We start from the raw sequence: 72,089 nt of genomic DNA, 5'->3' as shown, positions 1-72,089 counted from the left end.
TAATAATAATAATAATAATAATAATAATAATAATAATAATAATAATAATAATAATAATGATAATAATAAGAAACTTTATTACAGACTCAATGGTCCAGATAAGAGCAAGACAATACATACAAAAGATATAAAAGACACATAGAAGTACCATACACAACATATTCACAATGCAATAAGATCACTTAAAAAAAAAAAAAAAACAAAAAACATATCTTTTGTTATTTTATGAAATTGACATGTAAAGCTTCAAATTAGTGAATTACTACCCTATGAATTATGTTATGTCCTTAACTTAAAGTTAGGTAGTTAACAAGTGATGTAGGTTAAATTTAGGAGAAGAAACATGGTAAAGATCTACCTTCAAATAGCTAAAAGTTCACTTGATTTCACAGGGTCATAAACACTGGTCTCATGGGGAAATTCATGTGTTTGTCCCAGCCCACCTCATTATGTGGACTTGTAGATTTTATACCACTTCCTTCTTCACTCCCATCAGTGCATTGGTCATGTCATTGTGGCGTTTGAAACTGACACTGTGAAAAGGTGTCGTCCAGCCACATTATAAACTGACATCACTGGCTGTGTATCATATGGCTGTGAAACGTGCCTTTTTGCGTTGGTGTCTGAAATCACTGACCAAGCAGCAGTATTTGATGAGACTGGGAATGAGAACAAGCTGCTCTTTACAGCACCCCATGATGGAGACACATTTAAATAAAGAGATAAGGCTTTGCTGACCAGTACAATAACAACCAGTATTTGTGGTTGACTGTTGCCATGGAGAGGGATTTTTGTTTCGGAGTCTTGTTAGGAGAGAAGTGTTAGACAACTTATTGTGGAAAAGAGAGAATATGACCTATAAATAACGCGTAACAGGGAAAGAAGAAAGTAAAAGTGGGACAAAACCGGAGCAATAGAGGTGATGGAGTTTACATGAGGAGATAGGGGTCTTGGTGAATAACAAACGAGGAACTTTTAAGTCAGGCTCAGTCTCATGTAGCAGAAATAAAACACTGGGTGTCTGAAACATTACAACATCTCCCCGATATTGAGCTGCAACCTTTTCTTTGTATAATCCAAATCTTAGCAGCTCATCTCTTTATCTCAATATCATCCTTTGTTACTGATGTATTTCAATGGAGGAAACCAATAAGGGATAATGGCTTCTTTATTTCCTGTAGCACTCTCCATGATTAGTGCCCTTGTTATTATGTCCACTCTTACGTGTGTGTGTGTGTGTGTGTGTGTGTGTGTGTGTGTGTGTGTGTGTGTGTGTGTGTGGTAATGAGCTGTATTTTTTTGGCCAAGGCAGGAAATTTCATTAGTACTTATTTCAGAGCTGACAGAAACCTTACATTTACCCATCTTTCATGTTTTGTGTTTTTTCTTTTATTCATTCTGTAGACACACTTTGCAGTGTTCTGTCAAACTGCACCATGTGTGAGGAGCTGTTACTGCAGTTGTTCAAAATGTACGAGATGTATCTTTTTGTGTGACCGGCATTGAAGAAAATACATGAAAACACTACTGATGTGCTGACCCAATTTTACTCCACTGTGTGGTAGAAATCTTTTAATGAGTATTGCATTTGCCTGCCCATCCTGTGAACATGAAGGTGATGTTTGGGCATATTTGTGTAAACAGCAAGAGAATGTAATGCATCCATGTGGTTTTCTACTAAAGTGCAAAGTAAAGCAAAGAAGTAAATGGCACCAAAACACACAAAAAAGGAGTCAGCAGCTGACCATGGTGCATCCAATTAGCTTTAGAGCTAGAAAAGAGACTGAGAACAGAGAGAGAAAGAGGTCTATTTGGACCTCAGCCGTGTTGAGCTCTGCCTGCTTGTTCCCTGGAGAGGAGTGTTGTGATGTAGATGGAGCCTGTGGGCAAAAATTCAATATTAGTCCTGCGCGGTTCATCTTTAATCACAGACACCCTCACTGCAGCCCTGCTACAGTTCGTTTTAACAAGTGATGCCTGCAAATGTGGCTCTCATTAGGTCTGAATGAAGCCAGATGAAAACACATACACACTAGTTCTTAATTGGAGTCCACTGGCTGTCAGGCAGCTACTTTCATTGCTTTTTTTGGGCAGATATTTCCAGTGGTGGAATGTAACTTAGTCATTTACTTAAGTAGCTACTGTACTTAAATGGAAATTCAAGGAAATGGGCTTCTAGGGTACTCCACCAAAAAAATAAAGCATCAAACATAAAATTCCCTGCGCTCTAGTGAATTTTTATTTCTATTCTATTTCTATTTCCATTTGTGCCTTTTTGTATCAATTCATAGTTTAAATGCCTTACATTTTGTCAAAATAAAGGTTCTCTACTTTCACATTTTTATTCAGGAGACGAGTCATATGAACTGAGGGGTTAGGGGGTCCTCTGCCAAAAAGATCAAGTATCAAACACTTAACCTTTTGTGCTCATGGTGGTTCCATGTGCTCTGGTTTTTGCCTTTCCTGCATCACTTTATGGTGTGAATGTCTTAAATTTTGTCATGATAAAAGTCCTGTATTACTTTCATGTTTTTTTTATTGGGAGGGACAAATGCACATATTCTAAATACTGAAGAGGATTTGTCCCCTGCTTTCCCTCAAAATCTACACCTATGGCTTAGAATATGATTCACTGCTGTAGATTAAACTACCCAACAGTATATATGCTAGTTCAAATTAGCACAACTACAGCAGTATAATGCATTAATACATTAATAATAATGTAATATTAATGCAAAAACATCACATATAATAGTGAAACACTGACAAGGCCATTTTTCTGTGCAATGAGTACTTTTACTCTTAATACTTAATGCAATTTTCTGGTAGTACATAATTTTATGTAAGTATGGGTTTAAATACAAGGCTTTGCTTGCTGTGGAGTACTTTCACGATGAGGTATGAGTTATTTTGTGAAAGTATAAAGGATTTTTAGACTTTTTTTCCACCTCTGGATATTTCTCAAACAACGTGTCCCATATTTCACTGTTCCCAGATTCATTTCACCCCAGCATGTAGCCCCACACTGCCCCCTGTTGGTGCATTGGTCAGAAACGTGAGACTTGAGTGGATCACAGAAAGTCTTTCTTCCTCATGAAGGGCAGAAATGATGAGCTCTTATAGCAGTTGTGTAACATAATGTCAAGAGATTTTCCATATGGGAGCGTGATGCATTCAAGCTCTGCATCTGCTGAGGTGCAGCTATTAGCTCACCCTCCTGCTGTTGGAAGTATACAAAAGGTTGACACGTGTCAACCCCCCGACACTGCGCACGAGCCCTCTTCCATCATCCCACTCAGCGGGTAATGAGAGTAGGGCACGTGTTTCTTCACACCTCACGCACAAATGGCAACACAGACGGAGAGACTGGAAGGAGTTCAAGAGTTTGAAGAGTTTATCAAGAAGAATTTTAATTTTTTTCCAACTGTTTATTCGAAACAAAGACAATGCATAGAACGCAAATTATGGAGGAGATGTTTACAATGAAGTTATTATACTTATCATACTTTTGGTCTTTGTATGTCCATATTCAACACTACTGATATCGCTTCCCAAAATGAACCTATTAATTTAGCATAATAAAATATAAACTTGTGTTAAAAACAAATATAAAACAGAAAGGATAAGGAGAATACATTTAAAATTAAACAGAGCTTTTAACTACATTTTGAATTCAAACACAAATTTAATTTACTAGAGAGGCCTTTAGCATAATGCGTAAACCCTGGATGAAAGAGAGCTGTGGTTAAGCATAGTTGTTAAACACCTATCAAATATAGCTTATCTTGGAAATATGTTTCAAATAGTTAAATCACGGTAGATTTAATTATAATATAGTCGATATTAAGAAAGAAAGTGACCATATGGTTGGAGTGCTTGCTTAAGTGTGACTTCGCACCTCACCATCGTGGCGCATGGAGACACTTGGGGACGCGTCAAAGCGCAATTTGGCACCGGTTGCCAGGGCCCTGATAAATAGACCGCTCCTGCCTTCGGTCTCACATCCTCTGAGGACTTTACGCAGGACTGATCGCTACAAGGAATCATGGAGACTCTGACTACCAAAAAAGGATTAACTTCCGATTTTTCTGGAGACATTGAATCTCAGCAGCCCGGTGGTTTGTGGAGACCGTGGACTGGAACAGAGAACAAAAGTGCCGCACACAAGGTGAGTTTTAACGACTTTGCGTTTTGATTTTTTTATTTATTGATTTTTTTTTAATGTGTTTGTTGGATTAAAAACTGAACAAGATTGCTTTGTTTTAAACTACAGGCTCGCCATGTTCACGGAGACCCTTTCAGCTGCACAACACCCCAAAATCCCTCAGGTCATTCACCCAGTCAAGTAAGTTTGTTGATGAAAACATCTTTAACTCTCGTGCATGTTATTTCTTTTATAAGTATGTCCCATTCATCTTCTGCTCTCCTTTTGAAGGTTATACTGGCCGAAATCCAGATGTTTCGATTATCTGTACCAGGACGCAGAAATGCTGCTGCGCAACTATCCTATCCAAGCGACCATCTGCCCTTACGAAGACTCCAGCAGCGATGAAGACAGCGATGATGAAGAGGAGGACACAGAGAAGGAGCTGAACTAAATGTGTCTCTCCCATCCTTTTCAATTGTTGCATAATGTGATAATATATTTGTTTTAACTTATTTCTGTAAATATATGTAAATATACCCGTTTCATTTCCAATCAGGAATGTAAATGCTTAAGTTATTCCCATAACACTTCTACCTCTTTTCTACTTTATTTTTTAAAACAATTACAATAAAATATATGAAATGAATGTCGTTGTTTGGAGTGTAATTACTTTTGAGCCAGTTTAAGTGAAATCAGTTACAGAAATAAAACAGTGAATTGAGTGTTTGAGGAATGGACTTAGAAAATTACAATTTGAAAGTCTGTGCACAGACATCAAAAACCAGGATTCTGGTTTGATGTCTTGGTACACAAAGTGTATCCGGGACTCTGTATTTAATCTGCTTTTTCACTGAGGCAGTTTGTATAAAATACACTCTTCTCATTTTTATTTCTTGGAGCTGTCAGGCACGTCTGGGCTTAGTTACTTCATCTATTAGAAGTTGTAGGAATAAGGTTTTTCAGTTTATCTGACACATCTTCCAGTTTGTGGCTGAACAGCTCTTTTGGTCTTTTCCCATGGATAAGTGCAAAGTGGTTAACGCACCATTTCCTGCGCAGTGACGCCTGAAGTGCGGAAACTGCGTGACATGTGGTAGGTGTCAACCGGGGGTCAGGAGAGTGTAAAGATCTGCAGTGAGATCATGAAAAGAAAAGCATCTGTAGACCTCCACTAAAACTACCACTTCAGGCAAAACTCACCATCAGAGTCAGAAAAATCATTATTTCATGTGATCTTCAGTTGAAATATATTCTTTGTAGACATTGTGGCACTACATAGATTTGGGGTGTATGACATGAAATCCTGACTGAAAGTACAATGTTCCAATTCAGCTTTAACCCTTTGAAACCCAGAGTGACATTAATTTCTGTGCTAGTATATAAACCTTTTAACTGATCAAATTGATTTGCTTTAAGTTGAAAATATGGGGCCAAAAAGGCAATGAGCAACTTGACAAAAAATGTCTTGGAAATTGCACATTTTTTTTTTTAGATTTAGAATATAAGGTTTTTTTTAAGCTATGGGAATTTCTAGAGAACTACATTTGCAATTATCATCATAGTAGGCTATATTAATATAATATATATATATATATATATATATATATATATATATATATATATATATATATATATAATATATTTACAATTTTTAAGTAGCTCAGGTATTTCCTTGCTTGTTTGTTGTGTACCCATTTCTAGAATAATTTTGTATCTCGCAGTTCCTTTTGGTCTTTTTGTGTTTCTTTGTGGTCTTTTGAGTCTCTTCGTGGTTATTTGAGTGAGATTTGTCAGACGAAGGTCTCTGAGACTTTGGGTCCCTGGACCTGTGCCAGGAGGGTCTGTTGAAAAATTTCATCCATGTAGAAAGCCACAATCAGGGCTGGATCAACAAAGTACAGGTTTCTGAGTCAAAAATAATGTGTTGGGTCTCAAGTGACCCCTTTTTTCCTCCTGCTTGCTGTCCATTGTGTTTGCACTGTCACCCACAACAGTGGTGGGCTGTCAGGGTCATCAGGGCCTTGCACTGCTGGCCCTGACAGCCCACCATCGTGAAATTTTGAAACGGCTTATTGATTTTGGGATTTTTTGGGACAGCAAGAAATACATTTCAGGGGGAATGAGGAAGGGAAAGAGTCGCTGAATCGAGGAAATTACTCGGAATTACTAACTTTGCTATCAGACTACGATGTTGACTTGCAACACCACCTTGCCACCGCCACAGTTTTACTGGGACCTCAGGAAAAACTTAAAATGACCTAATAAATGCTGTTGCTGAGGTGCTTAACGATGCTATCAAGAAAGAGACTAGCTACACCAGGTTTGTGGCAGTTATGAGACCGCCGACTTCAGCAGTGCTGCCCAGCTGTCACAAGTCCTCAGGTACGCCACTGAAACAGGTGTAAAAGAGAGATCTTTAAAGCTCGAGGAGCATTGAAGGTGAACGAGGAAAATTTGATGGCATCTTTGACAAGACGATGGGACTGCCAATCGCAGTCAGAGGAGGACCAGACCCTCGCACACACCGCAGAGAGCTGCACACAGCTGTGATCGACTACCCCCACGGCACGCTACTGCCCACAAATACACATTAAGCGCTCATTACAATCATGACAACATCATATCTCATCTAGAGATCCAGTAGGCCATCAGCAACTTGTGTGTCCAATAGGTTTTGGTAATTATTTATACATATAGATAAATGTATATATAGTCTCAGAACTAACTCTATTGGGCAGTTTCAGGCACAAAATATCTTTGTGAATGAGTGTTTACAATCAAATGCCTACATTTCATTTAAAGGATTTTTTTATTTTGGATGTTTTGTCCTGTCCTGACAGAACGTAGTGAACTTTGGTGAACTTTGCACAGTTTCAACTTTTCGGACACATGCTGCTCTTTCCCAGGAGATGGTGCGAAGTTGGGTGTGAGGAATACACACCTGAGGGGGGTGAACACTGTTCAGGCCCATGTCTGAACTCTGCGGTCACATGTGCCACAAGCATGCACATTCTTTTTCCTTCCAAATACACTAGCCTGCGATTTAAAGTTAGAGTCAGGTTTTATTATAAAGAGATATTAATCTTGTCCAGCCTTTTATTTTGGAGATCATAATCGCTATAATTTTCTAAGCAACTGTCTGAAATGAACTGATAATTTGGTGCTGCTCAAAATTAAGTATTCATGATTCTGCAATGATAATTTCTGATAATAAAGAGGCAAAAAATATCTTTGAAGTGCACCATATTAGTATAACAATATCACCTAAAATTTTTTTTTTTAGAACTGATTCAAAGCTCACCGACAAGACGCAGAATGAAGCGATAAAGGAAGTCAAGTCTTCATCAAGTATTTCAGCTCATACTGGGTTGTAGTTTTGTTTATATTATAACACATTTGCAGTTTATTAAATTACTCCAAATCATAATTTTGTAATCCTACATTGGGAATTACCAGCCTGCCCGGTGGGAAATCAGCCTTTGTCAAAACAACATTTTGCAGTTTAGATGTTAAGTTATTGGCAAACTGATGTGAAGCGGTTTTATTTATTTACTTTTTTCACATATGGAGTAGCTGCAGATTGAGAGTGATTTATGCTAGCATGTAGTACTTGCTGTTGTACAGCTGAATTATAAACCACAACAAAATATCTTTAAACCCGCATAAAATAAACGTGACTTATCGCGTGTTGCAGGTGAGCAGGGTGACTTTTTTTCTGTTTGCAGGAAGCACAGTGTTTGAATATGATGTCATAATACATGGCTCCTATGACTTAAACACCTGCATGCATCCATAAAACTGCATACCAAGATGTGCTGAGCAAAATATATTATCATGGAAGTTATTCTCTTGACATACTCATTTTGCAGTTCTGACTTAATGACTTGAACTCCTCCACTGACCCCGGTGCCAACCTTTCAGGTCTTTCCGTGGGAACCCTCAGGACCATCTTTAGGTGTTTGCAGGGTGCAAAGTTTACACGCCTAATTAATGTGGAGCATGGTGGCCTCTGACAGGCGCTGCACTGAGCTACTGACCTCCACTGGACAGACTGTATTCTATTTACGAGAAAGAACTTAAAAATACACGTACAGCGTGGTTTTTGTTCACATTTAATTTTTACTTTCACAAAAACTTCAACAAGTAAAGCCAATACATTTTACAAAACTTTTGAAGTGTAAAGCAACAATAAAGGTTGTACTGAGTGTTTTCCAGAGGAAAAGATCACAGCGGTGGCTACTGAGCATCCAAATAAAAAGTGATATTGATACACAGACCTGACAATAGCAGTTATGATACTCGTGCTCTGATAACCTCTTCAACCCTGACCTGCATGGTCGAGACTTTCCCAGGCCTGGGTGTCAGAGCTGGTGTCACTTACCCGAGTGTGACATTTGGTCACCTCCAGACTTAAATCTAAAACCAGCCAGGGACTGATGCTCTGTCTGATGAACTTATAACCTTTACTTTCAGCTGCAATTCTAATATATATTGGGGAGGACAAAAAAACAAAAACAAACAAACTAAATGCTATACTGGCAACCATGCACTGCTGACCGAAGTAGAAATTAGCAAAGGTAATCATTATCACAAGTGAACTTAACAAATTGCCATTATAATAAATAAATAAAGAATAAATATTGTATTCTGATCATCACATGCCATTGGACAATAAGCAAGTTCCAAAAATTGCTTGGAAACACATAAGAAATTTGTAATATCGTGACACTTATAATTGAAGCACATGGAAAATGCGCTCACTTTATACAGCTCTCCCTGTCCTGCAACTTTTCTTTTTAAATGTTTACAAATATATATCTGATAGCCTCCTATTTAAAAAAAAAAAAAATATATATATATATATGTATATGTGTGTGTGTGTGTGTGTGTGTGTGTCTTTAATTAGTTTTAATCACATAATATGTTAATATATCATACTTTACTTTACCACTTATAAACCACAATAAGCAAAGTTTAAAAAAATGATAAAGGCCAATGGATTTTCGCATAGTTCTGGGCTATAAACTCACTCATGTAAGCTATCGTCATATCTGTATAATTTTAAAAATAAGTGTTAAAGCACTCTCAGACCAAAATGGTTCAATATTTTTACCCTGATTGAGAATCATTTAAGCCTTGTAATAATGAGCATAACAGCTTAACCTTTTCATGTTATATTATTTAAGTTATGACGGAATTTTGTTTCAAAAGCTTTAAGATGGTCAGTGTAGCTGTCAAGTTGCTTAATAATTAATAGCTGATTATACGCCCTGCCTTTACAAACTTTAGGTCGACAAGCCACATTATCTACAGGGTTTATTTACATATAGGTAAATTAAATTACGTTACTAGTACAATGGCTAATAACTGAAATGAAATAGCTGGAGGAAATTATATAAACTCAACACCAGCTGTAGTGAGTTTCAGGCATAGAATATGTTTGTGAATGAGTGTGAAGAAAAGTGTTTACAATCTGCGTGTAATGAATTTTAAATGCCTTTTTTTGTTGTTTATTCCATTACATGCCATCCTGTCCCAGCACAACTTTGTGAACTTTGGTGAACTTTGCACAGTTTCAGCTTCTCAGACACATGCTGCTCTTTCCCAGGCGCTGGTGCGAAGCTGGGTGTGAGGAATACACACCTGAGGGGGTGAACGCTGTTCAGTCCCATGTTTGACCTCTGCGGTCACATGTGTCCCAACTGCCACGCACCTTCTCTTTGCCTACAAACTAATAGCCTATAATTTTAAGTTAAAATCTGGTTTTAATATAGAATATATAGAGAGATGGATATCAGTCTTCCCCTGGTTCAGCTGTTTACTGACAAAGAGCTTTCTTTGTAGATCATAATTATATCCTTTAAAAGTTGTAATTTCCAAACGATTTTTGTGAATGAACTCATTAGTTGATACTGCTCAAAATTAAGTTTTCATGATAGTGCAGTAATTTTGTCACGGATGATGTTATTTTATTCATGTAAATGTTTTTAAAATCTTGTCACTTAAACTCATTTGGAAAGTGTAACTGCTGCCTGCCCCCGTGAACTTTGACTGGGCTCGTGGTGTGATCACAGACGCCAAAAGGAGGTGACAAAGTGTGACTCAGCCGAGCTGAGACTGAACCTATCGCTCCACGTTCTCACAGTCACACCTCCGCATGTCACTGGGGACAGAGGGCTTGTTGTCAGAGTAGGTTTGATAGTTGGTTGTCTTTTTATGGCTGGTTCTGTTTTCAAATGGACTTCAGTTGTAGTTCAGTTGCAGTTCAGTTAAAGGCCAAAGGGGGGCACTGTGCCTCTCATAATGTACACGTTTGAGCAGGTAGACAGGAAGTGCTGCTTTGTGTGTGGAGGGCAGAACGTGTGAATGCATCTGCTTTACATGAAAAAAACATCATCATGACAAAATATGAAAAAAAAACCCAAGGTGATATTCCATGCAATGATGAATGATGTGTAACTGTACGTACTGCTTTACGCTGTGTTTAACTTTAATGATGTTTACTATGAATATCATAGAAGTACTTGTTTTATGTCCAGAAATAACTTAAAGCGACTCACATTATCGGTGCCTGTCAGAGTAGCACTAACAAAGATTGTTAAATACAGCGTTGTAGTGTTCCTTGGATCAGTAGCTGTGAAAAATCATTCAACCTGTTTGGTGATATTTGTCATCTGTGCACCAGTATCACCAACTTTTCACCACCTCCAGCATTCATCTATGTATGTGTAAACACCAGATGATGCTTGTTTAGAGTAGAAAGTGAGAAGTATTTCATTACTGGAGAGATGGCCCTTTCATAAAACTAGATTGTCTATGAAGTAGAAAGATGCCAATACTTTTGAAACTGGTGCTACATGACAAGACAAAACAGAGAAAAAAAGGCTGTGGTATTTGTTTCTGCTAAAGAAGTAGAAAACCTAAAACAACCAGAATGCACTGTGCTGCACCAGACCAATAAATGCTTCCGCTGGTGGTAATGCGAGCTTGGCCATTTATTCAGTAGAAACCAAATGGCAGCTGGCTAACAAACAATCATGGATTACAGGTAAACAGTTAGCTGAAGTACGTTTTTAAAAACATTTAAGGTGAGAGGCAACACAGTAACAAACTCTTTGTTTGTATTTTTTCAGCACTGCTTGTTTTTACTGATTGATCTCAGCGTTGCTGTATGTGTGACATTTACTTCACCGTAACGTACATTTCTTCCTTTTCTTTTTTATGAAATTATGTTTGAATAGAGTTTTAATATGATTTATGTCAAAAATGCTGGGCAAGTGGATCGAGAAAAAGAAATTGGGGTCCTTCAAAAGTCATAGAAAAGTATAGTAAAGTATGGTATATATCCTGTATGTAAGAAATACAGGAGTTCAGTAAACAGTAACACCTGTTCACATCCTCTTGTATTACAGCTAAACAGTGCACTAAATGGTGTTTCTGTAGACATTTTGGGTGAAAAAACAGGCAATACAGTGACACAATCTTGGTTTATACTTGATCAGTGCTGCCTACCTTTACAGTTTGATCTGAGTTTGAGACACAGAAACCACTTTCTGCATTATTTGTGTTTGCGATGGTCATTCAAAAGTGTGGAAGTTGGCAACAATCTATATGTTTAAGCAACAGTCATACAGCCAATTTAAATCTGCTGAGAGTTTGGGCAGGGAGATCTGAGCATTGGTAAAAAAGAGGGAAGTTGACCATAGTTCATTTATGGATACTATCTCCATTATTATGATACAAAGCTGGTTTAAAATTGGAATCCCTTTAAATTTCCCTCTTCTTTTTCTTTTTCTTCTTCTGCTTCTTCTTCTTCTTATTATTATTGAAAATCTGCTGAATCCCGTGCGGGTCCATATTCACTTCCAGTGTTTGTCTTTGCTGATGGTTATTCAGAGTTGAACAGCACAATGAGTTCACCTGACCAGCAGATGGGGCAAGAGAGCCAAAAACTAAATTTCAGCTGGCTTTGTGCAACTGATGTAACTTTGCAGTACTTCCACCTGGGGGCTGTGTTGGACTTGTACAGCTACCAGTGATTTTCATCAATTCAAACTCCACATATACAAAAGATGACAGAATTTTGGAAGATCCTGCATGTGACTTTGTAAGAAAAATATATACACACACAACAATATTTAATATTAGATCACCTAAATCTGTCTGTATTTTGCATTTCAAAATGCACATAACTTTAGATAGTTATGCTACAAAATGTGTTTCAAAATTTTCCACTGAAGTGCAGTCACAAGATTTTATTGAGAAATTAATTTCAAATTAAGTAAATTAAATTGTGTTTAAATACAAATAGATCTCTCATAAGGGTTTAGTTGAGTTTAGTTTATTAGGATCCCCATCAGCTAATGCCTGAGCATCAGCCAATTGTTCTGGGGTCCGGCGCATAAAAGCTACCAGATAAAATTTGTGAACTGCAGGTTTGAGTCACCTTTCAAAATTGTCTTAAATGTGCTTTTTTTAAGGCTAATAAGAGATTTTAATTCACCATGGACTTTAATTATGTGTGTGTTGTACTTAAGGATTTAAAAGGAAAAAAATGAAACCAAGTTAGTAAAACAAAAAGAAAAAATAATGAAAAAAATATATATAAAATGAAAAAAAGATTTTAAAAAATCTCCTCTAATGGATTCATTTTATTAAAAACAACTTTTTGATTTATCCAAAATCTTAAACTAAAAATCTATATATATATTATCTGTTTTTTAAAATTATTTTCTGGTTTGCTTGTTCTTTACAATTTTTTTTTTTTTAGATTTAACTAATTTTAAATTTTAAAAAAATATATAGAATTTTGTATTTTTTCAGCACTGCTTGTTTTTACTGATTGATCTCAGCATTGCTGTATGTGTGACATTTACTTCACCGTAACGTACATTTCTTCCTTTTCTTTTTTATGAAATTATGTTTGAATAGAGTTTTAATATGATTTATGTTAAAAATGCTGGGCAAGTGGATCAAGAAAAAGAAATTGGGGTCCTTCAAAAGTCATAGAAAAGTATAGTAAAGTATAGTATATATCCTGTATGTAAGAAATACAGGAGTTCAGTAAACAGTAACACCTATTCACATCCTCTTGTATTACAGCTAAACAGTGCACTAAATGGTGTTTCTGTAGACATTTTGGGTGAAAAAACAGGCAATACAGTGACACAATCTTGGTTTATACTTGATCAGTGCTGCCTACCTTTACAGTTTGATCTGAGTTTGAGACACAGAAACCACTTTCTGCATTATTTGTGTTTGCGATGGTCATTCAAAAGTGTGGAAGTTGGCAACAATCTATATGTTTAAGCAACAGTCATACAGCCAATTTAAATCTGCTGAGAGTTTGGGCAGGGAGATCTGAGCATTGGTAAAAAAGAGGGAAGTTGACCATAGTTCATTTATGGATACTATCTCCATTATTATGATACAAAGCTGGTTTAAAATTGGAATCCCTTTAAGTTTCCCTCTTCTTTTTCTTTTTCTTCTTCTGCTTCTTCTTCTTATTATTATTATTGAAAATCTGCTGAATCCCGTGCGGGTCCATATTCACTTCCAGTGTTTGTCTTTGCTGATGGTTATTCAGAGTTGAACAGCACAATGAGTTCACCTGACCAGCAGATGGGGCAAGAGAGCCAAAAACTAAATTTCAGCTGGCTTTGTGCAACTGATGTAACTTTGCAGTACTTCCACCTGGGGGCTGTGTTGGACTTGTACAGCTACCAGTGATTTTCATCAATTCAAACTCCACATATACAAAAGATGACAGAATTTTGGAAGATCCTGCATGTGACTTTGTAAGAAAAATATATACACACACAACAATATTTAATATTAGATCACCTAAATCTGTCTGTATTTTGCATTTCAAAATGCACATAACTTTAGATAGTTATGCTACAAAATGTGTTTCAAAATTTTCCACTGAAGTGCAGTCACAAGATTTTATTGAGAAATTAATTTCAAATTAAGTAAATTAAATTGTGTTTAAATACAAATAGATCTCTCATAAGGGTTTAGTTGAGTTTAGTTTATTAGGATCCCCATCAGCTAATGCCCGAGCATCAGCCAATTGTTCTGGGGTCCTGCGCATAAAAGCTACCAGATAAAATTTGTGAACTGCAGGTTTGAGTCACCTTTCAAAATTGTCTTAAATGTGCTTTTTTTAAGGCTAATAAGAGATTTTAATTCGCCATGGACTTTAATTATGTGTGTGTTGTACTTAAGGATTTAAAAGGAAAAAAATGAAACCAAGTTAGTAAAACAAAAAGAAAAAATAATGAAAAAAATATATATAAAATGAAAAAAAGATTTTAAAAAATCTCCTCTAATGGATTCATTTTATTAAAAACAACTTTTTGATTTATCCAAAATCTTAAACTAAAAATTTATATATATATTATCTGTTTAATAATATTTTTTTCTGGTTTGCTTGTTCTTTACAATTTTTTTTTTTTTAGATTTAACTAATTTTAAATTTTAAAAAAATATATAGAATGTAATTATTTTACAAATTGTTTCTCATTTCAGTGTGATTTATAAGTCTTGTAAAAGCACACAGGTTACAAATCCTTCCCTGTACATAATGTAGCACCTGCCATTCATGCTCGCTGAGAATCTAATGCACATAAACATCGGTGTGATTAAGCAGCAACCAGACTGAGCAGCAGACTAGCAGTAATGAGACAGCGGACAAGAAGCATAAATCTGCCAATGGAGCGAACGCCTTCATACGTATTTCTCTGCTGAGCGAGAGAAACCACAGAGTTGCTCTCAGCACATAAACATTCTGCCTCACGTTGCTGTCTAAGAGATATAGCTGTTGTGCTTTTCTACACCTTGTTATCTCGCCCTCCACTTAAATAGTTAGTTTGGTCTCCTCTCTCTGAGATGTGTGCAGTGGAGATAATTACAATTTCAGCAACGTTTGCCAGGTGATTACCTCATAATCCCCTATTTCATTTGATAAGTCACGCATTGATTTAACTCAGAGTTGGACCTAATGGAGTATCTTTTCCACCGCCACAGTGATTTGTATGCTGGGGCGAAAGGACAATGGTGGATTGGAGGCAGAAAAACAGCCGCTCGCCATTCCTGTTCACTCATGGTGAAAGATGAGCAACGACAAGGCAGGTTTAATCACAGCAACCTGAATGCAAACAGTAAATCATTGCAATGGCTGATACAGTAACGTGTGGTGGTGGTTAGAATAGTTCCTCTCACGTAAAAGCTCCCTGTTTCTTTTTTATATTCTCTCCTCTCGCAGGCGGGGAGGGGGATGGAGTGATGAAAGATAAGAAGAGTGAAGGGAAGAGAGACCTGCTTGGTATTCACCTGTCTCTCTGGATCAATAAAGGTAATTTGGGCTGATTCCTCCCTGTAGGCCTCTTAGCAGACAGACGGGGAGAGGGGTCAGCCACTGCTGAGCTGCGGGGAGCTGGAATAACTTAGAAACACACTCTGCAAATTACTGCCCCTGTTTGAGAATCTCTCATTCAGCTATTCCTCTGCCCTGATGAGAGCTACAATGTGATGCAGAGTCCTCTCAAAAATGTGCACTGGAGATAAGAGAGGGTATGCTGGCCTGCAGCTTTTAGACATTTATATTATAAAATATAGCCATGTCCGAAATAGATTAAATAGATATGGTTGCAGCCTTTTAAATTCTGGCCATTCTGCAATTTTGCTGGACTTTTCCCCCAAAAAACAACACAAAATAAAAATTATCTAATCTAATCTGATCTAACCCAGTGGTGCATAGAGTAATGAAGATGCTTACTCAATTAAAAGTACAATTTCTCACATAAGAAAATGACTTCATTAAAAATTAAAATGACCATGGCAGAAAGCTACTTGAGTAGAAGACATACATTACCTAGCTAAATTAAGTACTTTTCATTTTAATATTTCTGTACATGCCAGTCCAAAAAGTTTGGGAAAAAAACATATAAACAAAAAAAAAACACCAACTTGTTGACAACACTTCTAAAAAAATGAATCAGCCAGTAAACTGTTCCAGAAATTAAATAAGTATTAGCAGTATTTCACTGCTGGAAACATGGTCTTTTCATGAAACTGGGCTGTCTGTGCAGTAGAAAGACGTAAATACTTTTGAAATTGGTGCTGCATGACCAGAGAAAACAGAAAAAAAAGGGCTGTGGCATTTGCTTTTGTTCAAGACATTAAAAAAAAATTTAAAATTTCCAGAATGCACTGCGCCGCACAGACCCAATAAACACTGCTGCTGGTGGATTAAGTAATGGGAACTTGACTGTTTTAACACAAGGAATGTTATAGCGGCCAGCTTTTGACCATCTCGAATTACAGTTAAACAGTACACTCAAATATGTTTCTGAAAACATTTGGTTGAAAACTAGGGATTACAGTAACAGAATTTCTGTTTATATTAAATCAGAGCCTCCTAGTTTTACCGTTTGATCCGAGTTTGAGAGAGAGAGAAAGAGAGGGATGGGTCTCCCTCTCAGTCTGCTTCTATATTGAGGGTGTGTCTGAATTGCATACTTTTTCTTCTAACTTTTAGTGGGCACTGTGACTACACTTATTAAGTATGTACTGTTGCATGCAGTATGCATACAATTGCGATATACTTTTTCTTCATAACATTGTGCCCTGAGCTTTAACCCTCCTGCTCTTATATCTGCTACCATGGAGATAAAACAAAACAGAACAGTAGTGTTTGCCAAAATATGAATTTCTCTATTGTTGTTATTTTCATTTTTTGTTATTGGTCATTTCTATGATTATTTTGTTCCCTTAAACAAATTATATTCCCATTCTTACCATTCAGTTAGTCATCAGTCACTTTAATGTGCTGTCATCTGCCATTGTGGCTTCTTTCAGCTGTCAGTCAGCTGTCATCTGTTCGCGGCTCAGTCAATGTGATGTATCTTCAGCTGCACAGAGGATTGTTGATTAGAATAAGCAGAAAATCATGATGGCTTGTAAACTGCAAAATGCGACCGGATGTAGTAGAGCATCCTAGCATTTTTGGATACTGCATTTGAGATACTATGTATTAGGACATACTGAATCTTTTTCTAGCATACCAAATAGTATGGTAGCATGAGTACTGGCAGAGGCCGGTCCAGACTTTTTTTACTGGGGTGGCCCAAGTGAGGCACTGACTTGCAGGGGTGACATGATGTATGAGTGCTGCTATGGGCATGTGCATCGGCAAAACTTTAATTTACCATTTTTGTCTACAATTCACATACCTACTTTAATTCTTAACATTGTAGTGTCTTACACTCCTGTTAATAGTTTAGTTAAAAAAAATAAACAGACCTAACAATCACAACACAACACAATGACACCACACAAATGAAAAAATAACGCTTCCATGCTTTATTAAAGAAACTGTTCTTCTAAAGTACAATAGCAAGTATAAAGTGCCAACAAAATTTAAGTGCCAAAAAATGTAAAATACATAACCCATGTAAACAAACTTTTAAACAGTTGTATCAGTTTATTTGTGTGTAAAATGAGTAAGCCCAGACACCACTCTGGCCCATTATCGCCTCTGAGGTTTAAGACTGAATTGCACCTATAAACACCAATTCAGTTTACTCATTTAGCGATCCAAACTAACTAATTAATTAAATTAATTGGCAAGTAGCCAGTCATAATGGGGTGGCACCTGGGGTGGACAATCAGATGTCAGGGATGGCCCGTTCCAGTGAAAAACATAAATTTGAGATGGGAGATGAGCAGGGAGATCTGTGCGCTGGTAAGAGGGAGGAAAGTTTAGGGTCAAGGGTCATTTGCACATACTACCGACATTGTTATGACACAAAGCTGGTTGAAAATCTGTAAGATATCCCTTTAAGAATAGATCATATCAAGATATTACATTTTTATCTACATTATGTGCAACTTACTTTAATGTGCTTGCAAGGGTTAGAGGAGGAGTTTCTAAAAGTAGAGACCTAAGTGTTTTTCTTCTTAGAATTTAACATGTAGCCGGATGTGGTCAGGGATTGATGCCGGAAGGGTTGTTGCTTGTTGTTCTGGGTTTTGCTCTGTTGTCATCACATTGTAGTAAAAAGACAGGTGTGGCTACTTTTTCTTCCAGGCAGCTGGCAGCTTGGCATCTGCAGTTGAGGTAATCCTCACGAGCTCTCCAACATGACGCTCAATCCCCGCATTTAGAGCAGACTTGTAACAAGGCTATAAATGGGTAATGTATATTAAAAAGTAGCTTACTTATACTTGAGTTAAAGTATAGTGGAATTACAGTTTAAAAAAGCTACATGAAAAGCATGCATTTCTTAAAAACTACTGCTTTCAATCATATGTGTCCCTTGTAACGCATTACCACTCAACCCTGCTTTCACCTTAATCCTAACCTTAACCTCAACCTGAAAACCAAAAGTTTTGTCATGAATATCAGTTTTCACGTTTGTGAAAAAGTTGTGATGCGCTGCCAAACTGTTCAAGGTGGGGTTATGATACTCATGAAGAAGACAGTGTTGGAGTTGGGAGCTGGGCGTTCAGATTCACAGGTCAGGCTTCATAAATTACCATGGAAACAGGAGTGTCAGGTTGAATGAGAAATAACTCTTGCAATACACACACATAAATACATCACAACTTTGATGCAAGACTGTGGCATGAAATCTTGGATTGTGGTTTTCATCTTGACCCTTTAAGAGTTTGATTGAGCCACAATTCGTCCCATTTTGCTGCTAAAAACCTTTGAATGGATGCAAATTTTCCCGCATTTTCCCCTCTATTTTGTTTGATTTTTTTCTTACATTCCTGAGCACAACCTCAGCCTTTCAGTCTCTCGGGGCTGCTGTGGGTCTCCCCAGTCGGTTAAAGGCATGGAAGATGCCGTCCGTCATGTGGGGTCACAAGCCTGGGAGGAATGTTCCATGTCAGGGATGTCAGAGGTAGAAGGGAAGTCCTGAGGGACACAAAATCCACAAAGCTTCAACCCCACCTCTGGCCAATCACTGCTGCGTGTCCTGCTTATGCTGCGTGTTTCATCAAAGTACACAGGTGTGCACAGCACCTGCACGAATTTTCTCTCCCACTTATATTCACATGCAAGCACAGTGTTGTGACCTCACATGTCACACACACATATGCTTGTACATGCTCTTTTTTCCACACTGACCTTTATAAAAAGGTGTAATGTTGGTTGCAAAAGGTTTTTTATTGAATGTTGATTGCAGGAGAACAGAGGTGACGCAGGTTGTAAGGGCATTTTGTGGCAAGGCAGGTCTCTTTGAGTTTTCATGCTCTTAATGGAGGAGAAGAAGGGTGGGTGAGGGTGCTCATTGCATTCCTGTGTTTTGTGCAGAGGTGGGACCAAGTCATTTTTTTGCAAGTCACAAGTACATTTCAAGTCTTTGCAGTGAAGTCCCAAATCAAGTCACAAGTCAAGATCGTAAAGTCTTAATCTTTGACTTTCCAATCTTAAAAAAGTTGTAATGTGCTCTTTGCGTAATGCAAAGCCATTTTGACATCAGAGAAGTAATTAATTTACAAAACTCATAAGTTCTTTAAAAAAATGTATTTCTTTGTTAAAATAGGTATGTTGAAAGTTGTGCAGATTGTAATTTTTTTAATGACCACTGTGTAGTAAGCAAACAAAAAAATAACTTAAAATTTAAATTTCTATGTCTCTGCTCGAGGCACTTTGTTTTCAAGTTGTCTGTCTGCGTGTTTGTACATCTCATTCTCGTAACCACGATATCTCAAGAACACCTTGAGGGAATTTCTTCAAATGTGGCACAAATGTCCACTTGGAGTTAACAATGACCTGATTAAATTTTGGTGGTCAAAAATCAAGGTCACTGTGGCCTTGGATCCATCTCATTCTCGTGAACTCTATATATCAAGAGGGCCTTGAGGGAGTTTTCTCAAATGTGGCACAAACGTCCACTTGGACAAATGAACTGATCAGAATTTGGTGGTTAAAGGTCAAAAGTTAAAGTCCTCACAAAAACATGTTTTTGGTGACAATTTCAGTGTTGTTAGGGATATCTCATAAACATTGTAAAGCATGCAGTAATTTATAAATAAGCTTAAACTTGCAATGTAGCTATGTAAAACATATAGGATTTGCTCTGCATATAGGAAGCTCTTCTAGTACATACAGTATGAAGCCTGACAGTGAAAATCTGCTTTCACATACATGTCTTTGACATAACTCTGCCAAAAGAATCCCGCTAATACATCAAGTGCCTTGCATAAGTTTTATTAATAGTCTACTTTTGCTTTCCACATCCAACTATCAAACTTCAATTATCTTTCAACATCATTAATTGTTTCTTGAGGAAGCACATATTGATAGTCCAACATGTGCAGAACAGTTTGGGGCCCACTAAGCTGACAAGTCATTTCCATTTTAGTACCCTGACCTAATCACCATATCTTATTATCATTCACATGAAAACACTAATTACAAAGGCAGGGTGAACCTGATTTATGCTAATGGAAACGTGAATATGCGACGGATGCATTAATCTAGAGTATAGGACCCTGCGCTGGTGTTAACTGTGATTAGCATGTGATTACCATAGCACGGGTTATATCTACTGGAAGCCCTGCTTCTGATGGGCTCGTGAAAATCTCTCTACTCACTGGCAGGGAATGAGACTGTGACTCTTCACGGCATGAGGAAATAATGTTAATAATACAAAATGAACAATTTTGATTGTTTTCCTCTAAACAAAAATATCTAATTAGCAGGGAGTCAATTTTAACATGAGTTTAGCAGCTAAAACATCAGGGCATTAGTGCTTTTTGTCATGGGTGGTTCGAGGGATTATGGTTGAAAAAACGAGAGTGAGAATGCCAAAGATATATGTTAAAGGGCTAATTTACCCAAATAACAAAAACAGGAAAAAAAGTGTGAAGGAGGTTACTGGACACAATTTAACTGTAGCGTCTCTTTTCAAAGACATTGTTACAATCACTGCGTAATCTATAAAGGACTCTATCAACAGTTTTCATAGGGACTGTTTCTTAAGTCTAAAGTGGCCCTACATGTCAAAATATGATGCACTAGGTACCCCTCCAGTGTCGGTTTTGGATGCTCACAGACGGCATGTCAATATACATTTGTTACACAAACTGTGTCTTTTCAAAGTAAACTTCTGTTTTCACAGGAAGTGTACAGTTTCTGCTTGTTGAATGCATATGGTATCTTTTCAGAATAAACTTGGAAATTGGGTTAAAAAAATGTTGAAGGTTTACTAAGCAACAGAAGCATGCGGATAGGTTTAAAAAAAAAAACAATTTTGGCTTGGGTTAAAATAGACCAGAGTTATGCAATTAAAGTTCCTTGATCTCTTACCTCAAGATAGTATCTGAATGAAAATGGATTCTGTGGGTACCCATGGGTCTCCCCTTTACAGCCATGCCCACTTTATACTTTGCCATTTGATTCTCAATCAAGACAATCTGGTGAGAATTACTTTACCTTGTCAATGTGGACTTCATAACTGTTTTGTAATGCAAAAACATGGCACTGAAACCATGTGATTAAAATATGATTTATCACCATCAACTATCGAAATTATGCAATGAATTGTAATTGAAAGAATTAATCGTTTGACAGCCCCTGGTTATTACGTTAAAAGTAAGTCCAAATGTTCCTCATCCAGAAACCAGACGTGCGCATGTGTTGAACGCAACACTTTCTTTTGCAGAATGCAGGTTGTCTCTCAGTGGCAGTCCCTTATACGCCATCTGTTCCTCCAACCACCTCCACGCAGCTTCCAGCGAACAGGAGGATGCGTTTGTTTTAGGAGACACGAGAGCACAAAGAGAGGGGGCCCATCCTTCTATCCCTGCTTTGATCCCTCCATTGAGAGGACCCAGGCGTGGACCTCTCTCAGCATCCCCCCGGCTTGTGCCTGCCTGGATGGCTGGTCTGGGCTGAGACTGGGGGGCGAGTGAGCCCGGCACTCCAGCAGAATGAGCCTATTGACGAGGCAACAGATTGGCTTTGAGTGTACCTGATGGTTATCCCTCTCTTTTCCCCGCTGGTCCCCCTTCTCCCTGTCTTTCAGCCAACCAAAGACAATCCCTGCATCTCTGTGTTTCCAATCAAATTGCCAGTGTGTAGTGGATTTAAGAGAGTGGCAGAAGCCATTGTTGGGTAATCTGTAGCAAAAAGGAGAGGTGATGTTAAGTGCGGTCCTTTTCTTAGTCAGGATTAGTCTTCTCTGTTAGCCCTCTTTGGGTAATGGCTTCAGTAGCAGCTTGGCAGAGGCCGAACAACTCGGGTATGAAACCAGCCAGCAGGTTGAATCAAAGTGTGTGTGAGAAGTTTGTACGAGGGTGGATTCGTCATTAGCTGAGCAGAGGGTCATCTGGCTTTAATAGGTGTACTCAGGTGTTGGTTCTGATGTCTGCAGCAATGGTGTTGTTTGCTGTTGGGAATCAGATCCTGGCTCTCCCCTTCCCCCTCTGCCCTCCCTCTGCCCTACTTCGGTCCCTCTGCACCCCAGCTAATACCAGGCTCATTACACCGCTATCGATCGGCCCTTGCTTCACACCAAAGGGCAAAGAAGTCCTCTCCTTCCCTCTCTCTCTTTCATCATTCTTTTCCCCTCTTATACCCCTTTATAATCTGCTCTCTTTTCTCCGTGCCCTTTCTTTTCCTCCGACATCCCACATACTGCTGTTTTCTCTCTGGCAATTATGTTGCTGTCCAAAGAAGTGAACATTTCGAGAAACGGAGAGTGCATGGGTCAGCACAAGGAAACATTTGCATGGAAAAACTAGAAATACCTAGACCTAGATTTTTTCTATTTTTTTATTTTTATTTTACAGTTTTAGTAGAGATGCACAATGATATTGGCACAGCATTTATATAGGAAAATATTGGCTTTAAAATGAAATATCTGAATTGGTCAATATGCTGATTTCTGCTGATATTACAAACCAAGATGTGTTTTTTTTTAATTGACAAAACATCAGCCCGACGTATAATTCTTATTTTTCCACAATGACTGAATATTGCATACACTGAAAAGTATCGTATTTTATGTCTCCATCGGCTGGTGGGCCATCACAATAAGAGTATGCATAATATGATGTTAATTCCTCTGCAGAAGATTTAATTCAATTCATCCCCCTGTCCTTGGACTCTCACAGCAACTAAAGAGAAACTCTCCAAAAAAGAAACCTTTAAAGATGGCGGGGTGGGGGTAACTTTCAGATAAGCGACTGCGGAGGTATCCCTCTTTCAGGACGTACAGGTGTGCAATAGATGTCATTAAGAACAATCAAAGAAGAGACTTGATGATCACTAAAATTAGATGGGAAAAAAGTGGGTAAAGTAGATTTTAGTATTTGCTATCGGCTGAATAAGTTGTTACGTATCGGCAAATCGGATATCGGAAAAAAATCCAATGTCAAGCATCTCTAAATTTTAGTAATCTTGTTTTTTGGTGATTTTTACAGCTGAGGTCAGCTTGTGCAGCAATGTAGGGAAGATGGTTTTAGACAGATCGAAGAACACTCAATGGCTCTCACTATGTCCCCCTGAATCCTTCACTCAACCCCCTCCCCCGCCGTCCAGCCTCCTTCCTTCCCAGAGCCGTCATGCTTCTTACTCTCACTTTTTTTTTTTAACCTTTATCTGGCAAGAGATTTGGTGTCTTGTAAAATAACACCCAATTTATTATCCAAATCTCTGTAGAAGTATGCAGCCCTGTGTGGGCTGAAGTGTAAACACTGTGAGGTGGCTTTGAATGAAAGGCGGGTCTTAAATTACAGCACTTTTGGTGTTGTGTGCAGGGGTCAACAACAGACAACAGATTTGCTTGAATGCACTCAGATGTATACATTGCCTTTGCACACATGGGCAAAAGGTGGAATTAAGGGAAATCTAGTCTGTCATTAGCAACGTTTGGGTCATTCTGTATGGTGATCAGGAAGCAAGATGTTGTCTAACTATTTCCATAAAGGTATACAATTTTTTTTTAAAGGAAATCCTGCATAGTACACCTTTAAGCTGCTGGATTTTTACTTGTAGAGAAATGAGTAGGCTCCTGCAATAAGTACAAAACACTTTTGTTACAGTGATATAATTGTACTAAATCTAAATTCTGTCAATTTTGAATTCTATTTAAAAATACTGACTAAATGAAACATTTTTTTACTATTATCTTGATAATGATAATGTGAAGATACTGAGGAAATGAATGAGAGTCTTTTTCTAAACAATATCAGCACGCCTGAGATTTAAAAAAAAAAAAAAAAGTTAAAATTACACATTGTGAATAAGCAGGGAAGTAGAGGCAAATATGTAATTGCATGTAGATCATTGTTACAGATATTTGATATTGTTACAGACAACCTTAAGCATGAGAAAAAAAAGATCATAGTGATGGAAAAAAACCAAATCATTTGTAGCAGATATAAAACTATCATAAAAAATAATTTGAGAAAATATACTGAATTAAAACATCCTAAAAATAAATAAATAAATGGAATTAATAACAAATAAATAATATAAATAATCTTTGTTAATAATATTCCACTAATGATTATTTTTAACCTTCTAATTCACCGTGGAACTGTATGTGGAATTTTATTGTCAGAGTTTCAATTCATTTAAAAAAAACAAAAACTAAATTCCAGATTGAATTCTATTTTTTTCAGTTACTTTCTTATTTCTGGTCTGACTTGAATAAAATAGTTTATTTTAGATTTTTAAGGCATACCAAAATGTGTCTGCAACACACAACAAAGGCCCTCTCTTTCTGTTGACAGAATTTATTTGCATTTCCTCAGCTACAGTAACTCAGCAAGGGGTTGTTTGTCCTCTGACCTCACAGCTCACAAGCTGCATCGCCTGTTTAACCATAATTGCTTGCATACCATATTACACCATACTTCTTGACTCTGCATTTGTATCCTCTGGCACCCTACGTCCCTCTGTGACTTCATCCTGTCGTACAGTACAGTTTTATAACAGAGGACTGTTCAGTGCAGCGTTACAGAGGTGCTGCTGGGTTACCCAGGTTGGCTACCTCTGACCCCCCGCTACCTCTATGTCTTTGTTTCACGGCTGACAGAAGGAGTGCCAGAACTCCTCCAGCTCGGGTGATTTATGACCAGCAGCTGCTCTTGCAGCCCATGACCCACACAGCTGGGTGTCAGATGTGGTCTCCCTGTAAGCAGAAACTTATCTGGCAACCCAACATCAGTCGAAGGCTGGACAGAGAGGGGGTAGGAGGAGGAGGAGAGAGGACCAAGTGGGAGAAAGATGGAGTGGCAAGACTGATTGTAGGAAAGAAAAAGAAAGACTGAGAGGAAGCAGATGACAGGGAAATAGAGCTAAAGAAAAAACTGCGAAGGATTAGATAAAACATGTGAAAGAGAAGTCCTGACACAGAAAAAAAGCGTGACATGTGGTTCGAGACAATTGATTTGAATGCACCAGCTTAGCTCTGCATTGATTTCTGCTGGTGTAGAGAAAGCAAAATGTTTGTATTATTTCATAAGCCAATTAGCTGCAAGGAGACTCCTCTCCCTGTGTGGCTATTGACCCACAGTCTGTGGCTACAGCTTTATTGTCTGGGGGGCGCTCTATAAAAGATCAATAACAGGCGAGTGATTGGATTATGGGGTAATCAATGCATTGTACTAATATATCACCAGAGTGATTACAGAGCACTGGCTAATAGGAGGCCTTAGAGAGCTGTAATGACATCACACTCCTGTTGGCGGGCGGGTGAAAAACTGTGCGTCTCAAATGAAGTGTGGATGAAAGTATTCATGTGTATGTATGTGTGCAGGTGCATTTCACATGTGTACATGTCACTGTGTGTGTGTGTGTGTGTGTGTGTGTGTGTGTGTGTGTGTGTGTGTGTGTGTGTGTGCATAAGTGCAGGGGGTAGCGATGGGGGTAGATGATGGGTTGATTTTCTTGATTCTTCAAACAGCTGAAGAACAGTACTACCAGATGGTGCGTGATAGCTTGCTTAGAAGAGGCCATCATCGGATTCCTGCTGTAACGTAGTGACAGGGCTCCACTCTGACATTGGGTTCACTGCAGCAACATATGTGGGAGCTGTGAGGAGGACGGCGGTGATAAAATAAGCTGCTCACAACCTCTGCCGTCTTATTTCTCAATCACGATTTTGTGTATCTTGTCACATTGTCTAAATAAATTAGCACCAGGTGATAAAATGCTCCTTTTAGGGGATTGTTTTGTGAATACAGTAACTATTTGTGGAGTGAAATTGCCACCAGATGTTTCACACCAACAACAGTTCAGATGATTTTGGTCATGATGTTCAGGATTCATATAAGTTCCAAGAGAGCTAACATCGGCTGTGATTTTTTCCTTATGCGCCATTAATCAACTTATTCATAGTTTCACTCAGTGCTGAGATAGCAAGAGATCATGACAACACAACACAAATAAACAAATTAGCTAACATATAAAAAACATATTCATAGTAACCTCACCACTTATTATGATTATTATTATTGTTGTTGTTGTTATAGTAATAGTAATAGTAGTAGCAGTCGAAGCAGCAGTAGAAGCTGTAGTAGCCTTTCATCATAATTCTATTTCTATTTAAAGTATTTATTACTTACGAGAGCAAGAGCTAATAAGAAATTAACACAAATAAACAACAATTATTTATAGTTTCACTCAGTGCCGGACATAACACAATGTCTGCCCCAGGCAACCACCATGCCCCCCTCTAATAATAATAATAATAATAATAATAATGATAATGATGATGATGATGATTACTATTAACAACTAACAACAAACAAAAATAATAGATAACAAACAATAAGAGAATATGGTATAAATTTGCCAAATTTGTCTTCTCGCCTCCGGATGGCGCCCTAGCGGGCTTCCTACGTGGCGTAGATCTGCCACTTGTTGCTGTGAAAATCTTGTATCTCCAAAACATCTGCTTTGCATAAACTAAGAAAAAAGGCTGTGTTCTTAGTTATTTCTTTTTTTTGTAAATTCAGAGAGTTTTTTTTAAGTTGTTTTTTATTTAGTGTAAGAAACACACATTTTCTCAACCCATTAAGCAACACTTAATCCTTTCAATAAACCAATTTAGGAAACAATGACGGTTTCATTATTTTCTTAAAAACGGGGCAAAAATTTAAGCATCATAAAGGACCGACAGCAGGAAAGCAGCCAGCTTGTGAAGTTGTCCATTGTCTGCTGGACTGAGAGGAGAAACGTGACTGGCAGGCTAATCTTGTTAGACACTTAGCAACAGAATGCCAGAAAGTAATGATGTAATGATAATGATGAACCTTTTCACAAGTAATTATCTGTGTTTATCAACACATGTCAGGCCATTTGCTATAATTGAGTGAGTGATAGCCACCAATCTCGTCACCGCCTTTCATTATTTCTTTAATTTGCTGAGTGTTTAAAAGCTCAAGTCTCCATGATATCCATAGTGTGATGTACACGCTGTCATTTTGTCACTGATGCTGTGTAAGGAATAGTGCTTTTGTCCCTGTTCTTTATTGGCTGTTTTCCCCTTTAAAGACAAGAAAAAAGTGAAATGAATGAGATGTGGTTTAACACCTTAAATCCCTTTTAAGGTGTCTTTGTTTGGTTTCCTCTTAGCTGCCTTGTCCCAAGTCTCCTGCTCAAATACGATGCAGAGACATCATCTGGTCCTGAAGACTTACTCAGGGGAGCTTTAGTAAAGTTCCTGTTTGCTCAAGAGTTTAGAAGGCTTTTATGTGACTGATTGTAAAAGAGCCATTACAGGATAGACTATGTAGACACATTTAAGAGTGCTCACCTTACACCATTTGCATGCTTATTTAATAATAACTGAACATTTTTAATAATTATACTAAATATCATAGGTAGGGCTGGGCAATATGAAGAAAACATCACATCATTTTTTTCCCAAATACCTCAATGTCGATATTGTGACAATATTGTTTACAATCTACGCTTTCTCAAAATATTTACAAAATGAGATTTTTGATAAATAATCAAGTCAGTGAAGGAAAATAATAGCAAAGTCTGGTAAATTCTGGAAATAACAATGTACTCCAATGTAATCCAGCCTTTAAGACCAGGAAAAGACAACATTTGCAATAATTTAAAACGATATTTAGTCTTATATAATGATATCTATATTGCGATGATATTGTTCAATGTTGGTGCTTTCACAAAATATTTACACAATGATATTTATGATTTAAAAAAATCAGTAATGTGGATATAATGACTTAATGGGTAATGGCAAAAACAAGATAATTCTGGTTAGTTCAGAAAATTGCAACAATTTGCTGTAATACAGCTGTAAAAACCAAAGAAATTTAAACTCAAAGAAAAATAAATAAATAAAAAATTAGCACAATTTAATCTCTAAGGTCAAACATTGTCCAAAAAATACTGTGCATGTTATAAGAGCAACTTTCAGAAAATTGCAGCAATTTACTCTAATGCAGCCTTTAAAACTAGAAAAGACAACACAATAATTATTGTCATACCTCAATATTGATATGATATTGATATATCGCCCAACCATAATCATAATATAGTCATAGTCAGTCATTAATATTGTAATATCAAATATATTTTCATTTTAAATATTTGTAACCACCATATGGAGGCCAATCTTTGGAGCACTGTAACACTGACAGAAGAAATTACACTGTGTGACATCAGACATGTTAAAGTTTTCTGTATCTATATGTTAAACCCTCGTCTTCTTTCACATGACATGCACAGCCAGGAGCTTTGACGCCTGTTTCTCACTGCTGTCAGTTTCCTGGCTGTTTAAGTGTCCGTTTAAAAGCTGCTCCATCCCAGAGGGCTTGTCTTTTACCCGTCAGCCCTGTCGAAAGCACTAATCACCGCACAAAGCTGAGGGAGCGCGCTATGCGCTTGTTAGCCCTCGTCCCAATCTTCTGCCACATCCCCCCTTTGACATCCACACGGGCACTTAATTCCCCCCTATTATGTTCTAATGTTTCTATAGCCTCCTAATGAGACAAGAAAGGGGAGTATCAGGTTGTGTCCATTGATGCGACGGGCCCGGCGTGTGTTGAATGCGTGTGAATGCATGTGCCGATGCTCTGAGCCATCTGCCCATCACAGGAACATGGCGTGTAATAACAGAATCATGACCGTGGAGATCAGGGCCCCGGCAGGGAGCCTTGTATTCATGGAGCTTTAAAGGCAGCCATCCAACACTGATCAGACACGCCCAGCTTGTACCCCCCTCACCGCTTCTTTATGTGCACCCCAAACCCACACGTACCCCCTGATTCCATCCTCCCAGCGGCATGGGCCTCAGAGTCCATGTTGCCAGGGGTGACATCGCCGCTAGGGTCAGAGGTGCTCGTTGGAGGTGAGGTTTAGACAGTGGGCCCATCTGATAGGACCATCTGGACGAGTGACCTGACATAATTAGTTATTAATTCTTCTCGAGGGAGGGGGGGGAAACGAGAGGTGGTGGTTACACACAGCTAATGCTCTTACTCACACTGCTGCTGTGAGCACCAGGACCACAGATGTGTGAGGGAGAAATGACAGAGCATGAAAAACCAACATCCAACTATTCTGAAATTGGCTTCAACATGTAAAAAACATAAAATGTGCTTTCAGTCAACCCCTTTATAGGCGGGATTTTGCATATCTGTTTGTTGTTTGTAGAAATGTTGCTCTTTTTTTTAGCACAAAAATGGCTATTCTTGATGTAATATCATCGATATTCTAGTAAACAGCCAGTTTAGAGAGAAAAAGCACATTTCCTGTCAACAGTTACAGTGATAAAATAATTATAAAAACATTTCTCCATCTGCAGAATCGGAAAACATGGAACTGAAAACAATGCAGCCTTACATTAGTTTGATAATGTTTTTAGTAAGAGTTACTTTGCCCTCCTGCTTTTGTTTAATTATGCAGTGTAGAACAGTGGTTTCCAATCTGAATCTAAACTGATGACCCCTTAATAAGTAACATATTGTAGGTATTTCATGTTATATTCAATGCATAACAACAACGACACAGATTAACTGATAAACTGTACAATTAACCTAAATAGTGAACACAAAAACTGCAGGAAGTGTGAGCACAATAAGTGATTTGGATGAATTTTGGGCAGATAATTTAATATCGCCTTAGAGATTAATTCACTTTTTATACGTTTCTCTGTCTATATTGTGTATTTTCTTTTAAATTGTTTTAATAATCATCCAGACTTAGTAGGCTTGTTTTTTTTTGGCAAACTCTGTGTTTTTGTCTCCTTGATGTTTAAATCTAAAGAATATACCTGATGAAGGTCTGCTTGATCAAAACATCATTTTTTCATTTAGTATGGCAGCAGTAAGCGAGACAGTGTGCAGGGAATTATTCTCTTTGTTTGTTTTAGCCATTGTTCTTTTAGCTCTTTTGTTGTTTAACTGCATACTTTTCTTATGCAAGACAAGAGTGTTTATATCTAAACATGTATAAAACTCCCGTTCACATCTTCTTAAAAATATAACAGTTCCATTTTGTTTCCTCCACTGAAATGAATTAAATGCTGATTTACCGCCCTACTGTTACATCAAGTTTTATTACAATCCAGACAGTGTCACTACACCTCATGAAGCTTTGAGGACCTGTTATCAGGGTTGAACCCCCCAGGTTAGTTACCAGAGCTGTAGAGGCCAAAATGTATATTCATAAGAGGTGGAAACCGCCAGAGAGCCTACAATATGATATTATCATGATTCTTACATCGTGATACAATATTATTGTGATTTAAAACTTTTATGCTGAGTACTGCAAAAAAATGTATTGCAATATATTGCAGTTTCTTACCTTTTTCAATTTTAAATTATGTCCTGCAAAGAAAAAAAAAGGCAAGGTCTGTGTAATCTACTATGATAGTGTATTAAAGATAAACTTTCTGACTGTAATCATTTTTATTGTGACAGCAGAATGTATCTTGTGGACTGTATCTTGAAGCAACTGATTTTGTTATTCTAGTAGGCTACCAAACGTTTAATTTTTATTTGCGTGATCAAGAATTTATAGTGTAAAAATATAGATACTTGATGTCTATGTTTTGATACAATATTGCTACACAAAATATCACGATACTATGTTCCATCGATTTTTCCCCCGCTCCTAATATGCATTTGTATACACATTCTTAACATAGGATCAGAGAAATTTGAATTGAAAGAGCATTGTGATAGAAGAAGGTAACAAGAGCATCATATTCAACTACATGGGAAGCCAAAAGCTTAAAGTTGAGGCCCTTTGTGAGGCGGTTGTCAAGAGGCATTTTTGAAAAATAGAAAATAAGTAAAGGAGAAAAAAATAGAAAAGTGGATAAAAAGCATATTACAACAGGACACAAAATAACTCAAGAAATACAATTAACAGTAGTCAAATGATGATATATAATAAACTCACATATTAAAATCATGTCGATTATTGTTGTTATACAGTAATAATTCTCACGTGCATGTTTACAGTAACTTGGATTTGGTCAGTTCTCAATGTTGTGCTTCATAAATCCATCTAGTGTTGAGCTCTTTGTGATGAGTGTGTAATGTGACTATCAAGGACTATAGTGGTACAGTTTCAGCGCCGGCCCCTCCTGCTGCTCTGCTCCACTACTGCTGCGGCTGCTGCTGCAGGGGAATCTCCTCATTGGCATGCAGGCGGTGACTTGGAGCTGTGGAGCACCGGCACCCTCTCTCTAGGGACCCGCTCCACGCTCTTTCCTTTCTCCTTCTTTCTCCTTGTCTGTCTCCTGCGCTCTCCCTCTTGCCCCCCTCACGCAGCTGTCACAATATCTGCTCGGCACGAGTGCTACGGGGATCGCAGGAGATGGAGAAGAGCCTGGCTGATGTGCCACTTTAGAAGCAGAAGATTTCAAAACAGAACGGCTGAAAGGCCTCTCATGAGAGGTGTTGAATCAATCTTAAGATTTGTGCACCATTTGTAGTATGGTTGTCAATGCACAGGGGGATTATTCTTGTAACTCTACAGGAAATCATTTAATAGAGGTAAAGGTCCAGTGGATTTATCATGCTTACATATCTCCCTAATGAAATTGTTTAAAGTGGCATATTAATTCAAATGCAAAATGACAGTATCAGAATCCACTTGGATCTGATCTTGGCAGACCGCTGAGGTGTTTACAGTGAGACGGGCTGAGATGCAAACAAACAAACACAACTCCTTGGCATGAGTTGGAGAGCATTTTGCAGAGATGTTGGAGCGAACAATGGCAGGCGAGAGCACAGAGAGAGAAAGGAGACATGGATCCTGTGTGGCTCTGTGGATTTGGCAGGAGTGAAAGCAGTGAGAAGAGCGCTGTTACCAGCCAGACTCAAGCTGTGGGCAAATCAAGCATGAAATCAGGAACAAAGGGATTCACAGGATTGGAGGGCATTAGATTCACACTGTCTGAGCCTTAGTGGTGTGTGTATGTTTGTGTGTATGTGTGTGTGTGTGTGTCAGGGGCTCAGGATATTGTACTTGTAGTCGTTTTTAATAGCCTTATTGCTGAGGGATTAGTGAGTTTTAAATTAAGGTGGTTTTGTTACGGTTTTGTGAAAATGATCATAGTTTTGGTTTTATTTAACAAACAAAATTCCTATTGAAGGAAGTAACATCCCGTCAAAATTATTACAATTATAAGTTCAAGTTTGTGGGATTTAGTTTATAATGCCAAAGGGTTTGTGTGGTTTTAATGTTTCCAGAAATTGTGGACATCCTGTCAACCCTAATTGCTGCAGATTCATTCGGTCCATTTAAAGTCATTATAATTCAGAGAGATAACCATTTATCTTTTGCTTCAGACATGGGAAGTTGGCCCCCAGTTGTTTTGTTGCATTTTTGAGAAATAAAAAGTAATTAAAGTAATTGAAATACAAAAAATGGAAACTTCATAAAATATTGGTGACATTAAACTAGGGATACTTTTTGCTTTGCTTGGGGGCCACATTCACAAAAGGACATTAGACAGGGTGCTAGTTAATACACAGACATTATCAATACATATCAGATAAATAAAACATTAAAAATAATGGTTAAATAAAGGCAAATTTGTCCGTAAAGTTTCAATTAATTGCTGGTTTTCAACATATTGACATTCCCTGTCCTTACTCATATTTGCCAAAAGGCAAATCGAGATGAGCAGATCAGGTGTACGCAGGGGGCTTAGTCCTGACTTGACAGCTGTCGGGCGGGGGCTTCTGGGAGTCACTTTTTCTCTTTAATAAATAAGCTATATTTTGATGCTTTTTTAAACCCATTTTGGAACCTTTTTCCATTTTAAGCGCAAAAATATAATGAAATATATTGAGAATTAGAAAACGGTTGACAGGCCAAGTGAGACCCTTTTGGGGGCCAGTTTTAAGTTTGGTTTCACTGCTGTAAACAATCACTGAATAGTATGAAAAAAGGTAATGAATTATCTTAATGTTTTAAGGGACAAAATGCAGTTTGAATGTGAAATTATCAACCTGACATCATTATGTACCATTTACAATAGTGTTTTTAATGTTACTTAATGATAAGTCTAATGATAGCAATGGATTTGTTCTGCTAAAAAGTATTGCCTGTGTAGCCATAGCCTGATAGAACTGATTCCTTATTGTTTTCAAAGTGGGTGACATGTCTCTTCATTACGTAGAACCTGGGCACTGTTTATTTTAAGCCAATAACACTTGAGCTCCTTTCCCACTGCACAAAAAGCCACTTAAACCTGCTTAAATCTGGGTTTTGGAAAAGGTTACAATTGTCATTCACTACTGGGATGAATAAATCTGCAGTGGTTACAGGTATTTACAATACAATACAATACGATATGATACGATACAACTTCATTGACAGTTCACACGGAAATTCACATAATATCGTCAGATTCAGATCTTAATTAGCATCACAAGTAGAGATATAAAAAATAAGTAACTACTGTCACATTTTCACTGGCCTCCATGCTGCTTTTTATGGTTTACTAACTTGTTTTCTGTCATGTTTGTGACGTTGAATGTGACATATCAGTAAAAAAAAACCCAAAAAATGGAAAGGCATACTCATCTACAGCTGTCAACGGTAAGATAGTCGATTGCCCATCTTTAGTGGGTTTAAAAAACATCTCTATACTAGCTCTAATTTTGGTGGAAAAGGGTATTATGCAGTCCTGTTACTGTAGGCTCTCCACCAAATTTACAACTAAAAATACTCCCTAATATTTTCACTATTTACACCTGCTTGAGTAACATTTGCTAAAATCTACCACTACTACCCAGCTGTTTTAGAACATTATTGAGCCTTTTTTAAAACATAAATATATACAGGCTGCAGAATTCAGAAAGTATTGAGCAACAGTTCAATTGTAAGTTTGGGCCTTTTTATCGGATTTCTAAGACAAATGTAGAACATCCTTTGATTTTGAACTTTCCAGTAATTGTTTATTAAAACTGGTGAGATTTGAAAAGGAAATAATTTAATACTAAGAGTTAAGACATGGTCTGTAATTAGCAGCATATTTTCAAAGCACCATTCCCAACTCAGGTGCTGTGACACAAAGAGAAACATTATTCCCTTCCCACTTGGCAGAAAGACCTAAGTCTCCTGGCTCAGCCAATCAGATCGACCGGATGACCTCAATATCCTGGTCTACCCAATCAGAACATCTAAATGTGTTCTGGTACAACGAGGTCTGCTGCAGAGGTGTCGGTAAATGACCTGGTTGAATGATTTTCCCAGGTCCTTTGCTGTGTTGCCCTTGATCGGCTCATTTGCAGGTGACTCACTGGCAGAGGTGCATGATTTTATTGCTGCATGGGAAATGTTTTGACTACACAGAGGGATGTTTGCATGGTTTCACACTCTGCAGCTGTGTTTTGCGGCAAGATATACAGAAGCTGCAGGATTTAAGAGAAGGAGAGGAATTAAACAATTACATGAGGTCCCTTCACACTCAGAGGCCATAAAAAACATACAAACAGAAAACATGTTGAAACATTTTCCTCTGCGCTGGTCTGAAGCTGCTTCATCAGGATGACTCTTCACTAAGCGCCAGGTTGAATTATGGAGGCACTAGTGGGGGAACACTTTAATTGATGTATGAATATGCAATTGTTCCTCAATGCCGGGCCTGAAATCAATCACATTCAGGGGGTTATTCTGAGCCTCGCCACCTGCACCCTCGTATTCTGTGCTTGTTTGTGAGGTTAGGATCCATTTCTCCTTCGCTGCAGTTGTGACACCCTGCGATCTCGCCCCTGCAGTTCCATAGTTTACTTCCACATCGAGCCAATCCGACGACACAGCCAGCATCTTTATCGCCTCGAACTGCTAATGCCTTATGGTGTAAACAAAGCTGATTCACTCATGCTTTTTATTGCAGTAGCATAGTAGTTAAATGAACTGCAAATGCTTTAATTTCGTAGCACTGTGGTTCATTATAAGGGGCTTCTGAGAGTGAGGAAATAATTAACATAACACATCTGTTCTTGCAATGACATCATAAAATGCCTGTGTTTTATTCCTGATTGATTTGAGTCTACTCCTAACATCTGCTACTTTCCAACAACTTCTTCAATTTCTTTTGAAAAATAGAAGTTTGTAGTTAAAGAGAGGTTTCTCCTCTTAATGGGAAAGTAACTAATTGCTCTAATACTTAAGTACTGAATACAGCTCTGCTTTTCTTGCGCACAGGCATATTGCAATATACTGGTGTTAATGCTGACAGTATAATTTGAATATTAAATATTGTTATTATATTGATAATACACATATAATAATATCATAGAAATAATCCAGCACCTCTTACATAATTAGTATTGTCTCCCTCTCCCATGTCATGGTGGCCTTTTCACTAAGTGTAATTGCTCTTTTTTTGTACATATTTGTACTCTTATGGTTACAGACTCTCTCCACCTCTACACTCAAAAGCTAATTCATTTTCGAAAAAAGAGCCATTAAAAAGGCATACACAATAAACAGAGTTAAAGATGAATTTGACTGATAGCGTTATTTGTTTATTTTTTTCCAAATTGTAATAGTGCGATAATATTGTTATCCTGAACTCTTATAGCCATGATAATCGTGTATTGGAAATCTGATATCATGCCAATTCCACTTGAAGATTTCAATTTCATGATACATTTAAATTTCAGAGCGACATACTGTAGTAATAGTCATATTTTCTCTCTCTCTCTCTCTCTCTCTCTCTCTCTCTCTCACATATATATATATATATATATATATATATATATATATATATATATATATATATATATATATATATATCTGACAGCTATGGTTACTGCGACTTTTTCCACAACCTGGCAACCCAGACAATATTCTAATTCATGGCATAACTAATCTGTAAACGATTTATTAATCATTGATAAATTAATTACAAAGCCTACATAAAGGGAATGTTAAAAGGGAGAGCTACTGATATAGTATACAAAACATCATCAACCAGTAAAATACAGTAATTTATTGTAGATTAAGTCACCCTACAAAATAAATGTAATTGTAACCAATTACAGCTAATCAAATTACAGTTACTAATCTAAATGCTGGTTACAAAGGGGTCACATCCATATAGATTGTTTTCAGTAAATAGTTTATATGTAGAACATTCATTTTGTTGCTTTGCATTGTGGAGGATGCCCTCTTTTGGTATGGCCTATTTCCAGACTCTGGTTTAAAACATAGTAATCAAAAAGTAATAAAATGTTACAATATTTTTTTAAAGTAATGAAAATATTAATTTTATTTGTACTTTACTCTGTAACATATTACATTTCACAAGTAACATTCCCAACACTGCCCAGCAGTAAAAATGAGATCAAATCTGCAGCACCTTTACCAGCTACAGCATTAAAATGCTCCTTCCACATCATTTCATCAATAATAATGCAACAATCATGCATATAATGATGTAAGTTTGTCAAGTGAGTGGTTCTGCATGATGAGTACTTTTACTTCTGAAACTTAAAGTAAATGTTACTGATTATACTCTCATAATTTTACTGAGGTAACATTTTCAACATAAGACTTTGTGATGTGCTATTGGATTTGAGAACTTCCACTACCTCTGCTATTCTTTATAATGAGTTTTTCTCAAAATCTGTGAGAAAACTGTTCATTTTCTTTCTCAGGCTCTGTAATTGCCTGTTTCTTTCTATAGGACTGAGGTAGGGAGAGGACTTTGGGTGGAGGGGTCTTTGCAAGTGTACAAAGTCTGGGCAAAAGGCCCAGTGTTTGGCCGCATGTAGCTGACTCTACATGTGAAAGCCTTCAGGGCACATCAGGCAAAAGCCCCAGTGTTTAGGAGGGAGAAAAAACTGTCTCTTATTATTGAAGTATCTCAGCAAGAAACACACACACACATGCACACCCGCATACCCTTCCTAAATGCAGTGGTGTCAACAGCAGAGTGGTGTTCTACCTCCTGGAATGACAGCAGCAGTGATATCTGGCAGACCATCACATGGTCACGTCAGTGGTGACTGATGGGAGCTCTGCATCCAGGCCCAGACTGAGTCCAGGTCCCACTCAGCTCAGACAGCCAGGCAGGCAGGCCAGCTCTCCAGCTACATGTGAATAACTTACATATATTAAAATACATGGCAGAGAAATTGCCTCTGAGCAGAGGTCAGAGCGGCTAAACGTGCAAGTTCAACTGCTCTGAACAGCAGGAACGTGCTGCTGCAAGCGCATTTAAATCGTGACAGCTCGGTAGTCACACCAGCAGTTTGCTGTTGTAATGACTTGTATGAGGGGTTTGTACTAGATGTTTGTAATAATGCCCTCCACTTATTGTGGGGTATATCTGAATACAACAAAGAATGAGGCCTTTGATATTATATATATCTTTAATTACTGTCAACGAATCCCATGAAATGACCAAACTCAAGCATTGTCTGTGCATCCAAAGCCTGATTTCTGTCCTGTCTCTTAAAAAATGCATTTATACACAACTAATTTAAAACAGCAAATCTGTTTTGAGGGAAACATAATGCAGAGTGAATTATGTTTTCTATTAACATAATGAGAAAATTATGAAAATTAACATATCTGGCAAGTTGAAAAAAATTTCACTGACAATGTATTTCAGTCATTTCCCACTAAAATAGGCAACATTGTAATACAGTATCCAGTCGCAGTGACCACAACATTTGTTTTTATTACCTATTTTACATTAAACAAAAATCACGATCTTTCCCCAACCTCAGCCAAACTGCTAATGCTGCCTAAACGTGAGAACAAAGGCTGGATGTGAACCCAATGTTCTGGTGACAAGATCCTGAACTTTGTACGCCCGCCATCTCCCTTGTGATGCCTGTGCAGTACATAACTGCGTGTTTCGTTACCTGAAAGAAATATTCTCTGGTAATCCAGGCAGCTATATCTTTGACACAACAATGTAATAAGGAAAGCTGTTTAGTAACATACCAAGCAAAATTTCTAATAGGCAGGCTTGCTTATTTATCTGTGCCATGGACCTCCATTGTTTTTCAAAAACTGTAGAAAGGTAATCCAGCCATATCATTGCACTGGGGGACATGTTCTTTTCTTATGATGAGCATTGTTAGTTTGTAGTTTGACTCAGTCCCAAAATACACCCTCCTTCTGCCATGAATTTTCACTAGAGCAACAAACGTGTATAAATCCACAACTGTAAATAGTCCCCCAGTTAAGACACTACTCGTCCACTAAATTTAGAGTAAAAACTACAGTGCCCAGCTGTTTAAAAAAAAAAAACGTGTTTTTTTCCATCTATCTATCTATCTATCTATCAATTTACTATCTATCTGTCTATATATATATATATATATGTGTGTGTGTGTGTGTGTGTGTTGTGTGTGTGTGTGTGTGTGTGTGTGTGTGTGTGTGTGTGTGACCCAGATTTACATCTTTCCAATGGTTTTGGTCTTTCCATAGGATTTGGTGACAATAACAAAAAAATATGAAATGACATCATAGCTATCCTTTAAGGTTTCAGACTTATGTCTTCTAGTTCTATTTTTTGTAAATTTGTTTATTATATTACAAAATAATTAACTATGAAATTCACAAAAAACATATGACCATCTATAATATTTTCTAAGTTTTATATTTAGTATCCAAGTCTCTGTCCAAGTGTGATTCTATGTGGGATGAGCCAAATTTTTCATCATTACACAGGAAGTAATTAACTTAGTATCTATAGGTCTATACATATCTATATGTATATCTATATCTACATCTCAAAATCAGCTGTACAAAGGTAGCCTGGTTAGGGCTGCAACTAATGATTACATTTATTGTTGATTAACCTGTTGATGGTTTTCTTGATTAATTGATTTGTTGTTTGGTCCACAAAATGGTAAAAAAGAATGTATATCAATGTTTTCCAAAGCCCAAGATAACGTCCTCAAAATTCTTGTTTTATCCACAACCCAAAGATACTCCATTTTCTGTAATAGAGGAGCAAAGGAACCAGATAATATTCACATTCAAGAATCTGGAATCAGAGAACTTTGACTTTTTTTTCCTAAAAAAAAATCCTCAAACCAAATTAATCAATCAATAATTTAATAGTTGAAAATGTATCTATAAATCATTGCAGCTCCAGATCCAGTCAGAATTTATAGCTTAATTAATTTACAGTTTGTCCAAAGTTGCATTTATGGAGTTTTTCTGAGGCAGCATCATTATGTGTGTGTACTCACTTTTGACGGATAATGGTTGTATGACAAAAATCAAGAGACAAAACGTATTTCTTTGCAACTGTATTCAGATTTAAGACTTTTTAAAACCAATTAATAAATAATCTTGTCACTTCTTGCTCAAAAGTTCATTGTGAGATGATATTTACATCATAAATTAAATAACAAACTGATGACAATAAACACATTTTTATATGTTTGAATCAGTTATTTGACCCCTTTCAACTGTCATGACAACAAAAACAAATGGTTTCTTTGCATGTGGAGCACGATTTAAGGAATTAAAAGTGTACTCTACATATGCTTATACATTGGGTAACAGTTAAATGGTAAAACAGGGAAAATTATACTCTGATATGTAAAAAAAAATATTGTTTCAGCCACAACTGTAAGTTGGTACATACAATGCCTAGAGGGCATATAGGGTGGTTAGAAATGTGTTTTGTGTTTTGGACTCTCTCTTGCGCTGTATGTGACAGCATTTCATGTATACATTAAAACAGTCAACCTGCAAATTTTACACTTTTACATATCAGAAGCATTTTTCTTTGTTTTCCACTTCATTAATTTTTTTTTAAATTCTAATGTTGGTGTGACCCAAACACCCAAATTAATTTTAATGCGACCAATAAAGATTCTACTTGGACAGAAAAAAATGACACATACAGAAAACAGCCCACCGACAAATAAATACCAGGAAACATTGACATCTTACAATAGTGAAACTCTTGCCTTTTCTATGTTGCACTTCATGTATTAAACATTATGATCTGCGTGAAGGAGTTTTCAGGTGAAGGGGCAATGGAACAACTCTTTTTTCTTACTGCCTTTGGAAACTGGGTCCAGGACAGATTAACTCACATGGCCAATGGTGCATGAGACGTTTGGAACAGAAACACTAGCTTGATGTTTAACCAGACTCAAAGCTTAGGTCGACTCTGCAGGGAGAGGGAATTCAGTTCACCATTAAAGTAACACTAAATTCCTATGAAAGGGAACAAACCTCCACCCTGTGAAGTTGCAGACCTACTTCAGTTCTTGGACACTAGTTCATATCATCCTCTGATGAGAAAGAAAAGATGGTACGATACAAAGGTTGACAAACACAGATTGTGCTGAATTAGCCACCAAGGGTGCATCAACCCAGTGCAGGTACCACTTATTCTTTTTTTTGTTTTAATGTCCGGCTGTTTGTATTAAGCACCTGGTCAGAGTTTGCATGTGCATAAAGCACCACCTTCTACAGAACAGGACCTATCTGCACCAGATATCGTCAGCTCCCGTTGGTTATGATAACTGAGGTGGCCTTGTGTCCCTGCATCTGCTCGGCCTGCATCCTCACATGGGATGCCACATCATACTGGACTCCTCCGCAGGCCAGGCCTGAGTAACTCCGAAGGTTCTCTGGGTCATACAGGTGCTCCAGGGAGTATCCAGTCAAAGCATAGGCCGCCTGCCTGTCCAGCGGCTGCCTATCCTGGGCCGAATAGAGCAGCGGGCTCCCCTGGGGCTGCGGAGGGTGTGGTGACAGATCCGTCTGCATATAGTCTTTGGTGAGGGACAGGCCCGACCTGGGAATGCCATCAGAGCTGGGGCTGCTGAGACGAGACAGAGACACCGGACTGGTCGTGTTTTCGTCATTGTCGTGTGGGCCGAGCACTTTGACGCTGTCCCGATGGTGGAGGCGTTCAGAGGAGAGGTCGATACTGGGGGCTCCCGGGCCACGGCACACCACGCTGGGCATAGTGAGCTGGGAGTGGTGGGGTAGCGAGGAGGTGAAGCACGGGCTGTGAGCTTTGGCGAGGCCTGAAACGTCCAGCGGCGCCTTGTGTTGCTGCAGACGGCTCTCTTCCTCTTTGATCATCTGCTGTGTGGCTCGGATCAGTGTCTCCATCTTGCTGGGTTCTCGAGGGGTTGCCCGGAAGTGGTCACCATGGAATCGCTCACCGGAATCACTGGTGGACCCGCCTCCATCAGGTGAACTGACGACACTGTCTTCATCCCAGTGGCCCCGTCCTGTAAAGAGAGTTCAGTGGCCACATTTCAGAACAGTTGAATCAATGAATGACATTGTGTTAATCAGTAATCTGATCCTTTCTGTCTGCAAGTGTGTGAAAACCACTCCCAACATGATCTGTGTCCTATGATTCTTATCAGAAAATTTTGTCGCTAAAAACCACGAATTGCCTTCATAATGTGTGAAGTTCTGCTTCACATGCGTATAGCACCATGGTCTGTTAGACTGAATGTCTTGGCACAAGCACAGTGGGGGTTGTTTCCCTGTTTGAGGATGTGAAATGTGAAATAACTTGGCTTTCAATTGCAGGCAATTTTTGAACAGATGGTAGCAATCGGCACACTGGCAAGAGACGCTGTAAACAACTTAGCATATCCCATAATAACATTTGGAAAACAGCTACCAGGAGAAGTTAGGCCAGTGCTATTTTCAGAGACAGATGGTTGTGGTCTCAACCCTAACACCTCACCGTGAATGGCTCCATGGTAGGATGTGATTTCGTAGCCCTCGCTATTCTCCACAGATGATTTTGGCAGCGAGAGCACAGAGCGCGTGGCGTCCCACCACACCTCTCTTCCCGACTGGGGGGTTCCAAGGAAGTAGCGGCCACTCTGGCATCGCACTCGGTCACAGGTGGTGGTGTGAGGATGCGTCTGAGCATGGGCGAGATCATCTTCTGATAGACCCAGGCCATAGCACAGGGAGCCTGAGTCTGGATACAGTCGGTAGGCACAAGATGCCTCAGCAGCCTCTCCGGGATCCAGCAGCTGAGGAGATGCAGAGTCTGTCATCGGGCTCCCTCCCCACTGGCTGTCTTGGTCTGACTCTGAACGCTCTGGATTGAAAGCTGAGAACTGCTGACAGGAACAAGACAATCACAGTTTAGAAAGTTTGTGAACTATGTATCAATTAAGCCTTCACCCAGTCTCCTCTCTGGATTTAGCTCTGTGCAGCAGGCTGTTTATTACCTGTGGGTAGGGTGACACTCTGGCTTTGGCCTTGGCCTGGGTCAGACGTGACTTGGTGCTCTTCCTATCTTCACTGTGACTGTCAGCATAGGGGAAGGCTGGCTTAGTTGGACTCATTTGGTCCAAAGACAGCTGCATTCCCTTGTACTCTGTGTCCCTTTTGATACAAACAAAATATATGTTAGAGATAAAAAAAAAATGTAAAAACTTGAACCCATATTTATCCAGGTTGTGAATTTGTTTAGTTCTAGAAATGGCAGTCAGTCCACCATTTTGGTCAAGACTGAAATTTCTGGACAACTATTGGATGGATTGACATTAAATTTGGTATTAACATGTGTGCCCTTCTCAGGATAGATTCTAATAACTTTGAAAAAAAACTGGCTTTTCATTTAGTGCCCCAGCAGGTTAAAATCCTAATTTGTCTAATACTTTGGTTTTTGACCAAATCCCATCAGCTTCAGCTGTACTCGTGTCTATTTTTTACCTCAAGACATTAGTACTTTGTGCAACCTCACATAGCGTTGCTGTCGACTCTTAATTTTCTCCAAACAGCCAACCCCTTCTCATTCCAAGGTTATCAAAAACCAATGCTTTGTTCCACCCCTTGGCATCTCATAGAGATGCACGAGGCACCCTTTGTTGTATCTATGTGACGCACAGCTGAAACACGGTGTAAGGCGTGGTTAATGTTATGTAATGGTTGCAGTTAGTTAGGTTTATAAAAAGATCATGTTTTGGGTTTGTTACATAACACAACATGACTTAAATAAGTCAGAGTGGCATCAGACATAATGTTATGTTAAAACAACACTGACTTGTGGTTTTACAGGAGACATCGTGACTTAATGTTACATTTAAAAAAATGATGACTTTTGGTTTCACACAAGATCAGTGATGTTTGTTAATTGGGGTCTCTTGGATGAAAGTACAGTTTTGTTTGAGCCATCCACCTCAACTTCCTGTGAGGGTCCATGGACAGAGGGATGTCATTTGCTGTAACGTCTTCTGGGGCAAGTTCTGATCTGATATCAGGCTTTATAAAGACAATGGACTTGACTTGGCTCTCTCCCATCCCACTTGCATTTTCTCACTCGTTATACTACATCAGATGGTCTTTGAGTCAGATATTGCTCAAATGGGTTTACTTGGAATTAGTTGAAAGCTGAGTACATCTCATGAAGATGCTAAGAGGTGACCTTGGCCTCAATATCTCACTATGGGGCATGAAAAACTGGCAGTATTTGATGTCCTGGGAATGAGAGCAGACTAGAACAGCATGCATCTTAACTTTGGTTTAAAATTTTTAATGAGCTACCTGCTGTGGGCCCCTGAGCATCTTCATTTCATTTCTTTTCACTTCATTTTTGTGTTGTAGTTTAGTGCATTGCCTAAGGAAATTTTCGATGTTGTTGAGGGAGAGCATTGTGTTGTTCACCTTTCCTCCAAGCTTTTCTCAATCAGTGCAGAGCATCTCGAACCTTCACGCTAGCACTTTCTCCAAACTATCGAGGCACCTTCTTTCTTTCTTACACAGTCTCGGTGGTTGTGTTGCTCCAAGTGACATAATCAGTAATTAGTCTGCAGCAGACGTCTTGGCCAATATTGAATGTAGATAACTACAGAGACTTATTTTGCAAACACACTTTTTATTCCATAAGCGATGTGAGGACTATGAGAAGTAAAAACAACATTTAAGATAAGTTCAAAAGATTAAGCCCTCCCACTTCTGAGAAACATAACAGACACCATGAAGGAAGTTAATCATTCTTTTCTGCCGTGCAACCATTGCCAGAACCGTGCTAGAAAACATGAGCAAGTGTGCACACACACACAAGCATGTGCAGAAGTGCTTTCTCTGCACTGTATCTCCTCTGCAATCATTTTATTAGAAATGTATTTTTTTCATAATGCATGGGACTTTTTACTTGTACATGCGCATGCAGCTTGTGTACCATCTTCGACATTTTAACCCACTTTCCTGCAGCTGAACTCACTCCAAGTGTCGCTGTCGAGGGAGTGAAAAGGCTCCTGTGTCAAGTGTTCAGCAAACATGAGCCTATTCTTAACTTATCACATCAACAGTATGTAATAGCAGCTGCCTGGCATTTTAAACCCTGTGGCCCATCCCTGACCCTGCACAGCCAGCCTCTTTAATATGACTCTAAATATGACCCATTCTTTATGTACAACACCTTAGGGGAAAGGCTGTGTTTGGATAGCCAGTACACAGTGTGAGTGTTATTTGCTCTTGCAGGTATAGTTGCGGTGGCTGGTTCTGCATCCTATCTGTGCCCTGGATGACTTATGTCTGAGCCAATAATGTTGGGCCTTTGTGCAAACTCAGCTGTGTTAGCCGAATTCCACCTCAGGGTCAATGTCAGAGCACCTCATGTCTGAAATACGCCACCAGCCAACCTCCAAACATGATTTATTAATGGATTCTTGTCAGGTTAAAATGCTGTCGGGGGCAAGCTGAATGAATTGCTGTTTGTTTTTTTTAATGTCAGTGCCTTTTTTGTGCTCTTGCTACATGTGAGCTTTTGGATACTTGGGTGTTGGAGCTAATTATGCGATCGGAAATGCACTGTCATTTTAATGCAGTTACTTTGTTGTCTCCTTGCTGCATTGGTAAAAATCGATAGGTAGAGTGCAGCCATATGCACGCATGCACGTACTTACGCAAACACACAGTTGCACGCGCAGAGGGACATGCACGCACACAGAAAAGCCATGTGTGGATCAACCAAACTTAACGAGGAAAATTCAACATGTGCTACAGCTATGAGATAGCTATTGATTCCTAGTTCACCGTTTGATCGATTTTGCTTTCCTTAGACTGCAGATCGATGGTGACAGTAGAGGTTTTTTGATGGGGTTGAACCCTGATGTTTGTCTTGCTGTCTCAAAGGGCCTTAGTGTGCTTTGTGCTCTCATAACACATGACTGCCTGAAGCCCTGCAGCCGCAGTGTTTGGTGGATTTGTACCAAGAGGCTACAGAGGGATAAAGAGAAGGATTTCTCCAAGAGACAAAGACCGATCATATCATAGAGTGAGCTTCAAGCATGGATCATAAGAGTGTATGATATGATTTTACTTAATCTAGTTAAATAATCAATGCTCCTCCCTTTGCAAACACCATTAAAAATGCAGCTGCTTTTAGCCCAGCATAGCCTCGTAAAGCTTGTTTATGTAGCTGTGATTCTAGGGATTTTAGTCCAAAATGCAATAAATGTAACAACTTAATTCCTGGAATGCATGATTTATAATTACAAATGAAAGATTCCAACCTTTTTTATGCACGAGCTACACTTTCCATGGACAAACAAGAAAGGGTTGCACATATTTTTTTGTTTTATTCTTAAACTGATCTGCTCTCTAAAGAAGAGTCTCTCTCTGATTTTAGGAATATTAAGTGATACTCACGTGAGGACATAGTTGACACTGACTATACAGTGAGGTCTTGAGGACCGGCTGTTGTGGACGATTGTGGCGTAACTCTGGACCCAGACCCAGCCGCCGTGCTTCGCCAGGAAACGATAATACTTAGTGGTGACTTGGCCTTTTACCAGCACTGAGGGGAGATAAAAGAATCAGACAGAAGACAAAGATTATCGTACTTAACAATGTGTGTGCGCGTACATGTCTGTGTGTGTGTGTGCGTGCGTGTTTGTGTGTGTGGTTGTCTGCAGCAGGTTGCCTACTGTGACAAAAGAAGGTCAGCCAGCCTGTTGTAAAAGCATAATAGTGCAGGCTTGTAACTCACAGAGGTGGTGTGCACAGCGGAGGTGGAAGGTGTCGCAGCTGTGGACGTGATGGTACAGGGTTTTCTCGATCAGGTCCTGGGGCTCGTAACCCGTCAGCTCTGCCACCCTGGAGAGGAATTAACCAGTTGTTTTTAAAATATGCAGAGTGATCCAGGGATCCAGGGGCAGTTAGAGAAATATTCATGGGATGGCACAGAGACTTTAAGGGGTGGCGGAAAAATAAATAAATAAATGTATAAAAATAATAATCATTATTATTATTATATATAATTTGCACAAAAAATCACATATGTTTGGCAATGGCAATCAGTAGACACTTAATTGAAATGGTGAACATTTGGCTTATATTCCAACCCAATAGATCTGCCACTGCCGATAAATACTTAAGATTTATCTGTATGGCTTGTGTCTTACATGCAAAACGAAAGAAGATGTTGTAGTTTCATAGAGAACTAATTAAACCCTTTTAATGAAAAATGTATTTGCTTTAGCACACACACACACACACAAAGACACAAAGAACATCGGATAAAAAAAAGCAGCAGAGAAAGAAACCCTTAATAACATGTACAATAAATTGTGTACCTGGAGTCCAGGAAGATGAGCTTCATGTCCAAACTGGCTCTGAACATAAACATGTTGCTGTGCAGTTTGATCTCCGTCACAGCGCTGGGAGGCAGCGAGTGACCCACAGCAACCAAACCCACATTCTGGTAGCAGCCCTCAAAAGGCGACATGTCCAGACTGTACTGACGGATCTTCAGGTAGCCGCTGCAGTGGATCACCTGTGGAGCAGCAGATAGACACAAAAATATTAAAGCTATATTTATATAGGAAAATCCTGAAATGTAGTGAATTATTTAGCTCGATCAACGAGCTGCGCCGTGTTCTGACCAAAGTTCTGATTCCATCATTAGCCTTCAGAAATAATATAGAAATACCAAAGAATATTTAAATTCCCACTCTGCGCTGTAGTCTCAATGGCACAGCGACATTACCGAAGTGCTACTATTGGACTCATATTTTAAATAAATTATTGCATTGTTTACTTTGTTGTAATTCATGTTTTGTTCATTAATAAATTATTTGCCTAAGTTAAATTTCACAAGATGCATTGCCTACCTTGTATCCACCGCTAGTGAGGCCTGCGTTTCTTTTTGCCAGCACACATTTCATCCGCAAAAAGAAAGAGCGCTCCGCTTCATATTCTGAAGGAAGGAAAACATTTTCAGCTGGGCGATTATAAAATAGCAGTTTACTCAGAATCATGGGAGAAAAAAATACACTGTAAGCTGTCGCTATAAGTCTGCCTATTTTAAAACATAGTCTCAGGCGTACTGCATTTTAATAATATGCAAAGATAACAAAATAAATACATTATTTATGTTGCATAAAAAATATAGAGGGAGATGCATGAAAATATGCAGCGATTTTTTTTTTTGTTGCAAACTGCATCATGCAGGAAAACGAAATGGCTATCCGACTCGCACATTTGTGCAGAATCATTATGCATCTATGTTACATCTGGGTAATATTGACACCTAACCGTTGCATTCGCTCCACACAGATTATGTTGTGATGCAATTGCAAATAGACGGCATTTATTTGGGCTGTAGCTATTTAGAGATTAAATGTATTTTACCTTGGACAAAATGCGAGTGATAGGGCTGATGTGGCGTCAGCACAGCTGTCATCTCGTCGTGGTCGGCAGGATGGACATATTCATAAATACTGTTCCCAGTCAACTCTACCTGTTGAGAATAACTCATGTAATTAACAGGTTCAGACTGGGATGGATTTAATAGGCAAACACGCCGACAACACAATGTCTCCATTTGTGTCAGAATAGCTGTAAAGTTTTTGAGAATAACAGAAATTCAGAAAATAAAATACCTTGAATAATATGATTAAATAAACCTGATTGTACAAACGGACCTGAGACAATCCTAAATGGACCGACGCTGTCTCTGAGATGTACATTATTTTCCCATCTGGCGCCACAACAAAGATAAATCCGTCCAATGTCTGCAAATGGACAACAGGCCACACATGATTTCACACGAACATATTTCTCTCTATAGCAGATATAATTAACAGTTTATTGTAATACCTGCAGTAAATGAGATCCCAGCTCTCGTCCAATATTGTCCAACGATCTTGTTCGACTTGCATGACCCCAAGCCTCACCCAAACCTGGGGAGAAGGAGTTAAAAATGCTGTTTGGCTGCGGCGTTACATTGTGAGTGTGTGTGTGTGTGTGTGTGTGTGTGTGTGTGTGTATGTGTGTGTGTTTTATCAGTATTGGAAAAAATAAATACAGTAGGCTATATTTTGTTATAAGTGTCCATTGTTATCATTGTAATTGTTACAGTTAGGCCACACACACACACACACACACACACCCTCAAGCCAGAGGCGTGCCTGTTAAAAAGGCCTATTTAGTGTTAAAGCATTTACAGTGTCCCATTCTGTCTGTCACATGTTGTACAGGCTGCAGACATGAGCCTCGATAATCTGTTGGTGTTTACAAGGTGCACGAGCGATGTGACTCTCAGGACAACTGCCATATTCAACCTGAAGGGATAATAATATCAGTTAATTAGCAGGAGGCAGGAGGACTATATTTTGATTCATCTTGATGCCCCAGAAAATATAAGAAATATTATTTTTATGTTGTTGTTTTTTTTAAAAAATGTTTTTTAAAAATAGATTTTCTTCAGACTTTTTGTCCAATAAATCCTTCAGTGTAGGGGACTATTTTTCGTATAAGTGGAACAAAGCAAGAACAGCCAGCGCTGCTCATTGAAATTCATTCAGTTTCATGTGAAATCTCATGGAGCTCTGATATCACCAGTGAAATTAGGTGCTGCTGTAAATGAAAATGAAAATAGCTCTCTGCTGTTGGACATATCAACCCAGCCAGATGAACGAGTGTAGAAAATGACCAATAAAAAACAAATTGTTTTCGGCGGATGGATACACAATATAAAAAAAAACCGCAACTGAATAAATTATTATTATGATTTCTTTATTTCAGAAGAATTTTAAAAGTATTTTTCCTATTTTTCTTTTTTAATAATGTATTTTTGTCATTTTACTTTTATGTAGCCTACCTGTACGTTACTATGGCAGCAAAAACGTGGGTTTCTGATGAGATTTCACGGGAGATCATTAGTCTCTTTTTTTTTTAAACAACAGAGCCTGTGTACGGTTGTGTGTGCGCCTCCTGCTTCCGTGGCTTTAGGTGATTAGAAGCCGTGCAGGGCCTTTTTTGTTATAATTGCTACGTCTCGTTCTCAGTCACGCAGTCAAAGCAGCCTGCAGAGACCTCTATAAAAGATGGTGGCAGATCGTCTCCTTTAGACATGCTGAATTTAAAACCATCATAATCCATTTGTAAAGACTCCCCCTGTAGATCAGGGAAAAAATACACTAATGTTCCTGTAATGTCTCTTCATGGCTTAAAGTGCGGTCTGTGAGCGCAGGTTATATTTCATTGAATTTTATTTTTTAGATCCATAATATTACTATAGTATTATTAGGGCTACAGGGATTTCTGATATTATAAATAATTGTTATATTTGCAGAATAACTCGCCTCAACTAAGAATTTTTTTTTTTTTTTTTTTTTTATATACCAAGGGATTATTGTATAATAGCAGATCAGTGGATTTGTCATTATTTCTCAGAATTTCCCCTTTGTTCGTGTGGTTTCGCTCACCCTGAGGGAAAACAATTCTCATCTTCAGGTAACTCGTTGTCAGTCTTATTATAGATGCTTTGTCCAGCTGGGAGGTGATGGCCGACGGTAAAGGCAACATTTTGGCCAGTTCGTAAAATTCACTGTTCTCCTTTTCCCGTCTAGTCCTTGCGGCCGTTTTGGATTTCTCCTTCATCTCGGCGCCTTTTCACCGTATCCTTCCTCGTCTGAGCAAAGGTGATCATTCACATCAGCCCTTTCACTGATTCCTCTCCGCCTTGACTCCTTTTCATTGCATATTTTCACACACAAAAAAAGCTGGTGTTTAACAGTCGAATCCCCAAAATGTGTGAATATCCCTTTTACTCCAGCTGTATCTTCAACTGGTTGTAGTTAAAGCTCCACGGTGCTGCTCCGGGATCTCATCCATGACCTGCAAAACACACAGAGAGAGAAAAAAACACACATTATTGCCACATCCAGCAGGAAAAAAGAAGCATTGCATTTTGATGCGCAGAGGCCAAGTTTACACCAAGACCGGACAGGATGCAGGGGTCGTCTGCCTCGTGTGTTATTTTAATATATGCAGGCCTGCATGTCAGATGGAGCTGAAAAACAACGCTACAGATGAATTTAGACATCAATCGTCCATCAAAATCTAAGTCTAATTTATTTAAGATCATAAATCTGATATTATCGGCTTTTAACAGCATAGTCATAACTAAGAGGAGCAATAATGGCCATAATGTAAAAAAACAAACAATAACAACCACAGCAGCAACGATTCAGTGCAATAAAAGACAATACCACTGGCAATTCCCTGCATTTAATTTTGTAATTTAATTTGATGAGAATATACATCATCAACATTTTACTTCTATAAAACAAGCTCACCCCATTGGTAAAAAAGAATAATTAAAAAATGGTGAAGGGCACACTGCAAACATGTCCATCTCAAGTCGTTTTAGCCACAAAGCCAGCCTTTAATATTCATTTTTAAAAAAAGATGTTTAACTTCTTCAAGTGAAGTGAAATAATTAAGCATTTTCTGGCACTTGAGGAAAAATAAAATATCATGTTGCTGATTACTGTAATGTCATTTGATCCAACACAGTTCCTGAAACGTGTTAAGCAGCGCTAGAAAAAAAAAGCAACTATGACACAGTCTCACCTCGCTGACAATTTTTAAACTTGTTTTAAGAAAATAACATTTTTAACATCCAGCACTGACTTGTTGAGGCAGATATATTTGCAGTATTCCTACCCGCGCTGAGACACACTGCATTTCCCTACATCTGAATCGATCCTGTGGCCTTACAGGCAGCCTGCTGGGAATTTCACCTGTCCTGAACCGGGTTCACCAGTCGTCCCAGTTAAGTTTGGTCTCAGCTCCTCCTGGATTTCCACCTGGAAAGGCGAACGGGCCGTGCGCTGCATACACCTCTCCAAATTATAAGGACGCGCAACGAGTGGCATTCGTGCCCAACAAGCCTCCTTTCCTCAACTATCTCAATGTCCCTCTCCGGAGCAGCTCGAGACCCGCCCACAGTGAGCCCGCCTCGCTCTGATTGGACGGGAGCGCTGAAAGACAAGTCGCGATTGGACTGTTACCGTGGGCGTCAACTCGGTTCTACGGGAAGGTACGCGCGGCACTTGGCCGTGCACGAAGTAAGCTTAGATATGATCTTGTTGTGTTTTTGTCTTTAGCGCGGAGATCACGGATCAAGCTGAAATAAATAGATAAATCCGCATAAAATAGCAGAGCAGCGAGGGAATGTTTTGTAGGTGATGGGCTCAATAATAAACAGCAGAGACATTCAGCTATTGATTATTTTAGGGAACATATCCACAATCAAATAAAAATCGTTTTTAAAAAAGAAATAGAAAACATTAATTTACTCTACAACTTTTTTATAGGCAAACATGTTCACCAGGTAACCTACATTTCAATTTTCTCACGTCGACTAAAGTGGAAAATTATTTTAGCATCATTAAGTATTTCTTTATATCCCATGCCAAAATTCATGTCCTCAAATATTTGGTGAAATGTGGATTTCTAGTGCAGTTTTGGTGACGTTTTAGGTGAAAAAAAAAAAACAAAAAAAAACAAACCAAAACAAAACAAAACAAAACACAACAGTAGAATAAAAATAATAATAATGACAGCATGTCACTGCTTTGGAGAAAAAAGTTGATGCTTTGCTGCGTGCTGTTAGCTGTCATAAATATGACTTAAATCCCCCCCCTTGTCGTTCCAACATGACAACAATGCTTTCAAATAGGGTCTATTTTATCATACTGAACTGTACTTATCCGAGACCGTTTAAAAAAAACAAAAACAAAAACAACAACAATTGCTTTCTGGTGGATTTCCCTCAATTCGGAACATTTATTTGCATTGGTTTATTGTTGGTTGCTCGTAAATATCTAGATCGATGTCCTCTTGAGTGCTTTCTTCTGTGACTTTACATTTGAAATTGAAATCTTGAGATCAACTTTGTATGGATTTTTCTTCTTTTTTTTTTTGCGTATGAAAACCACTGAACTTGATATTTCTAATTTTCCTCCTCATCAGTTTCACCCTCATCAACTCAACCTGGTTGTGACTTGAGCTATTTCAGAGCTGGGATTTTCTTTCTTTCTTTCTTTCATTTTCTTTCTTTCTTTCTTTCATTTTCTTTCTTTCTTTCTTTCTTTCTTTCTTTCTTTCTTTCTCTCTTTCTTTCTTTCTCTCTTTCTTCTTCTTCTTCTTTTTTTTTTTTTTTTTTGTTAAAGCCAAATGCAAAACAGTTTACACCCGGCTGAGAAAGCAGCGCGCTGCGTCCAGGGCTCATGCAATGGTTTGGTGTCCGTCAAACACGTTTATCTGAGGATTAATTTCCATGGCGTGAATCAGATGAGAGCGCCGCGGCGCATGTAGTTTTTTAATTAGGTACCGGGCGCTCAGATGGAGGAGGAGGAAGGGGGTTGGTTAGAGCAGCGGTGCGCGGTGACGGGGGCGCGGACGCATGGCGGTGAGCTCATTACGCACATAATTAGCCCTTAAATTGATGCTGCATCCTGCAATAATTGGAGATTCTCCTGCTGCCTGGGAACAGATTTCTGCCTGTCTCCCCACGTGTGTGTGAGTGTATGTGTGCAAATGGCTTCTACTGGAGTCAAAATTAGCCCTATGGGGCTATATCTTGCTATTATTTTCTCATTTCTAATGGATAAAAACAACAAATTGGCAATTAGAGGACAGCCCCATATGCAGACTGATTCTCAGGTTCTTCATTTAAAGAAATATGTTACTTAATCCTTTACATGTGATGTTTCTCAGAGAGCTATTCTAACAAGTCTGTTAAGTTCACACAATCACAGATCAGATATATCTGTCATGGATAGATGTCAATGGATCTCATTTGCGTCTTCCTTTTTAAGCACCCTATAGGTCAGAGGCCTTCTCAGTTTAACTTCCTACGGCCTTATTCGTGCAAATGATTTAAATTCCATACTTTTTTAAACCATCTTGCCCATGGGCGATTTCATAAGATGATGGGCCCCACAGAGATGGAAAAGACTCCACCACCTCTCCTACACAGGAGCAAGACACACAGACTGATGGTTTTGTGGTCATTTTGTGTCCCCTTGAGATAACTTTTTAGTAGACATTTTGTGATTTTTTTTTTTTTTTTTTTTTTTGGTGAATTTGTGAAGTGTTTTTGTGTCTCTAAGTTGTCTTTTTGTGCCTATTTGGGGTCACTTTGTGTCTCTATGAGATAATTTTGTGTAATTTCTTTTGGGTCATTTTGTGTCTCTGCTGTCTTTTTCTGTCTCCTAGTAGATGTTTTGTGATTTTTTTTTGTGTGGGAGGGGGTGGGGGGTGTAGGTTCTTTTAGGTCTATTTGTGTCTCTTTGTGTCATTTGTGAAATGTTTTGGTCACATTGTGTCTCTTTGTAGTCGTTTTGCATCTCCTTGAGGTCAATTTGTGTGTCATTTAGGTAATTTGGCGTATTTTCTTGAATTATTTTGTGTCTCTTTGTGGTAATTTTTGACTCTTCCTGGTTTGTGTTCATTTGAGTGATATTTTGCAGATGAAGGCCAGTGGGGCCCCTGGGCTGTACCTGGTGGGCCTGTCCATTAATCCATCCATGCTCTTGTCACATTTGGTGAACTAAACACTCCTCCGTAATGTAGATTCAGCGCCTCTGCAGTCACTCACTGCCTGTCGGGGATTAGGAAGTTCTCTGAGGGTACGCACTTGGAGCGACTGGTAGAAGATTCACCATGCGCGGACATCCTGTTAATGCCCCACCACAGGCTGTCACAACAGGGGAGCTCGCTTTGCTGTCCTTCCAGCCCTTCCCTCCCTTGCCACCCGAGTCTCACCCATCTTTCCATTTTTATTGTGTTTTTACAAATCTGGCTTCTCTGTGGGAAGCCGGGCCTGAAATTCTCCCCAGCATGAAAAAAAAGCAATTGGAGGGGGTCAGGTTAGTGAAGGTTACTTAGGGAAAGGATTTGAGGCGAAGGTGGTGTGAAGGGGGTGAGAGGATGAAGGTGCCAGTAGTGCTCAATGAGGAGCATGGTGCATGATTTCCTGAAGAAGGTGGTGTATTTTGATGCTCTGGGAGTGAGACCAACCTGTCAGAATTATGAAAAAAGAAGAGTTCAATATCGATGCAGCAGACCGAGAGATTTTTCTTTTTTATTCCTTACATTTATCTTCCTTGTCAAAATTAGTGCCTGCATTACCCACAATGCAACTTGACTGCCAACAGTTTGGTAGCAGATTTCTGTGTTATGCTTACTCACATACGCAGTGTTACACACTAAGACCTGTAAAAAGACTTTCATGTGTAAAATGGATGTTCCCCTTTAAAGCCTTTTAAAACTTTTTTTTAGTTATTATTTTTATGGTGCTTTCTTTAAACTGATTTGAATACTGACATTTGAAAATGAACATTTTTTGGGGAAAAAATTAATGTTCTCATTTATTGCATTAAATGTTTGGTTGCTGGCAGAGTTGTGGAGTTGTTAACCACATGTAATTAAACTAGCAATTTCACAGCATTTTGCAGTAACTGGTAGTTCAACTAAATTCATATTTGCAAAATGATTCAAGTAGGGGTTTTCTTTGCCATATTTTAACTAGTGAAAGTACAAACACGTTTGGGTCATAAAAAGCAAATAATATTACTTATTTTTTACCATAAATAATATAGCATTGTTTTTCTACTATTATTGAACCCCCTTCACTATAAATAGTCATAAGTGTTGATTATTGCTATTCGGTTGTTAGATGCTATTTTCGTAATTCCTTGCACTTTTCCATGGATAATGGGGTATTTTATTTTATTTTGGTTTATAACCTGTGAACAAGTGGGCAGTTTAACAAAAACTTAATTGAGCAGCTTTTTTTTTTTTTTGCTGGCATGTGATTTTTGTATTAGATTTTGTTATAATTTGGTATCACATGTAGATTCTAAATTGGATCTTTTTACAAAGTAGTTTGAGCTACTTATTCTGAAAAAAATAGATTTCTCCCCAGCGTATGCAGTTGATTTTCTTTCACTGTGAAGTAACTGGAAGCTTGCAAAGCTATGCTCTTAAAGTAGCTTCTCCAACACTGTTTGTTGATCGATAACTCACTGGCAGGTTTTCCTCATGTACTTAATGTTTTAAATAAGGACAGCCCCTACTCCAAACTATAGCACAGCATAACAATAATATACTGTAAATTCTCAGCAAAGATTCAAGTCTTTGTAAATTGCCGGGTTATTTTGTAGATATGTATTGAAAACATTGTATTCCTTGAAAAACAACTCAAAGAAGTTATCTTTAAAAAAAATATTATCAGTAATGTAAAGCATACAAAACAAAAATGTTTTTGTAGGTTTTATAGTCTGATTTAGGAGCTCTGGGTCTACCACAACTGACCGTGCTGCCCCACGTCATCCATGTACAGTAGTTTAATTTGTCTGAGGGTCCACACCAACATGGAGATCCACCTCTGTATTTATATTCTCTCTATATTTCCTCTCTCTCTTTAATATCCCTTCCTTTATAAGCTCACGATAACTTCATCCTGGCCTAATACACCCCCAGTACAGATTCAAATAACCTGATTAGATAGGACCATATATACTGGGAATGAGGATGGTGGGAGAGATATAGTGTCTATATGTGGATGAGAGCAGACTGTGTGCAACATTCAGGAGATATTGTGGAAACAGCGACAAGATGTTAAAAAGAGAAAAGAAAGATGAAAAACAGACGATTTTAAATGTGTCACCAAAAGATTTCAGAGAACGAGTGAGAAAGCAATGAGACCTAGGCACCATGTTGAGTTACACTCTGTGCTCCGAGATTGAAACGGTCGGGCATATGTAAACAGGCTGCATGTTTGACCAAGATTTGCCAGTTGTGTTTTTCTGTAAGCCATTACTGACTCTTTGTGTTGTGTTTTCCCTAAAAGACAGAAATATTATTTAGTGCTCCCCGCCTTCTTTAGCTGTCGGTTTTGAACCAGCCACTTTATTTGGAGAGTGATGGTTGGACATTTTATATTGTGTCCTTTTTCCTCCCATTAACAGTGACTCTTTCCCATCTATCCTCGCTCTCTGTGTCTCTTTCTGTCAGGGCCCTTCACTGAGCCCATCTGCTGTGTGCAAGCGTTAATTAACCACACTGCCATTCCCTCTGTGTGTGCCACGTTTGAAGGTGCATGGAGTACACGAGTCAGCCCCGCAAGTTCATCAAAATGCTAATTCAGCCCAAATTAAAGTTGTGATTAACATTACACAGTTTCCTGTGCAGACAAATTGATCCTTCCACCATCTCTCTCTCTCTCTCTCTCTCTCTCTCTCTCTCTTTCTCTTTCTCTCTCTCTCTGGGTGATGAGTGTCTGGGGAGAAAAAGACTTTCCTCTTGGGTGTTTTTGTCATCATTGCCAAAGTGGAAGAAAAACAGAAACAGCCCATAAATGAAGCTAATGGCGAGTGAGAAAGATTTGTGTCTAAATGCAAACAGTTTTCTTTACAACATGAATATGTCATAAAGCAACATTCAATTTGGTCCTATAAGAAATATGGATTCCCATTATATTTTCCCCAGCTTTTCAATACTTCACATGCATATCAATCCCTATTTGTTTGTGTGCATGTACTGTACCTGTGGGTATGCGCCTGTATTGGCTCACACAGTCCGTAGATATGTGAGGGACCAATAAGCTGTAGCACTGATGCTGTGACACAGTTCTGACTGTATTTACCATCCTCTCCAGCTGCCTCTGCACCTCCCAGACACCAGATAGCCACATGAAAACACAGTTAAAAACAGGTCCCATAATAATATATATATATATATATATATATATATATATATATCTGTGTTGTGTCTGTGTGTGTGTGTGTGTGTGTGTGTGTGTGTGTGTGTGTATATGTATGGGGCTGCCTGTGTATGTATTTTGACCCACATCAAATTACATTCTCACCTTTTGTAACCAGTGGCGGATCAAACTTAGCATTTTTCCAATGAAGGCATGTGGGACATGCTGGTATTTTTTGGGTTTTAATAGCATTATTTGGGTATGCATACAGTGCATTTGTGATGTGCGACTCAGCTGGGGCTTTTGTTGCAGTTTGTGACACATGGCCTGCTGTCTGTTTACGGTCAGCTCTGTGCGTTGCCACTGCACTGCATGGCTGCATGTAAATCATAGACTGTATAAATAAAGGACGTAGCAACCGTGACACCACCAATTGGTTTTTGGACTGCTCTTTTGAAGCCTTGAGTGCGACATTTAAGCTGTCGCCATCTTGTTTTTGTTTGGAGCCAAAAGTGACTCCGTTTCGATGAGAGGTTGGAGCTGTGAAGTAGCGAGGAGTGGATTTGACTCACAGACTGTAGCAACCAGTAGTAACATCTTGCAAACAGGCTGTCACTTAAGTGGCACCGCCCTTGCTTTTGCATAACTTTGAGCCTCCAGAAAATGTAAACAAGTGAGTTATATAAAAACTCACCCCCTGTACAGTTGTCATGCATGTCTAAATTAGCTATAGAGACCAAAACTGTTTTTTGTACCAGGTTGCAAACATGATGATCTCTGCTATAAAGTTTTGCATTTTAACATGGGGGTCTGTGGGGATTGACTCTGTTTTGGTGCCAGCCTCAAGTGGCCATTCAGTGAACTGCAGTTTTTGCCACTTTGCCACTGGCTTCATTTTTCAGCCTCGGATTGATGTGTAATAGGAATATTAGGAATATTGTTCATTTTCTTTATCCATATAAACAGCTGGGTAGCAATATTGTTTTTTTTCTGATTAAAGGCAAGAAACAAAATATTTTGTGCATGTAAATGTTGTAGTGAGTGTCTACCACAGTCAGAACTAGAGCATTGATTGGTATGGTGGAGTGAATTATGTGGAGAGCATCAGAGTAAGAGAAAATGAAAAGGATAAGCCATCAGGGGCACTGCACAAAAAGAAGAAAAAATTAGCAAGTTTGCATATATCGTATTCTTTTCAACTTCCATTGTTTGTTAGCAAAGTTTATGTTCTCGTTAGCTGTTGTTCTTGCTTTTAAGAAATACAACAAATATAAAAGAAAATAATATTTTTTGTTTTTCTTTGGGGAACTGGGGAAGCTTGCCTATATGGCACTGAATGTGCTTGGTCTGGCCCTGTTTGAAACTGCTCCTGTTTGATTTCTTGATCGCCTGATGTTTGACCTCAATCACCTTGACTTTTACACATTATCCCATCTCTGCTGCTACAAGTCGTAAAATGTTAAGCACAAAATAAATTTGTAGCACTGACAGTCAGATTAGCAGCATCTCCCATAGGTTAGCTGTGTTAAGAGAGAATCAGCAGACCACGTGCTCCTGGTGCAACACAGGCGGTGCCTTATGTATTTTTTCCTGAAACAACAGCAGTTTGACATTCCCGATGGGTAAATGACAGTGGAACGCTTATATAGGTACATACTGTAGTCTCTCTCTCACTCTCTCTCTCTCTCTCTCTCTCTCTCTCTCACACACACACACACACACACACACGGATAAACTTCTCGTGGTAATGAAAGCCCCTGGCGTTCATCACTCTGTCTTAAGCAGTGGTTATTGAGGCATTAAATATGTCTACACAGGGCTCAGTGAAAGGCTGCCAGATCAGTGTTCTCCTCTGAGGGGGCTCTGTTTGCATACAGACAGGTTGGGGGATTGGGAACGTGCACCGAATGGAGCCTGGGAGTCGTAACTGGGTGCCCACCACTCTGGTGTTAGTGCCATTATGGGATGTCACTGTGGGAGAACTGCGGCTCTTCAGCGGGATTACTGAGATTCTTGCTGAAATTGAGCGGAATTGGAAATGTGGCCGGCGGATTCTCTCCCGAGTGATGCGTGCGCAATGTGCCACACACACACACACACACACACACACACACACACACCCTTACGTTCAAGTTCAAACAAATGCAAATGTGCATTAACACAAACATTTTTGCCACAAGGGGAACTCTGATGATGTTGATGCTTGTGTGGAAGAAAACTATGCAGACTGCTACAGGAGGCTTTGAGCAAATGTCAGTTTGATCAACTATGAAATTTCTCATTGTTCTTTTGTTGTGATTTCTTCTTAGAGCATGACGACAAATGCAAAACAGCAGTGGTGAATACCTCAGCAGCCTCAACTTCTCTTTGATCCATGTTTGCATAGTACGAAATGTGGTGGTTTGTTGTGTTTTTAGAAGCTCTGCTTGCAAACCAAATTTCCCATAAGGAGCAAGAAAGATTTGAATTATATTAAAATTAAGTGAACTGAAATGAGTCTACAGTGTAAAAGTAAACACTGACTATAATTGTGAAGCACTTTCATGCCAAAATCTCTTACATACAGCAGTGGCTATTTTGTGTTGGGAGTTTTTAAGCAATCTTAGGGGTTATCGTCCAGTAACCTACATTCATAGGATATTAGGGGTGAGGGAAAATTGATACAGCATTATATGAGGATACTTTGTGTGGCAATTATTGTATCAATACACAGACACCAATTATGTTTTGTTTTGTTTTGTTTTGTTTTTTAAAATATATAAATTGTTAACATTGCAATTTCACATTAAACTTCTAGTAGTCTTCAAAAACCACAAAATAAATTGTCATTTCAGTCCAATTACAAGAAAAATGGTTGATGTGAGATGAACAGACTGAAAACTTTACCTTGTCATATAAAACAAATATTGACAAATATACATTGTAATATATTTTTAAAAAAAAAAAAAAAACAGCATATTGCAAAATCTTTAAAATAGCAATAAAATTTCTTCATGGCTTAAGTATCGTGATATCGTATTGTGGGGCCTCCGGTAATTCCAAACCCCAATTTACATACAACACATAACTTGAAATTGCAAATATTGCAACTATTGTGGGAAACATGATGTCGAGCAAATTTCATTTTCATTTTCTTTTAACATGTTGAGGAGATGTTGCTAATTAACAAACCAGGCACATCACAAAAATGTTGATAGAATCAGCAATATATTCAATGAAAACAATGAAATTTGTTTTCTTGTGAAACGAGATTAACTCGTAGTGATCATAGAATTTTTTTATTGATAAGATTTAACAGAAATCTCAAAATTTTCCTAAACTTAAACAAAATGCGTTTGTTGCCTAAACCTAAGACAAGAGTCTTTGTTATCATTAGAGTTATTCTAATAGTGATACTCTTAAAAGCCTCTTATACTGCCATGCTGGATCGAGTATTGGTGAGTATGGGAGTCTAAGCACTGATCCAACACCACATCAGTCATTAATAAACTTTAAAGTCGTTTCACACCCAAATAAAACAGTAGTTTTCCAGGAAATCAGTTATTTGCCACTCCAAAAAACTGAAGTCACTGGCGACTACTGTTTTAGAGTGGCGAAAAAGTATTGTTTTTTAGTAAATAGTGTAATGTTACCTGTTAGCAAAATGTCAGCAATTCGGCAAGATTTTACGCTGGAATGAGAATCAAGGTAATGTGTGCACTATGCAAGGCTTTAGTTTAAACTCAGTTTTTGTTACCATTTTTATTAACATTTAACTGACATTTTGAGCTTTTTCCAACCTTGACTAAAGTGTTTTTGTAGCCAAACCCCAACAACATACAGGAGATTGGAGGCAAACCTGAGATTCAAGTCTCACAGTCCTGTACTTTTTATGTCCACAATCCGCTCGACCACCTCCCCTCAAATCCGGCAGGACATAAAGGTTTAATTAATCTAAATAAATGTCCTCTCTAAACATAATCCAGGCAGTGATTACATTGTCAGAACAACATAAATATGAACGCAATTCAGTAAATGTAATTTTGAGGAGACAGGGATGCAGAAAGCATAGGCGCAGATTTTGGATGGGAGTCAGGGGAACATGTGCATTTGTCCCTGCCAGTAAAAACATGAATGGAGCAAAAGACGTAGTTTTTTTTGACAAACTGTTTGAACTCATTCTGTAAATGCAACAATCCCTCCAGCAAAGTTGGTGTTTGCAGTATGCAACCTCACTGCAGTGGTTAATATCTGCCATAAAACAAAAAGAAGAAGAAAAACTATAGCTGAAGCAGAAAATACTACCACATTTCCACCATAAACTCATGCAGAAGAGGCACAAATGCACCAGAACACTATAATGCAAACAAAAATGCTCAAAATTTGTTAGAGAATGACCCCCCAGACCTCCCACTCACTGTGTTGAAACAAAACCCACACTCCTTGGCAGCAAACTCTCATTTACCTTGCTTTGTAAAACGAAGTCAGTTTTGTTCATTAGGACAATGGTCGCATTATTTCTCTGTGCTACTGTGGTGGACAGTAGCCCACAACAGTGTGACAACATGACTCAGGCATAAGAACAGGCCTTTACAGCTCAGTAGACTCCTATTCTAATGGGTTTGGGGGTCAATGTGCTGAGGCCACACTCCCTTCTGAGGTCCCTTCTCCTGTGTCATAAAATAAACATGCTTGGTGCGACCCCGGTGAGGGTGAACATTAACACCCCAGCCGCTGGCCCCGGGGGGTCAGCCAGGGGTCAGCAGCTTGCGGTGGAGGGAAGGACGGAGATTATTCTTCCACTCTGACAGACGCACCAACATTGCATCAGAGTGTGTAAGAAACTTATACCCCTGTACGTAAATTCTGTCTGAAGGATTAATGACAGCAAACAGACTCTTTTAGGTCAAAATGGTGTTTTGTTTACTCTAAGCAGGCAGCGGGATGGAAGATTTACAGACTTATTTAGTGGATGAATTTATGGGTTGTTATTGAATTTGATTTTAAAGTTAAGGATAAGAATTTCAGCTGCATTTATTTTACTTTTGCAATTACAGATCTTGCACCAACATGCAATTCATATTAAATTCATGTTAAGCAATAATACCATCAGAGCCTGACACAAAAAAAAAAAAGGCACTTAATTTCTTTTGCCACACTGGGAGAGAGGAAACAAGCTGTAAACACAACTATGACATTATATCACTTTCTATCCTTTAAGCTGATAAGGCGTCGTAGCAAACACATCCAACAACTTTAGCATTCAGTTGCAGTCATGTTTCTGGCCATCTATTGCATGTTAGTCCAGAATTCACCCTCATTTTAGCCTTTAAGTTTTACTCCCCACCAACTTGTAAGGAAAATATCTGGCTTTTTAGTTATCAGCCTTAGCTGTCTATTTGATATTGGGCAGGTAGCAAACAAGCAGTGTTTTCAGAGCTTTTTCAGTGAGAATTGAGTTTTCAAAGCAATAAAAACTAAACACTGAGCTGAAAGACACTAAAAAGCCACTTAGAGCAGAAGAGAACTGAAGGGTTGGGTACAAGTATGGTGGCCCTGAGGATCAAAACACAACAACAACTCAGAAAACATGACAACATTTTACAAAACAATCCAACATTTTGAAAATCAAAAAAAAATTTTTTTTGGGGGGGGGAACAATACATTTCACAAAACAAGACAATACACAACCACATTTCAGAAAACTAAAATATTTCACAAAACACTACATCATTTAAAAACACTGCAGAAAAATGTCATAAAATAAACCAAAAAAAAGCATGGAAAAAGAAAATTCAGAAAACACTATGACATTTCACAAGCAGAACAAGCACCAAATAAACTATAGGAAGGCAAAATGCCAAACAAGAGTGAATCTAGAGTTGGTTTTTGCTTTCACTTTCTCTTGCAGCTGTATTTACAAACAGCAACCGATAATACTGTGTAGTGTGCCCTTAAGTAGCTGCAGCCAGTAGTGCGCATAATACATTCCAGGGTACATTTGGAGGTGTTTTTGTGACTTGTTTGTAGCTCGCCACAGATCTAGAAACCAGAAGAGGCAGAGCAGAGTGGCGTGTGCCTCCTCCAACAGTGCCACCCTGGTGCATTATTCAGCCTGGCATTCACCCTGACTGTGGGGAGCCACAGATGTCAGACATAGCTAACCACCTATTGTAGAGAGCAGACACGGACATCAGACCTGCCAAGACTGGTCAGGCTTGATAGTGGACTACATATTCTATAATGACAGTAAGAACGAGGGAAAGGTAGAATGACATTTAAGAAATGATTGACAGACATTCAGACGGAGCTCAAACAGCACTTGTAAATAAGTCTTATGGTTTGTATGGCTTTTTGCTAAACATTTGGCGGTGACTGTATATTCATACATACAATGTAAATGTAGATTTTTTTGGCTTTTTTTTGTTGTGATCACAATCCAGGAAAGCAAAACAGAAAGTGAGGTCTTATAAGCAAGCTAGAGGATTTATTTGTCCTTTTAGCAAATCCACAATGTGCTAATAAAACCTCCCCCTGCAACAATTAGGGGGGCATAGATCACATTCTTGGCTTTGCAGAGGCCGGATAACAGCATAAGGCTTTGGGACATCTCATTCGCATTGGGAACGGTCTGGAAGATGCTTTACTAGATGGATTTATATGTTGCCTGCGCTGCTTTGCAGTGATTGAATGTCTGTGTGCATGTGTTGAGCTGACTCTGTGTGGATCTGTCAGGGGACTCATAAGGCAGGTTTGAATTAGGCATGAGATAGGAGGAGGGCGTTTGTGTGTCTGTGTGTGTGTGTGTGTGTGACTGAAAGTTCTTTATGGTGAAAGAGCGTGTAAATAGTGACCGGAGACAGATGTGGTCTCATCCCTGAAAGGCTGAGGATAAAAAATTATCGGGACAAGACCTCGGGATCAGGGCAAAGCGGGACATTTCTCAGGATAACATACTTCCAGCTAGTAGAGAGGAAGTAAAACATGTAAACGGTGCAAACACATAGAGTCCTCTGTCTCTGTATCATGGCAATACTGGCTGATAATATCCAGTTGCACAAAGTGAAATCAAATCTGGGAAAAGTTAACGCAGTCTTTTTCATCTGCGCAGCTCACAGCTTTACTTAAGAGGTTAGCTTGAGCTCTAAACACCATAAAGCCTATAAAACATGAGCTGGAGAGTTGTGAGAGACATAAAAGCAGTTCCTTTTAATGTTATATTGATTTACAAAATGCAAGTTAAAACACCTCCCAGTCATGGGTCATTACTTTCAACCCCTAACGAATTGCACTGGGTGCTGAACTGGAGCCAGTGCACATGAGTCACTGGGCGTTTTTAGATTCACATGCACAGGTTTTGGGTGTCCTGATGTCTAGACAGTAGCAGCCAGAGAGTGGAAACTTGAACTGAAGAAAGACGTTGTACATTAGAAAAGCAACAGTATCTTGTTAAGAGCTTGTGAAGAAGTACTGTCAATCAGGCAGCACATTGGAACTAAATCGATTATAATCTTAAAGTGATATTTCTTTTTTGTTTAAACATTATGTAGTTGGGTTTTTTTTAAGTTATGACTGTGGGAAGAGATTTTGATTATATGGCTTGTAGCCCATGAAGTGTGTATTCACTGATGTCATCCAAACATTTTTACATGCTCATATTGATTAGCACAATTAGAACAATTAGGCAAAATTACTGTCTTCGTTTTGACCTCACACCACAGTGTTGTGACAACAGGGACAACGGCAGGGGGAAATTACAGCAATTAATTTGTTTCACTCGGTTCATGTTTTGATGGTGTTAATGGCAGAGAGACAAGCAAAATGTTGCTGCTGAGATATGCTGAACAGGGATTTTTTGTTTAGTTTTGTTTACTGACATCAATACAATATATTCTTAAAGATAAAACATATACGGACTTTGTCAGGAATAGAATGATGAAGTTATTTCCAATCTTGTCCCGGGTGTTTGCACAGTCCAGCAACCTTTATCAAGCCAGAGTCTGGCATTTAGTGTATGACTTTATTATTATTTTATAAAGAACAACAATGAAAATTGAATCACAAGAACAAACAAATTGTTTTTGAGAAAGCAGACCAGATTAAGAGTATGAGACACCAAAAAAGTCCAATATCATTAAAAAAAAAGTTGTGAAATAAGTTGAAGCTGAAATGATTGCTGCAGAACAATATAGATTATTTAAACAAATAACGATGACTATTACTATTTAACTGTTATTACTTGCAATTAGATTGCAATATGCTCTTCTCCATTTTCCTTAAACAATTATACACAACAGCGATAACTAAGAATAGGCTACATAATATATACAGTTTATACACATATGCATACATATACGTTCTGCATACACATGTATGCATATACACACAATAAAATATAAAAGTAAAAGAAAAGCCCCATCCCTACCCTTCTGCCAGAATGCCGATTTTAGGTCACAGAAGTAAAATAATGAGTTACAGGTGCCCAAACATTGTAAAAAAAATATGTAAGCTTGTCCATAAAAGTGTATTTTTTATGATTTCTAAGTGGAGCGTGTTTTTGAAATCACAACATCTTTGCAGAGGGGACTTCTTCTTCCACTGCATGACGATCCTCAGACCTTCCAGGGAATAATAACGATGGGCTTGCTTCTAGCTGAATTTTATTTGTGTTAGTATTTTTAGTATTTTTAGTTTGAAAATCTTGATCCAGAAGGTTATTTGCTCTGACATTGAAACACCAGAGTCATGTCTGATATGAAAAATAGTTTTTCCCATACATGTTTGTAATAACATTTTTAAATGCAGAAATTGTAAAACACTTTTTTGAAAGATTTCACAGAAAGTGACCCTTTAAATTGGTCGTACCAACGAGGACAGTGAATTCATGCATGGTGGGTTTTTTTTTCAATTTAGCTGTCTGATTCCAATAGTTTTAAACCTAATTTATGCAAATTTCACAACTTTAAGGGTAATGAAGATGAATGAATAGAGGATTCAGCCTTTCTCTACCAGACTTTTATTCTTTGCAAAACATAGAGAGCTTTAAGACCTGCTGTTAGACATTTTGGGAAATAAAGTGTACTGAAAATATAACTGAAAAGTTAATTTAAAAACTAAATCAAATAAGACTAATCCAGATGATAAACATATTGGGGCTGGGGTGTTGGGATGCTGCTTGGAAGGATTATGAATATAAAAATATTGGTTACAGCCTTCGAGGTAGTAAGAGTAATTGTAGTAGTAATGATATTTGCGAAACACCATTAAGGGCACAATTCTTATCCTAAATCATTTGAAAAACAAACTTACCCCTCACTGAGTTTTAAACCTCACATCAGGCAGACTAAACATGGAGCCCATACCCAAGCATGCAAGATGCAGCAGCAAATATGGCTCCCATTTACATACATTTAATTCACCTACTGGTAAATGCTTCCACATGAGACTTCAACCGTGTAGGAAAGTTATGTTCTGCATCATCAGCTATTATTATTTCTTTAGAGGCTCACAAGCATACACACACATGCTGTTTTTCAGACTTTTTACAACCAACAACAGCAGTAGAAACAGCAGCAAGTCTTTTTTTTCCAAATCTCATGCAAATGTTTGCAGTAACACCCCTTCACGCTTTGTTTTGCTGCCGTAACACAGCATTTACATTTCATGAGCTTTTCCGTCCCTCAGCATTGACCTGTCACTGGGTTGATTTACTGGACCAGTCATTTCCATGCAGGCCAGTGGCTCAAACGCTCTCCCTGCTGCAGATGAATATTTACATGGCAGTTAACAGGTGGCGAGTAGTTTAATGGTGGTAATTGCTTCATGGCACGTGTAGCAGGAGAGGAGGTGTAAGACTCGTGTTGCTTGGGGCTGTCCCACTTCTGTGATGATGCATCCCAGGGGATATATCTGCATGTGTTTATGTGTGTGTGTGTGTGTGTGTGTGTGTGTGTGTTTATGTATGTCTGCATGTGCGTGCACCATGTGTTATACATTCAAAGGTGACATATAAGCTTATATACCAAGAAAGAAAACAGCACTGTGTACCATGATATGATTAAATAGTGTATTTTACCTTACATTCATCATATCTAAATATGTTAGAGAATTTCTCTTTACCAGTAATGTTGGTTAATTTTAACACAATTTTATAGGTGTATGTATAATGACTATTTTCTATTACTGTGCTGATGTTAAAAAGAAAATAATCCCTGGTGCTTTCAGAAGCACTCAAGACCCTTAAAAAAATTGTGCTCTTTTTTGTGTTTATGGCTTTTTTTCTTTTTAGTGTGTATTTAATTGTAGCTTTTTTGTTGTTGCTGTTTTTACCTTTATTTTTAACTAATTAATTAATTAATTTTTCACTGTTCTATCTCATATCATCACCCGTCTTCTCTCTGCTTTGTTTTTACATCTTTTTGAACATGTTTATGCTTCAAAAACACTTCACTTTATCACCTATCTCTTTAAGCTCCCCCCTCCTGAAAAAGCCTGGTCTGCTTTGATTTGCCAGCTGGGTCCTCCATATCTCTGTGTCTCTATACTATCATTGCAGCAAGGAAATACTGTAACTGTAGTAGAGAATCGCAGCACTTTCTACAATGAAAAGTCACCAATAAAAGCAGAAATATGGGAGAAATTTACAGCACCTGCAACTGAGTTTATATGTTTCCCTGACATTAGCATGTAGCTACATTTAGCAGTGTTGACTATGTAATATAAACACTTGAAGTGGCATGCCTGGAGCACACGACCAGATAAAGGAATCCAACAATTAAACACTGTATATAAGACTCCATATACCGAAATGCATAATATGTCCTCTGTAATTTTACCTCAATTTAGTCTTGCTCCTTATTGTTTGGCTTTCTGTTGTTAAATTGACTTTGGGATTTTCTCCTGCTTTGTCAAAGCAGTTTTTTCTAAACTCTGTTTTTAAAGGTGCGAGGCTTTAACTAAAAGAAGGATTTTTTTTTAAATCATCATCATATACACGAAGAAAATCTAATCACCTGGCTCATATATAAGGAACTATTTCTACATATTCTGGTTTATTTAAGTGTGCAAATTTGAAAACAAGCAAAAGATCAACACATATCGTCTGTTTCCCACATTTAAGAAGATAGAGATATACCTTTTCTAGATCTGTTATTTCACACCAGCTTCATTTTTTTCTCTTCAGTGAAGGGAGATTAGGTTTTATTGTCTGTCTGACAGCCATGCAAATGTTAAAGCACTGGAATGTTCCACAAACTGGAGCAGATGGACACGACAAGCCCCGACCTTTCACTCTCAAGGAACATGACATCACCACATATGGTTGCGGTGATTGATCTGTCGTTAGGGAGTGGTGGCTGGCCGAGTGCACAGAATGGGGATGGGATATGCATAGAGCAGATTCAAAGTGCCGGCGTAATGTTTTCCATGGCAAAACTCATACAATCACAAGGACGAATGTGTCGCTATCCGAGGCCAGAGTGTTTTTTAATTGGTGAATCTTAGAAAAAGCGAAACCTAGATGGCTGACTTATTTAGGCCAAGTTGCATTTTTTTTCCTTATATATTAGTCTCATTCTCATTCTACTCAAATGAAATGCATCCATATTTTACATGTACTTTTCTTTTTCAAATGTTACCTTCCTTAGAGAAAACATTGTACTCACCACCGTTATGTCCCTTTGCATAACACTTTTCAGGAGCAAAATAAATCAGAGCAAACATGCATTTCATATATGTATATGAAACTTTAAGGACAGAGCATACCGCTAAAATGAATTGGTATTATAAAAAGAAGAAGAAGGAAAAAAAAAGATCTTCCTCCAATCCAGAATGTAAAATAGAGCAGAGACTGTCAATCTGCTGTGTGTTTATATAGATTACCTACAGATGTATTGATAATGATGACAGATGGAAATACTGCGGTTAGCACCATTCAGCAGCAGAAACATGAGTATTATTCACCGGTTGGTGGAAAGTCCAGCATGCAGCTAAGGTGATTTATCTGAAAGCCAAACATTGCAACTCTGTTACCAGAAGCTAAAAAAGATGCAAATGAAACAAGAAAAAGAGAGAGAGATGATGTTGGAGAGAAACGCAGTAGGATGGATATGTAGCTCCAGACACAGAACAGAAGCTGGGAGCTTGTCTTGTCCTGCTGTGCATCTGGCAGATTGCTATGGAGCCTGTCATTGCAGCCAGCAGGGTGTCCAGCCACTACATGGCATTCAGCAGGGGAGCTGAATAAATCACTGGAACACACACAGTCCAGCTTACAATTCGCCTGACAAAGCCAAGACTGCCCTCTAGTCACACCTGTACTTTGTACAGCTATAAAAACCAACATTATCCTGACAGCTAAAGTAGCACAGTTTATTTAATTGATTTTACACAAAGGTGTGCAAACTGTGAGACCCCCAGAAACAAATTTAAAAAACCTGAAATGTCAGCCTAGATAGAAGAATCAGTAGATTGTCAATAGGAAAAAAAGAACACTTTAGCATCCCTTCACACACTTTTATACAGAAACTGCTAAATGCATGTTCATGTTTGGCACTACCATGTTGCTCAACAGGGATAAACTGGAGGAGTAATTTGGGGTACTAAAGGAAAAGTCCAGCATGGTGCCTCTGAATCCTCCCTCACACTTTTCCAATACATTTTCTATAAATGACCTGTAAAAATAAGCAAATTCTGGATTGAACATGGCCTTCAGCTTTGTATTTAACTATTGACTCATGTATGAAAGTTTTCTGTTTGCTGTCATTTCAACTAAAGGTTTGAAAATATTTTGTATTTCGTCACCTAACATAACAAAGATTTATTAATCCAACATTTGATCTTCACCTCAATGAACCTTTGTTTTTTCTGTATTTATCACATGATCCAATTTTTTAAGAAAATCCACGATTAAAAGGCAGTGGCAGATCTTCCAGTTGACATAGTCAGCCACCTTGGGCCCCTCTGCGAGGTTTTCTTTTCTTTTCTTTTTTTTCTAACATTCAAAAAGATTTAAAAAAGGAAAATGATCCAAAGATCTAATGCTCAATTGTCCATCTGTAGCAGGAATACCACCTCTGGCAATGCTGTTCACTTAAATGCATGGTTCTTTATTTGTGTTGATATCTCATTAGCCCCTGTTGTAGTTTGTAATAAACACAATAAATATAACAGATAATATTAAAATAAAAAAAGGGGTGGTGGGCAGGGGAAGCTCACTTTGGGTGCCAAATGTGTTGGTCTGACACTGCTAAAAGTACTATGACTGTAGTATTGTCGAGATAAATTACCTTAGATATCAGGGTAAGATTCTTTTCAACATTTTAAGCTTTTGACACTGCATCATAAACATTCAAACCATCTCTCTGTGTAATAGTTAAATAATAGCTGCAAACATAATATTTATGTCCTTTGGCACAGCATTTTTACATCCAGAACAACTGACCTGTGAAACAGCGTTGTTCCAGCTCATAAAGAATAAACTGTCCTTTAGATCGAGTTTCACAAACGTCCTTCAGGGTGAGCTGACATTAACGCCACTACAATGCATGTAACAATATGTATAAGAAAATTAGAGATAATTAAAGCATTACTAAATTTTCTGCTGATTTTTTAAATTAATGTGTTAATAGCTATTACACCCAGCATTGTGCAACTCATCATAATGGTGGTGAGCAATAAATCCAAATCTTTAAAGCATTTCTTTAGACTTCATACTGTCCTTACCAGACAGTTTCTTCTGCTTTCATGCAAGTAAACCTTTTAAAATCAGTCATTCATATATTTATAAGTACAAGTTAAATATCAGATGGAATTGATCAGTTGATTTATGTAAATGTCAACTATTTTACCCTTTCGTTTTGAGATATGACAAATATGGCATGGCTGTGGATGTATTCTGAACGTGCTGCAGACTTAGATTCTGTATGACAGATCGTATCACAGTAAGTTATCAACTACAAAACTAACTCAACATCCCACTGAGATAACAAATGCTACGTGTACAAAAACAGTAAACCAGCTGGAGGGAAAAGGAACTGTGTGGTCCCAAGTTCACATGCTCCATTTCATAGACGGGCTTAGAGGGCACAGAGATGTCAGTGTCACCTCGTTTTATCCTGGAATGCAACGAGGAAAAGCATGAAAGCCCTGCAATTGGGCCAGAAAATAATAGACTGTGCTCCTGGAAAGAGTGGCTCATTGGTTTGGATTGAGGAATGGCATGTATTTACATGAGACACCCACACAGGCCTCCATAATCAATCTTCCAATCTCTCAGGGTGCAGACTCAGCCAAGAATCAGTGTGCGGGATGGAAGTCATGGTAAACAGCATGAGTCTGTGCCAGCAGTCTATTTAAAACCTTTATTTATCCACAGAACTGCAAATCTTTTCCTGCAGTGTCATACTAAACATTAAAGTTATGCACACGCTGGCATTTAGGGATTTATGTTTGCCATCTTACCCACAGTCAGATGACAAAATTTCCATCCGTCCACAAAGATAAAATTCACAGGT

General features: G+C 38.4%; 2 protein-coding genes across 2 annotated transcripts; one reads left to right on the top strand and one right to left on the bottom strand.

Annotated features, from left to right (window-relative positions):
• The first annotated feature begins 4,045 nt into the window (after window positions 1-4,045).
• Window positions 4,046-4,598, top strand: LOC121955225 (protein ripply2-like). Its single transcript, XM_042503076.1, is given in 4 exon segments — window positions 4,046-4,168; window positions 4,274-4,294; window positions 4,296-4,345; window positions 4,436-4,598. Coding segments are annotated over 4 exon segments (357 nt in total).
• A 36,421-nt stretch (window positions 4,599-41,019) lies between these two features.
• On the bottom strand, window positions 41,020-51,698 carry LOC121955587 (single-minded homolog 1-like). The gene is made up of 12 exons (XM_042503610.1): window positions 51,626-51,698; window positions 50,306-50,717; window positions 48,696-48,778; window positions 48,521-48,610; window positions 48,228-48,336; window positions 47,708-47,793; window positions 47,171-47,370; window positions 46,585-46,691; window positions 46,245-46,392; window positions 42,818-42,974; window positions 42,319-42,706; window positions 41,020-41,848 (listed from the first exon to the last, which is right to left on the bottom strand). Exons 2-12 carry the CDS (start codon window positions 50,478-50,480, stop codon window positions 41,106-41,108), a joined length of 2,286 nt encoding a protein of 761 aa, XP_042359544.1. The 5' UTR covers window positions 50,481-50,717; window positions 51,626-51,698; the 3' UTR covers window positions 41,020-41,105.
• Between the last annotated feature and the right edge of the window lie 20,391 nt (window positions 51,699-72,089).

The sequence above is a fragment of the Plectropomus leopardus genome, chromosome 16 (assembly GCF_008729295.1).
Source record: "Plectropomus leopardus isolate mb chromosome 16, YSFRI_Pleo_2.0, whole genome shotgun sequence".
NCBI lineage: Eukaryota > Metazoa > Chordata > Actinopteri > Perciformes > Serranidae > Plectropomus > Plectropomus leopardus.
The sequence above is the reverse complement of the archived record's forward strand: the minus strand, read 5'-3'. Positions and strand labels throughout refer to the sequence as shown.

What these genes read in the sequence shown, in the direction of transcription:
- LOC121955587 (XM_042503610.1), bottom strand. Translation starts at nt 50,480, where the DNA reads ATGAAGGAGAAATCCAAAACGGCCGCAAGGACTAGACGGGAAAAGGAG. An exon ending in TCACTCGCATTTTGTCCAAG is followed by an intron (nt 47,794 to 48,227) that starts GTAAAATACATT and finishes TCCTTCCTTCAG; the next exon opens with AATATGAAGCGGAGCGCTCT. An exon ending in CTCATCTTCCTGGACTCCAG is followed by an intron (nt 46,692 to 47,170) that starts GTACACAATTTA and finishes ATTCCTCTCCAG; the next exon opens with GGTGGCAGAGCTGACGGGTT.